The 72,089-nt window shown below is 37.8% G+C and overlaps 3 protein-coding genes and 1 pseudogene across 3 annotated transcripts; 2 read left to right on the top strand and 2 right to left on the bottom strand.

Moving 5' to 3' along the window:
- Positions 1–10,537: 10,537 nt before the first annotated feature.
- On the bottom strand, positions 10,538–14,357 carry LOC130749044 (uncharacterized). The gene is made up of 5 exons (XM_057602321.1): positions 14,174–14,357; positions 13,392–13,534; positions 13,158–13,287; positions 11,766–11,957; positions 10,538–11,113 (listed from the first exon to the last, which is right to left on the bottom strand). The coding sequence occupies exons 1-5, from the start codon at positions 14,219–14,221 to the stop codon at positions 10,904–10,906; spliced, it is 723 nt and encodes a 240-aa protein (XP_057458304.1). The 5' UTR covers positions 14,222–14,357; the 3' UTR covers positions 10,538–10,903.
- Positions 14,358–20,752: 6,395 nt separating this feature from the next.
- LOC130749136 (cellulose synthase-like protein H1) lies at positions 20,753–26,345 on the top strand. Its single transcript, XM_057602430.1, has 9 exons — positions 20,753–21,131; positions 21,520–21,841; positions 22,015–22,140; positions 22,779–22,883; positions 23,001–23,213; positions 23,321–23,438; positions 23,512–23,690; positions 24,677–25,027; positions 25,733–26,345. The coding sequence occupies exons 1-9, from the start codon at positions 20,845–20,847 to the stop codon at positions 26,288–26,290; spliced, it is 2,259 nt and encodes a 752-aa protein (XP_057458413.1). The 5' UTR covers positions 20,753–20,844; the 3' UTR covers positions 26,291–26,345.
- Positions 26,346–34,621: 8,276 nt separating this feature from the next.
- Positions 34,622–53,582, top strand: LOC130748446 (cellulose synthase-like protein H1). Its single transcript, XM_057601665.1, has 9 exons — positions 34,622–36,463; positions 36,690–37,005; positions 50,853–50,978; positions 51,196–51,312; positions 51,443–51,655; positions 51,775–51,892; positions 52,034–52,218; positions 52,453–52,803; positions 52,907–53,582. The coding sequence occupies exons 1-9, from the start codon at positions 36,198–36,200 to the stop codon at positions 53,459–53,461; spliced, it is 2,247 nt and encodes a 748-aa protein (XP_057457648.1). The 5' UTR covers positions 34,622–36,197; the 3' UTR covers positions 53,462–53,582.
- A 955-nt stretch (positions 53,583–54,537) lies between these two features.
- LOC130709530 (probable polygalacturonase) lies at positions 54,538–56,937 on the bottom strand (annotated as a pseudogene).
- Between the last annotated feature and the right edge of the window lie 15,152 nt (positions 56,938–72,089).

Raw genomic sequence — 72,089 nt, 5'->3', positions numbered from 1 at the left:
GAGTAGTTAAAGTCCTTTTTTTCCTGCACTTGAGCCATTTCCATGAGCGAAATTTTATTACCTCCACGACCTTCTCAATACTAGTTATCCCGGAGTTGAATTGTACTTCGTTCCTATGCAGCCAAACTGATCATTAGGCCTAATGATAGCTCAAGTGGTAAGAAGTAGGGACATAAGAGTTGGGTGAGATGAAGAGTTAAGGGTTCAGAGCTCGAACCCTGAGAAAGAGTAATTTACTTTTTTTTTGTACATAAAAAGTAATTTACTAACATTACTAACAACTAACATTTACCTATATATATATATATAATGAGGAAGGTACATTTATATATTGTCACTCCATCATAGAAAGTACTCCATCCGTTCCTATTTATAAGAACCAAATGAATTGTGTAGCTTAGTTCTTTTAGTAAGAATCAATTCAAATTTCAAGATGCATTTATTATTTTTTTACAACAATACCCTCATTTAATAGAGGTTTCTCTATCTTTCCACTATGCAACATATTAATGATAAATAGAAATTAAAAAAAATAAGTTGGGATAGTTTTGAAAAGTTGAGATAAATTTAAACAAATTTAATGCTACCAACCATTTTTTTAAGGGGTGTGAAATGTTAGTTTGCTTCTTATTTATAAGAACGGAAGGAGTAGAAACAAATGATTGAAGCTATTTAATGCCCCCGAAATATTGAAGTCTTAATTCCGTAAAAACAAATTGCAAATTGCAATTGAATGATGATCATACGGTTGGTGACAGGGCCGCCGCCCAAGGAGTTTCAAATTTCAATTTGGTGAAAAAAAAATTGCAATTTATACATTACACCCTAAATAATTGTCTTACAAAAATAACATTAAAATTAATACACACACTTTCACCTGTTTCTTCTCCCGTTGCTTCGCATTTTTTCCACACCGGCCAGAACTCCCTGCGAGAGACATGAGACCATTATTCCAATTTCCAAGGATCTTATGCCCTTCATGAAGGACGATCATCAATAATTACATTAACACGACATGGTTGATGATACAAGTGGTGAAATATGACATTTTGTTCACACTTGTAACTTACATTAGAGGGCTAGGGCTATTTTGATGCAACATATTAAACATGTTAGTATAAAAGGGAAGTTACATAATATTCTTTTTTTTAAATAAGTTACATCAATAACATCTCTTTTAAAACTATTCAATATCATCATTAATATAACTAGTGTTCTTTTACCCGCGCGTTGCACGGGGAATATGTCTATTGTATTTGATACGTAAGTTAATACCTTGATTATTAAAAATTAAACAAAGGATGAAATAGAAGAGTCAGAAATGCTAAGCAAAGTGGACATAAAGACTTATCTTCTAAGCCTGATTGAGATCAACAGTAACTCGTTTCACATTCTTCGTGAATATGAAGACAATATCACAAATCACAAATATAAGGAATTACCAACATATTAATCTTAAAAAAAATGAATGTGATAGTAGCACAAATAAGAATTGTGAAAGATAAATCATAAAGTATGACATTATTGTGTTTATTCCAAGTCATCCAAGTTTGAGTCAATATTGACGCTGAAAGTAATTTTCTGTCTGCATATTAGATATAATCAGTAGCTCATTTTATTCAAGCTTGATATCATCTTCTAAAATAAGCTTGATATTATCTTGACATATTATTGATTATTTTTTGAACTGGACATATTATTTATTCTCTTTATCCTTAATTGGCTAGAGAGATAATTAATGTTTTTTTCCTTAAAAAAAATAATTATTGTGTTTTTCTTTCCTATTTCGTTTTTATTTTGTATATATTTCGAAATGTATATAATTTTGTGCTTTTTATATTGTTATAAAAATTATATAGAATATTAATTTTAAGATTTTAATTTTTTTCGAATTAAAATGTGAATTACATCAAATATATACAATAAATATTTTTTTCGGGAAAATCAAAATAAAAAAAATATTGATGCTGTAAATTTTTTAAAATATCAATATCTATTTGATTTAGAAAATTTAAAAAATTAAAAAAAAAACTAATAATGATGTTGTTAACTAAAAAAATCAATATTTATTTGATCATCATACACCTTTTAAAACCAATCAAATATTAAATAGATTGTAAAAAATTTATATAGCTATCTAACAAATTGACACGTAGGATTCAGGTTCCTAATTTTATGGCTGGTCTGTGTTCCGCATTTGTCAACAAAGGGTCCTTTATGAAGCTAGTTTGATACTTCTTGCGCCATGTTTTTGTTCAGATTGATGCTTCGGAGTGGTAAATGTTGTTTTTCCCCTCTGCCTTTTTGCAACTTTGGTGTTAACGACAGATCTGATGATTCTTCCAGCTCTGTTCGTGAGGTGTTGCAAGTGGAGTTATGGGCGAAGGCACGGTGCAACCGGTGCGGAGATGTTCTTTGCCATAGATCGTTTTGGGGCGTTATGGTTCTTGTTTTGGGCGCTATGGTTCTGGGTTGCCGGAGTGCTGCTCAAGGTCAACAGTGAAGGTGGTGAAATTTCGGGCCGGCGTGTGCTGTTTAGGGTCATTTTCGGGTGTTGTTCCCTTTAGGTTTTTTTGCCTTTGCTTTCCGGTTGATGTCATGTGTTGTTTCGCGTCCCCTCCAATAGCGAGCTCTGTTTTTGTTAGGTTATGTGGTTTTTTTTTACCACATCTAGGTCCCCGACATTTTCTCTTTCTCATTGGTCGATTAGTGCTTGATCCGGGTTTGGACTTGTTTAATGTGATTTTTAGGTGTTCTTGGGGAACATTGGAGGGGTTTATGCTCACTTTGTTGAGTTTTGTTTGTACAATCAACCATTCTATTTAATAAAACTTATGCTTTAAATTTTTTTTTGACACGTGTAATTTTTCTCCTTTGCTCATGATCTTCTCTGTTGGGTGGAAAGAATCCAACCGTACATACTCGCCACTATTGTCACATAAATCATACTCTTTAACTTTCTTGGTGCCCCACAAGTAAAAATGCCCTCATATGGGCCAATCCCACAGCAAGTATTAATTCCTTCCTTAAAACCTTCAACGAAAATCAAAATTGAATTGGGCACATACATTGTGATTAAAATACAGTGGCAGTAGGGAAATTGAGAGTAATGATTCATGGAGATCCGCACACTAAAGACACCTAGCAGACATCCCGAGTGAAAAATGAGATTTCAGTTGAGTGTCTAAACTATTTGGTTGTCTTGGTATGGTTGGGAAATGAGTGGTTAGCAAATTGCAATACATACCATAATTTGCAGGGTTGTTTATTCTATCTTGAAGCCAATCATAGAAATTAGAATGACAGTACTTAACCCCTTTAAGTATGTGGTCAAGGCTTGTGAGAATACTGCTCAAAGCATTATTGTGTGCTAGAGCAAGTCCAGAAGCTGCTTCAAAACAACCACTATTGCCAGCTTCCTGGTTCAGTGCTCTAAGAGCTGGCAAGCATCCAAAGGAGACAAACTTAGAAAACCTAAATTTCTACCCCTTTCTTATATAGAATCTGCACAAATAAAATTAACAACTTGTTACATTCTTGTATTACTAAAAAAGCTAACTTGGAATTTATTTAGTTAGTTTAATTTTGCAGGTGGTTAGACTTACTTGGATTGCTTGTGTCAAGTGTCCATGTGATAGAACTTAATGGCACAACGACGACTTGAAAATACCCTGTTTATTGTTCGGTAGTGTAGATAAAGACTTTTCCTATTAGATCATTAAGTTATTATCACAATCATTCCTCAAATATTTAACAATTAATCTCTACCAATCCACCTCCTTCTCTTTTTCATGTAAAAAACTACTTGCGTGCATCATGTAACAAAACAAAGATACATCCCAATCAAAAGAGAAATTTAAACTTAAAAGCAAATTCAAGGCAAGTTACTCCAACCCATGAATAAATTTTGTTACAATGTAGTTGCAACCAATTATCAATTATAATTGAGCATAACCACCCTGTAGAAAAGATAAAAAATGAAAGAAACAGAATAACAAAATTAATAAGCCATACATAAATAGGCAACGTGCTCCATCCATTCTCAAACAGCCAAGCCAAATTCTATCCCACCACTCCACCACGCACCGGCGATAAGCACGCCAATGGGTTCATCGAATCACCTCTCTTCGCTTTAAGCCATGACCAAGAGCCATATAAAAAATATTTTTTCGGGAAAATCAAAATAAAAAATATTGATGCTGTAAATTTTTAAAAAAATCAATATCTATTTGATTTAAAAATAAAAAAAAATTAAAAATTAAAATAAAACTAATAATGATGTTGTTAACTAAAAAAAATCAATATTTATTTGCTCATCGATCATACACCTTTTAAAATCAATCAAATATTAAATAGATTGTAAAAAAATTATAGAAATCGGTTACCTTTAAGATAAATCTTTTCAAATTTTAATATTTTATGAAAACATTTCTCAGGTTTACCTTTAAAAAATCGGTTTCAAGATTTGTTATGGAAATAAATTTTAGGTAAAGAAAAAGTTTATTTTTAGAGTATTAATTTAATTTTATGTTATTTTTATTGAATTTTTGGATTTTTATTTAATTCAGAATTTTATGAGTTTTTATTGTGATTTGGTAGTTTTTATTAATAAATTTTTATGGTATTTTTATTGAATTTTTAGTTTTTTATTTAATCTAGGTAAATATTAGATAATTTGGTAAAATATTTTAAAATTTTAATATTTTATGAAAAAGTTTCTCAGATTTAAAATTACCTTTAAAAAATCGTTTTCAAGATTTGTTATGGAAATAAATTTTAGGTGAAGAAAAATTTTATTTTTAGAGTATTAATTAAATTTTATGTTATTTTTATTGAATTTTTTGATTTTTAATTAATTCAAGATTTTATGTGTTTTTATTGTGATTTAGTAGATTTTGATAGTTTTTATCTATATTTATTTAGTATATAAAATAAATCCTAACTCTAAAAATAAATAAAAAATAAATCAAGATAAAATCAAGAAATAAACAACCCAAATCCTAATCAAATCTAAAATTTGAAAATGTATTTTTTATGAGAATTAAACTGAAAATACACGTGGAATTTAAATCACTTATCACAGATTTTATATTAAGATAAAATCATGAAATAAACAACATAAATTCTAATCAAATCTAAAATTTAAAAATGTACTAAATAAATATAGATAAAAACTATCAAAATCTAGTTAATCACAATAAAAACTCATAAAATCCGGAATTAATTAAAAATCCAAAAATTCAATAAAAATTAATTAATACTCTAAAAATAAATAATAATATAAATTACGATAAAATCCAGAAATAAACAACATAAATCATAATCAAATCTAAAATTTAAAATTTAAAAATGTACTAAATAAATATAGATAAAAACTATCAAAATCTAGCAAATCACAATAAAAACTCATAAAATCCGGAATTAATTAAAAATCCGAAAATTCAATAAAAATACCATAAAAATTAATTAATACTCTAAAAATAAATTAAGATAAAATCAAGAAATAAAAAACCTAAATCCTAATCAAATCTAAAATTTAAAAATGTATTTTTTTTATTAAGGAAAAATCAGGGCACATGTGGCAAGTGGGGCCAAGGAGAAAGAGCTTACATGTAAAATATTAGGTGAGAATTAATCTGGGAGCGACACGTCACTAACTTGGCCTGTGAGAGCGACACGTCATGCTAGAAGTAATATTAGGTGAGAATTAATCTGGGAGCGACACGTCACTAACTTGGCCTGTGAGAGCGACACGTCATGCTAGAAGTTGTTCTTTTCTAATATATATATTGATTGATTAAAATATTTATTTATCCTAAAATATAAATTCCTTTTATTCCTTAATTTATTCCAATTCTCTTTCAATCCTTCACTATCTCCCTGGTTTAGACTACAAACGTTTAGGCTTCTGCTCCTCCTAGTTAAAAAAAAATCTCCTCATCTCTTTCCCTTCATCTCTATTCTCTTGAATTTTAATTAAAGGCTTGTAATTAATTGATCTTCAAAATTCTAAAAGCTTACAAACCACACACGCGCCTTTCATCTCTATCACGTTTCCAGGTTATATTGTTTACTTCTGCATTTCTCTTTAAAATTCTTGTAAAAAAAAAGGCCCCTTTAAAATTTGTGCCTTAGGCCCCAAAATGTCTGTACACGGCCCTGGTATTAGGCCTGATAGGATAAGGTTTGATAAAATTTTAATACTATACAATGTTTGGTCATACACTGTATGATTTGGTGACAACATTTGTGATGTGGTAGTGATGGTATTGGAAGGTGATGATGGCTGCAGTAGTGGTGGATGGTGGTGGTGGCGGCGGCGGTGGTGGTAGTGGCAATGGTGGTGACAATGGTGGTGGATGGTCGTGTTGGAGGCGGCGGTGACGGTGGTGGTGGATGGTGCAGGCTTTGGCAGTGGTGGTATGAAGGTATTAACGATGGTGGAAATGGTGGAGCATGGTGGTGGTGGCGGTAGTGGTGGCGGTGATGGTGGAGAGTGGTGGCGGCGGTGGTGGTAGTGGTAATAACGATGACTACAGCGTGGTGGTGGTAGTGGTGGAGGCGGTGGTGGTGGAGAGTGGTTGTGGTGATGGTAGTGGTGGAGGCGGTGATGGTGGACGGTGGTTGTGGTGGCAGCGACAGTGGTGGTGGCAGCGACGGTGAAGGTGGTGGTGGAGGGTGGTTTTGGTGACAGCGACGGTGATGGTGGTGGTCACGGCAGTGACGATGGTGGTGGTAGTGGTGGAGGCGGTGGTGGTGGATGGTGATTGTGGTGGCGGTTGATTAAATCTATTGAAGTAGTTTATACATTGCACTATTATCATTCCTTATCCATCATCTATAGAGTGGATTAAATAATCCAACATTTTGATGTATAAGAGGAGATTGATGTATAAGTTTATACAATACAATGTGAGCACCAAACAATGGATAAGTACATAATGTATTGTATAAGCTTATACTATCATGCCTAATACGGCGTGTCAAACGAGCCATTTCATTATTTGGTGATAACATTGTATTGTAAAAATTTATCTATCAATCCACTCTAAGGTAGTGTTTGACATAACATTTTTGTGGCTTTTAAAGCTCCTTAAAAAAACAAGAGATTAAAATAAAAGTTAAAAGTTGCTTGTAAAAAAAACTGAAAATCACTTTTTTTAACATTTACGTTATCTACTTCATCAATTTTTCTTTAGCAGAAAAGTCTCATTTCCACCGTCTCCTAACATCTCCATCATCAATTTTTTCAAACAATCTCGCTATATGTAATAGTTTATTTCTAATTCCAATTGCAAAGGAAGCCATTTTCTAAACAAAAATATTCATCTACACCATAAACCTCGTCAACAAACCCATCGGGTCAAACCCTCCCTAACTCCCCACCAAATCACCATCTATAACATCTGAATCTTCTCGAGGGTCCGACGCTCAAGTACGTTCAGATGGTCCAAGACCTTATACATTTAAAAAAGTTGGGCCATTTTAAAATCTGCTTTGCCCAACTTTTACTTTTAAGGAGCTTTTAAGCCGCAAAAACGTTGGGTCAAACATTACCTTATACATTAAAATGATAGATTATTTATTTCACCTTATAGATGATAGATAAGGCATAATAAGAGTTTGATGTATAAGTTACATGAAAATATTTAACTCACGGCCACCACTAACACCGCCTTCACGACTGCCACCGCAATCACTACTGTCACCACCGCCACCCCCACCTTCCAACACCACCGCCATCACCACCACCATCTTCCAACTTCACCACCACCCAAACTACCATTGCCGCCGCCTCCACCCTACAACACTTCCACCACCACATTACTCTAACACCATCCACCATCGTTTCCATCACTCTCCGCTGCTATTGTCATCGCTACTACTACTACCTATAGCCATGACCCCCAACCATTGCAACCACCACCACTACCACCTCCCTTCAGCGCCGCCACCATTTAGTATCAGCACTACCACCTCTAAAACCTCCATCACAACCACCACCCTCCATCCCTGCCATGACCTCCACCACCACCACCACTATTGTTGCCGTCATCGCCATCTTTATATACTATCTATCACTATTCAATATTTCACAAAACATAGGATTATATTTATTCATGATGAGGTACGGGAATCGGATCGTGACGAGCGTTGGCTATGAGCTTCTTGAAGGAGGTTCACCAACAACATATATGGTCAACCATGCTTTAGCTATGAAGGGTGTGCCTAAGTGGTGTTTTTGGGTAGAGAGTCGATCAACTTAGTTTTTTATTCCGCATGAATCTTGTATTCGGTTTTTGAAATAAGTCTCTTGTGCGTTGCCCCGAGTGGTGCACAAGGAGTTAGTTTACTTTGAAATTACTTGGACTTAGTTTTGAATAATGACTTTAATTTGTCTTTGTTTATGAAATAATTTCTTTAAATGCGCATCATTAATGATATTTAATGTGTTTGTGAAAAGTTTAGTGGGTTTTCAGTAACTAGTGACCCTCAAGAAACCGGGGCATTATAGTTTATAAATATGGTTTTATAAAGGACTTTTTGTAATTAATAAGTTCTTTAGGGACCAAAGTTTAAATAATCAAAGCTAAATGACTTGTTTGCGTAATTTATTTTCAAAAGTGTCTAGTTGTGTTTTCCAAGAGTCGTTTTAATCCTATCCTCTATGCCTTGTACCTGTGAATTCCTTAGATCTAGACTTTGAGTTGGCTTAGTTCAGTAACATGGTTACGTGTGCATAATTGAAGGTTTGATTAGCGGGAATCTTAAGGATCTTTTTTTATAGGCAAATGTTAGTTTTTAGTAAATTAGTACAAATTATCTTTCCTCAGGGTTCGAAACCATGACCCTTCACTTACTTACAATTACCCTCAGCTCAACCATGTGAACTAACCCCCCCCACCCCAGGAATCTTAAGGATCTAGAACGTGAGCTTTGGAAGGAAACCAACAGAGATTATGGCTTTTCAGTCTTAGAGCGTCTCTTTCGCGTGATGTGTGTTATATGTTGCTTGAGATCGTGCTATGCTTCTAATGTTTGTCTATTTGCTTGATGATGATTATGCATAAGGTTAAGCTGAAATATTGTAATGTTGTTGTTCTATTGAGATGTTTGTGATCTATGGTAATATATGTGATGGTTAGGCTATGTTGGTTTGATAGTTATTCAAAGATGCTATGATATGCTATGATGATGATGATGCTATGTTATGTCTTGATGCCATATTGCATGTTCTACTTCAACCTTGTTGTGATTATATGATTTCGTATGTCGATTGCGTTTTGAACGCGACATCTTTGGAAGTCGTACCAGGTGGGCAGCGCGCAGTGGATACTCTTTGGCGAGCGATCCTTGATGAGACCCAGACTCGTGATCAAGACATTTCCTCTTAATTTGTAATTAAGAAGACATAAGATTATAGGGGAACCTTATTTAAGAACAAAAACTCTTTCGAAAACTAACCTTTTTAGTAATTGACCATTTTCCTAAGAGTTTTTGACATAAAGGATCAAGCTTCTTCCATAATGCAAAGTTTTATATAATATACTTATGGAAATGCTTCATAAGAGGAGAGACCTTTACGAAATTTGTTGAAAAATGACTCTGAGTGGGGAGGTTTGAATATATAAGGACATAGTACACAAAAACTCGGTGTAGGATGATTGCGTTGATTGCAGCTCGAATACCCAGCGGAGGATGATCGCGAATACGAGGTTGAACTTGGATGCTTGGGAAGGTGGATCCTGGGTGGGGAGAAAGACCGCTAGAACTTAGATTTAAGGTGACCCTGTTGTGGAAAGAACACTCAAGTGCGAAGGTGACATCGTGTGAGAGATGATTTCAGATTCATTTGAGGACGTCTCGGTTTATACCGTTTCTTATCTGTCTTTGCTGTTGTTTGTTGGTTGATTGTTAGCATATTTCAGCATACATAAAATGAGGAGTTTTACTGTTTTAGCATAGAGTAAGATTGAGTAAAGCTTAAGTAGCAGATTGAGTAATAGTTTGAGTGACAGTTTGAGTTGATCGATTGAGCCACAGATTGAGAAACATATTGAGTAATAGTGAGAGTTATAAGTATCATAATAAGATATTAAGTTATGTTTGTCTCACCTCCAGATTGAGTGTTGGCTTTTATATTTGAATTAATAAATATAACATGAGCATGAGCATGAGCATGAGCATGACATCCAATTTGACTTGGTGTGTTTGATGGTTGTGTTTTGAGATATTAATGGTAAGTTGTGACATATGATTATGTGACTTGAGACCTTGTCTTATATGTGCGGCATATTTCCTCGTGTGAATCATTTTGATTGTTAGAAGTGTTGGAGAGTTTTGTCACAGACAACTCTCATTGTGTGACGTTAGTCACGTGATCGATGGATCAACTTGAGTACGCGTGAATGTAAATGACTAAGATTTTACTATATATATATTCTAAAAGTGTGCCCTCACACACCTTGTTTGTATGTTTGGACAAGCATGGATGAAATCATAAATAGGTATGTTGTAGAAATATGCAGCAAAAACATTCCAAAAAACTAAACCAGTCCTTTATTCAACCAAGACTCAATCCATTCCAATACTGTCAATGCCTACACCACCCCACCAGGTTATCTGGTCTAAATTTTTGGCAGTTTTAGCATGCACAAAAGGCAGTGGGAAGGAGACTAAAATAACAAGAGGCAGTGTTAAGAACAATGAAGTACAGAAAAGCCACAACCGTTTCAAAATCATGCTCATGTCAAATTTCCCAACGATGCATCCAAACTTCAGTAAACAACCAAAGTGTAAGAAGCAGCATACAGCTTCCTGTTTGTGGGCCAGTAAAGCGGACACAATATTACCTCTTAAGATGGAGTAAGTATATAGCATCAGAATTCAGCTACTAAATTATTTAACTATACAAGTAACTCGTCATCCAAGTCTGAAAGCGAGACCAAGCCAGCTGAACTGCAGCTTCATCTTCATCGGGCATTCCCATGTCCTTCCTCCTTTGGATTCCTTCTGGAGATCTGTTCATGAATGCATGTGCGTTGCCAGGATACATGTGTACCTCATATGGAACTCCAGATGCCTTCAGTTTCTCCTCCAAGGCCTTGGCAGCCTGAGATATCATACAATGTCAATACAATATGTCATTGTTTAAATCTAAACATTTTCATCTCTGAACATCAAGACATTTGTGTTTACTCTCCTTCCTTTTCCACTCATGATGCTGAAGCTTTGTTAACAACGAAGAAAATGGAAAGCAACTGAAATGTAACTTGTCCAACAAAACACTCATCGCACAAAAAAGGACATGTCTCTCAGAGAAGTTTTAAAATGACGATCACTTATTATCAAAAGTGTGTGTGTGCGCGCGCTTTTTACAACTTGCATTCATTGGCAGCACTATCACAAAAGAAAACATCAATGTCTATTGAAGTTTGGTTTTCCTGAAGCAGTGTAACTCTTAGCTTAGGAGGTAATATTCACTTCAGCCAACAGACGTCACAATTTTCCCCCTCAGAAGACCTATGTGAGGAAATTGGGATCTGTATTAAATAAACCTCAAAACTTCCTCGACTTTATTTAGGGCAACCAGTTATGTTTGACATGATAATGAAAACATGAAAGATGATATGGGGAGAAATGATTTATGTTTGGTTTAAGGATGCAATCAAGAAGGTGAAAATTCACAATAAAAATATTTATTTATGTCTGACTAATGATAATCTAAGTGAAATTAAGAGAGAATTGAAAAGAAAAACCCATACAGTAACATCTGAAAAGCCCTTAAAACTATCCAGCTCTCCAAAGTGAGCCTGAACAGGAGCCTTGGCTTGGGCAGGGTCTGCAAGTTCTGAAGGAGGAACTCCATAGAATGCTACAGCAGCATCAACCTCCGGAACCAAGACAGAACTTGCAACAGTGAGAGCACCCCCCATACAGAATCCGGTTACACCAGCCTGTTGCAATAAATGAGGAAGTTACATTTTCATAATTTAGCACAAATGATGTTCCTAAAATTCCAAAACTATGCAGAATTAAACTTTAGTGAAAAAAACAAACCAGTGTTATTTGGCACTTTAATCGACCATATCAGAGTTTATAAGAACAGACCAGTGGTCTCGCCCCCTACCTATATATATACCTTAACCAAATAAACTCGTACTAAACACACTATAGAAAGAGACTAACGTCGATAGTAAAACAGAAAAAAGCTCAGCAAAATTATGTCCTATAGTAGAATCACAAGATTGAACAAACAATAGGACAATTTTGTTCGTAAAAATTCTAGATTTATACCATAGCTAGAATACAAGAACACATTCACAAGCCTAATCCCTAACAGAGAGTTCCCTCTCTTGAGCAGACAAGAAGAGGTTGGGTTTCAGAATTGTTAACTACCCATTACATTTACAAAGAAAAATACAAATGACTGTCATCAACTCATAATAACTACCCTCCCATACACATAGGAATAAACCCACATAACAGTTATAAAATGATATAACTGTCCCCTAGCCTTACTGCCACTAGAAACCCTATTTTTCCTTCTAATACATTCTTTCAAAGGTATCGTGCTTTTGTCCTCCTCCAGCCTATCCTAATATTTGTAAAATAGTCATAAAAAATTCCTGGAAAGGGATTCCAACTTAGTATAATCAATCTATTAATATGATCATAATATAATATTCCTCTAACTGATAAATGAAAGGAAAATGCCACCAAAAGACCATATGAGTTGACTGGTTGAGCATTTCAGATTCACTAGTCACTGAATTAAAATATTTAGCATGAATCAAGTTTTTGAATGAACCTCAAAATCAGAAGATGCCAACCAGGAGGTATATCTTAAGCAAATCACAACTTGGAGCAATCTTCATAGATGTCAAGTAACTTCCTATCCAGTTACTTAAAATTGAATTCAAGAAAGACTGAAACAAATAAACTTAATATCTTAAGCTAAGGTTAGGTAATTTCTCTTTTGGATTGATGAAAGCTAGAAAAACCTTCTGCAACTACTGCATGATGATAAAGCCTAAAGGCATAAGCAACCAAATATACAGATTAAGCAGGTACACTAGATCTAGATGACAGGGGAGATTTAAGGTAGAGAATTATTTATGCCATTATTTATCTTGATAACAAAAACAGTGGTCAACCTTCTTTGATCCATTCGCTTTAAGCCAGTTAACTGAAGCACGGATGTCCATCACAGCACCTTGCCAATCAAGACCAGTCATCAAATGCTCTGCTTCAGCAGTATCAAGACCAATCTTTCCTCGGTACAGACTGGGAAAAAAAGCAAAACCCATCAATTATCCAAAAGTAGCTTATCACATACAACAACACAAAGAATTAAGATAAAGAAAATTAAGGCAACATCGTTATATTACTCTGGGATAAGAGCTCTAAACCCAGTACCAAGCTGAGAAATCTTCAAAGCATGGTTCTTAATTTCAAAATCCACACCCCACCATTCCTGAACCACAACAATTCCGGGAGCATCTTCTTTTCCAACCACATATGCATCAAATGTCTGATCTTGGAAAATAAAAAATTGCAGAACAGAAATAAAAATAAGTTCTAATGCAACATTAAACATGGAATGGTTATAGTACAGTGGCAAAAGGAAAAAGGCCTAAGAAAAAATTCATGGTATACAAACTACAACACAGAAGTGCATCAAAATTACTCGGCACGGTAAGTCATTAGAATCGCATGAAATAGTCATCTAACAAAAATTTACTTATCAAGCCTAGATTGTGAAAAAGCAACTATGGGCACATGTGTCAAGTTTTATCCTATAAGCACATTCCATAAGGGTAAGTTGAATGTGATGAAGGCCATTTCGAAACAAGTTGGAGCAGCATTCACATTCCATTTCAAAATAAGTTTTTGAGAAAGACCCAGACTAACATTTGTGATGAAAATTCATTATCTCAACACATTGATGGAAAAACTTGTAACTTTTATTTCAGCAACGGATGTTCATAAAACCCTCTATTATGGGAGAGATCAAAACAAGATAGAAAACACAATTCAGAGACAAATTTAAAATCCAGAAATTCGGATGATTCTGCTTATCGAAGGAAGCAAAATGTATGAATGACACGAGTTAATGTACTCTAGAAACAAAAAAGAAAAGTTCGATTGGATTGAAAGAGGGCACACTCACAGTATCTTCCCTTTGAATTTGGATTTTCTTGAAAGGGGTGTCAGCCATTGAAGGTAAGAATGGAGAGAAGAGAACAGCAGCAGAATAGAATATCACAGAAGTGTTGTAGAATCGTCTCGAATATTGGGGTTTGTAAGAGAACAGACACCAGACACTGTTAACTGCAGAACGATGTCGTCTCTCAGAGTTATTAAACTAGGTTTGCTGATCGAGTAGTCAAGGCATGGAGTCAATGGATCACTGGTGTGACGACTAGGTCACTGGTTGAACCATTTGACACTAAAAAAAAAATTGATAATACCGTAACAAAATGTCACAAATATCATACACACAAAATGTAACAAGGAATGTTTTGCCATAACAAAAATGTCACAACTCACAAATAACTGAAATAAGTTTTAAATACCATCACATAACATCGATTTTACGTTTTAATCACAACAAAAAGCGCATAAACAAATTTAAAACAAAACAACTAGAGTCTTGTTACATCATAAGCTAACAAATGATAAATATACTAACAACAATGTCAAGTTTCTTCATGTCCAAGTATTAATTATAATATTTATAAAAATAAAAAATATTATGAAACCAAAATTAAAAAATTTTATTCACATGAATAAAGTATATATAATTTTATGTGTAACATTACTCAATAACAGATTTGGCTTAGTAGTAGCCATGCTACACTTTTTTTAAATTGCTTAGCATGGAATTTTTTAAGTTCACAAAAAAACCTAATTTGATTGGACCGCCGTATTTTACCCGGTTGAATCCTTTGACCGGTTCATACCAAATTTGATAGGTTTGACTGCATGACAGTCCAACTTAAGGACCGGACCGGCCACATGCTCGACCCGGTTCACATGATCGAACCAGTCACATGGCTGGTCCGGTCCGAGTTTAATAACTACACTCACATATATTTATAAATTTGTTATATCACTTAGAGTTAATTCCTCAAATTGGTCTCAGTCTTTGTATCGTCGTCTGACTAAGGTCCTTCGCCGAAAAAATTATTAAAAAAACTCATCTTCTTTGTAAAACGTTTGGAGCAGGTCCTCGCCGGTGCTCGGGGCTCTGACGCCAGCCTCTCGCGAGTGATGATTGGGCATGTTGACTGGGTTAAATGTGCTGACATGGATTTAAAAAAATAAAATTAAAATTAAACAACACTTCAAAATATTGGACCCAACTAACAAAAATAACTCTAAATTAATTAACAAAATCAATTCCCCAAATTTGTTCAAATTCCCCAAAATTTCCAATCATTCCAATCAAATTAGGGTTCACATTCTGCAACTCAAATCCTTTCTTCTTTTCCTCAAATTAGGGTTCAAATTCCCAATTTGTTTATAATCCCCAATTTTCCTAAATTATGATTCAATCCACCCACCTTCTGTTTCTTCTTCTTCAATTTTCTCTCATTTCTTCATTTAAATGATTACGAGACTATTTAAGCCAATTTGTTTGATTATTCAAGGGTGGCGGTCCCATATGACAAACTCCACCATAAACTACTGCGTCAATCTTCGGATGGAATGTGCCATGTGGACAAAAAAAATGGAGTAGCTCATAAAGGAGCCTTACCTACCAAATGGACGAGAAATAAACCTATGGATGAAAATCATTTTCCTTTTCTCTATTTCATTTTGTTAGTGGAATTTTGATTTGTGATTTTAAATAAAACATAAAAGGCATTACAAAATTATATGAGTGTTTTTAATATATAATATATGGATATTAGAATACTAAGAGAAAATATTCAGACTAGCAGTAGAAGGTTAGTATTATACTCAAAAGATTGGTATGAACACACTTCTAAATAGGAGCGTCAACAAATCTTCTTAAAAAATCTACTAACTGAGATTTTACTTTTTTTTTTTTACATTGGAAAATTGACAAAAAAAAAACAAAACAAACACCTACACCACTAATAATGAGCTCCTAAAAATAAGGGTCTCTAACTCGGAAGGAGGACTCATAAGAATGCAAGGTCCTATAGCATCTAATTGAGCACCCCTCTTTGCAAGCCAGTCTGCAGAGCAATTGGTTTCCCTACTGATTACTGCAAGATTAATTCTCCACCTCCTCTTGAGCAGGTTTCAAATGTCATTGAGAATGGGAAAGAAGCACCCAACCTCCTCTTGCTCCAAACGAGTTGCAAGCTCCTGACAGTCAATTTCACAAATCATGTCTCTATATCCTCTGTCCCAGACCAATTCTAAGCCTTGCTTCAACGCCAACGCTTCAACAAGAAGGGGTTTTCCTCCATCATGGTGCGAGTGGAACCCAAAGATCCAGCTACTTCGATCATCCCTGAGCAAGCCCCTTGATCCCCATATACTGGTGAGTTTCCTGGAAGCTACCGTTGATGTTGAGCTTGACAATTCCCGCCACCAGAGGTACCCGGTTACGCTACAACCCAATTCCGTCCTCCAACCCCCCTGGAGCCACCAAAAATCGCAAAAGCTCGTCATATTCGTGTGCCATCCGATGCCATGCCTCCTCAAGCGACCAAGGGCAAGCTTCGAAGATCATATTGTTGCACCACTTCCAGATTACCCATAAACCAACAATAAACCTCAAAATATTACTGCTTCTGGATTGTAAGCGGATCCAATTACATAAATAATTGTGGAGGAAGCCTGGCCAAAGCTAACGCCTCGTAGCGGGTGCTGGCCGGGGAGGGAGCCAAATGACAATGGTGTCGGTACACATTCACCTGAAGAGAATCTTGCATTGCTAGCCACATGAACATTTGAAGCTTTTCCAATGTCTTCAACTTCCAAATCCAGACCCAATCCTCCTGCCCAGCCACTCCTAAGTCACGTTGTAACAACTGATGACCCGAGGTTTATTCTATGTTTATCGAGTCCTTATTGTTTCTTTCTTTTCCTTTTTGAGTCCTTTATTGAGTTTTAAGTCAAGTTGAGTCACTTTTTAATTCATAATTGCATCTGCATTAGTTTAGTTGTTTTTAGTATATTTATTTGTTTTTTTTATTAGGTTTAGTTAGAGGGTAATTCCTATGGTCAATTTTGAGCTGAAGTCCTTTGAATATATGAGGGTTGATTGCATATTGGGAGTTTTATTTGATGAATTGAATGGATGGTTGCTGAATTATTGTGAGTGAATGAGTGTTTCCATGAGTTACATTGGTGAAATGATGGTTTGTTGAGATTCTTTGAAGGTTTCAGGTGTTTTTGATGACTAATGATGTTGATTGAAGACAAAGTAATGAGCCATGATGATAGTTGAAGAGGGAGTTACAAAATTGAAGAATAATCTGATGAGCCACGCATGTGCGCCGGCTATGTCACGCACATGCGTGGCAGTTCTGTTCAAAGGAGGGCGGCAAGGGCTGAAGGCCACGCATGTGCGCCGCCTAGGCCACGCACATGCGTTGTGGGCTGACATGAAGGTTGAAATTGGACAGATTGTCCACGCATGTGCGTGGAGGAGGCCACGCACATGCGTGACGGACAGCTGAGAAGTCTATAAATTAGGTTTTTTGTCATTTCATTTGGTATCTTGTAACTTTTTGAACAAAACTTAGATTTAGGTTCTTGGAGCTTGTGGGAGGCTTCTTGGCACTCTTGTTTCAGGTTTTTGTTCTTTTGATTTGCATTATGAATTCCTTAGCCATGCTTGGCTAGTTTATCTTTGTACTTTGAGTGAAGTGAACCTTAACTTTGATTATGTTCTGAACTTCTGAATTTCTTATATGAATAAAGTTTCATTTCTATGTATCTTTTCTCTGTTTCAATACTCTCTTGAATGCATGCAAGTGTTTGGCTTTCTTCTTGCACAACGGTAGTTGGTAAGGATTAAGAGACTTGAGATTAGATTGATTTGTTTACTACCACTTAGGTATAAGGGTGGGAACTTATTGTGTTGGCCTGAATATAGAACAATAATTCTTCAATTGAATTGACTAGGTACTAAGGTATTAGGCTTAGCAACCTGAGATTGAATGATTTGCTTGATTAAGGTATTAACAAGTGAAGATAAAGGCTACATCACCATAGAAGGGGTTCTAAATTTCATATAACAATTTGGTTGTAAGAAACATAATTGGATTAAGTCAAACTTTACCCAGGGTACTTCTTTATCTAAATTACAATTCTTGCTTTTCATCAAAAGTGTGTTAAACACAACAAAACCTCAAACTTATATTGCTTTTTTTTCACATTCTGAACACTAAACTCTTAGAACAAATTGATAAGCAACTATCCTCGTGGTTTGATTTCTTTTTATTACTTCGATCAATCCGTGCACTTGCGGAATTGCTATCAACAACCAACTATAAGCATCGCATACTATGTAGCACCGTGTCGCGCTATTGCTCCAAACCCAAGCATCCGCGTGAGTCGGGTCGAGTCTGGGCTCCATAGCAAGAATTTGCTGCCTCACTACCGATGGCAAAGGTGTGTACAAGCAGTCTAGATTCCATTGACCCTGGTCAATGTGCTCACCAAGCGATCTAGAAGTATCATGGATGTCCACATACATGATATCCTGAGCAACACAACCCGAACTCCTCCAATCCTCATACCAAAGGGAAGTGTTCTCATTTCCAAGACGAAACTTGAAACCTTGCCAAAGGTGATCCTGTGCTTTCAATAAACCTTTCCAAACCGGAGAATTATTCGCTCGAGGCTTGACCTGCAATATTCAAGATACATTCAAATATTTGTGAGAGAGGGCATGTACCCAAAGCTTCCTCGGATTATGAATCATGCTCCAAATGTTTTTCCCAAGCAAAGTTGTATTGGTGAGGTGCATGTCACGCACCCCCAAACCACCATCCTCCTTCTGAGTTCGCACTTTATCCCATCCCACCAAGTGCCAACCCCGTGTTCATTCTTCCCATACCAAATGAAAGCACGCGTGATCTTGTTAATCTGATTTGCCACAGTCCGGGGAAGTCAAAAGATCTGCATGGCATAGGAGGGAATGGATGCAATGACAGACTTGGCAAGACAAACTCCGCGGGCTAAATTCAACAAATTAGTTCTCTAAGAGGCAAGTGAAAATGAAGTTAATAATAAATTGAGAAAACACGTTTTCACCCTATTTTCTATTTTTAGTGGAAATCAAAACAGAAAACACACAAACCAAACAGACTTATGGGATTTTACTTAACACTGTTTGAACCATAAGTGAAAATGAAGTTAATAATAAATTGAGAATCCGTAGCCATTTTAACTAAAGTTGCTACAAAATTAAATGTTACTAGTTGAATAAAAAATAAAACAAATTTTAAAACAGAAAACTTTGATGCGAAACCTACACGGAAGAAGCATCATTACTTGTTGGAGGTAACAGTCATCCATAGATGCCAAAAAGAAACCAAAAAAGAAATAACAAATTGGCAACGATAAATCAATTTATAAACAAGTAATTTTATAGTAAACACACTCACCACAGTTTTGCACCGTGTATTTTTTATTCCAACTAGCCATGCATGAGAGTCCAAACAGGGAGATGTTGATGATCTTGCACCACAAGGCTTGCCATTCTATCCGCTACAGAATTGTGCTCCTAACTCTTCGGCCACATGATTGAGTCTTGAGAGTTGAGAGTGACTTTTAAGTCTTTTTTGGAGAAGATCCAAAATTTCGTACTTGTGTTTGAAATGGTATCAATATTAGCAACATTCACTTTATTTTTAGTGAATCTCTCCTGCATTTCAACCAAAGAATGAAAAAAATGTTAAAATAAGTGTTAATAACATGTCATATTTAGATAGCTTTTAGTTTTATGCGGTTTATGACTCAGGATTTTTTATGAACGCTTACTAAAATCTAATATGTTTTGATAAAATTATTTTTCCTCAGAATAATTATCTTTTTTTTTTTTGATAGGCTCCTTAGAATAATTATCTAATACTTAAATGCTGCTCATAAGGATTGATTGTTTTTAAAAAAAAATCTGCTGTGCATAGAAACCATTACATCAATATTCACTAAAGAAGAAAGCTACAACAAAATGTACTTCACCCAAACTGAGTCAGGATAGCCTTCAGCATAAAGTCAAGCCTTATCCGAATTATAAGAATAACAATTGATATCATTTGTAATATAAAGGTAATAAATCTCATAATTTACAAAATAGAAGTTATATAATTCACCGAGGCTGGCCCAACACTAAATGAAATATAAAACAAACTTTAAAGTAAGGTTTTTTTTTGGGGCATTTTTAACTTAGTATTAATGCTTGGTTTTTTTGGACCTTTTTGACTTAGTAAAAAAAAATTAGAGGCCTTTTTTATTTGGTAAAAAAATATTTTTTAAGGCCTAAAGTGCTTGTTTGGGTGGCTTTGCCCTTGGGCCAGCCCTATAATTCACCAATTATCTTGACCTAATTTGATGAATGATAAGAATATTATAACGCTAGTAATAGGCTTACAATATTAACAATATCTGGTACAACTAATAGATAGTTAAACTCCTTTACAATTTAGTTCGGGGTTCAATGCTTCGATGGTCCATATGCATGGATGAGTGTTAGATATTTTCATAAAAAAAATATGGTTAGCACGGGTGCATATATATGTATATTTGTCCATCTACTAGTCTAAGTCTAATCTAGTATACAGGCCCTCTAGATACAGCATCTTGGGCAGCAGACTACACTTTTCTCTGCAAATAACTAAAGAGCAGTTCATGAAATCTCACTCAATGGCCAACCAAGGTCATCTCCCTCTCTATGAAAAATTTTGGCTCAAGCGCACATATCAGAGACTAATGGACACCTTGATTTTACTCCTCCTCCTCTTGCTTCTCGCTCACCGTGTCTTCTCTATTATTAACAACAACAACAACAACTTCACTCTCCCACTGTTCCTTGCTTTCTTATGTGAATCTTGGTTCACCTTAACTTGGATTATCATTCTCAACACCAAATGGAGTCCTGCAGTCACCAAAACTCACTTAGACCGTCTCCATCAACAGTATGTATTAACACAAAGCTATTGATGCTTGCTCCTTTGATAAGTCAAGCTATTTTGAATTTGATTCCTCATTTCTATTAAATGCATTTTCAAAAATTCTTCTATAATTTAGTAAAATCAATTATGGGAAGAAGCTTATGTGTCCGAGTTCCAGAATAGTTCATTTTGAGAGTAGAGAAGTTAATCCAAACATACTATAGGTCAAGCTATTTATTTTGTATTTGATTATGCAGTAATTTTTTAGTGACAAAATTTGTTCTGACAGAAAAGCTAATCCGAAGATGCTACAAGTCTTCATTTCTAGTGTTCTACAAGTAGTAGCTTTGTTTCAGGTTGCTAAATTGCTTCTTGTTGCTTATGTATGAGTTTTTACTTTTGATTTCAATAGGGTACATGAGCTTCCACCAGTGGATTTGTATGTGACAACAGCAGATCCTGTACTTGAACCACCACTCATCACTATGAACACTGTGCTTTCTCTTTTGGCACTTGATTATCCAGCTAACAAGCTAGCTTGCTATGTTTCTGATGATGGGTGTTCTCCTCTGACCTTCTATGCTCTTGTGGAAGCCTCTGAATTTGCTAAGCGTTGGGTACCTTTCTGTAAGAAGCACAACATACAAGTTAGAGCACCTTTCAAATACTTTTATGAGTCCACTACCAAAAGTGAAGATTCACCAGAATTCAAACAAGAATGGCTGCGGATGAAGGTAACTATAACTACGTTTGAAAATCATCTTACAAATAATTATAAAATAGTCAGAATTAATTTTAAAAAGAAGCTTCTATGAGTAATGAGTAGTACTCTGAGATAAAAACTATATGTATTTGGAGTTTGGACCGTGAACCGCAAAATGGTTTGTCTATTGTGTTTTAATTGCAGGATATGTATGACAATCTTAGCCAAAAAATTGAAGATGTGACCCGAAACCCAATTTCATTCAAACTTGACGGAGAATATGCAGTTTTCTCAAATACAGAGAGAAGAAATCATCCAAGCATAATTAAGGTAATTTGGTTCAAGATCTTCTACCCCAAATTGTGTATTAGTTTCATGTTCCACTAATGAAATATGGACATGTCAATTAAAAAAATATACAAAAGAGAGAGTGATAAACTTAAGTAATAGTTTTTAATTGATATGACCAAATTTTATTTCTAGAAAATAGACTCGGACATGGTTTTAGAAAAGAGGACTCCAATCCAATAAATATGATATAAAAGATGGAGTTAGATACATGTACCATCAAACAATAGAAAGTTAATTTAACACCTACTTTTGTGTCCTATTTTGACCGCAACAAAGTAGGAAATAGAGAAACAATAACTTTATCGCTTGATCGCAGTGAGAAACTACAACAAAAGCGGGTGGTACACATTTCATTATCATAAAAAATATTCATGCAACTGCACTGAACATTTAGTCCTTGTATTTAACAAATTGTTCTTGCATGCTTGAAAAATGAACTACCAAGAAACTCAAAAGACTTTCTACATAGTTGAAAATCCATGCTTTAAAAAAAACATATTCGAAAACCCATCCACAGCCAAAATCAATTCTAATGAAAAACACATATGAGTAACTTTTGAGTTTTAGAGTCCAAGGAAATACAAGTCAATCCAAACATTTACATTACCTGTGGGCAGGTTATAGTGGAGAACACCGATGGATTGCCCCACTTAGTTTATGTATCCAGAGAGAAAAGGCCAGAGTATCCACATGATTACAAAGCCGGAGCTATGAATGTTTTGGTAATTCTAATTTTTAACTAAAGTTTGGTTCTGTGGATTCTAATTATGATCAAATCCCAAATCTATTTTTTGTTAATTACTGGCACATCCATTCTTTTCTTTCTTTAATATGAGCAGCTCAGAGTGTCTGGGTTGATGACCAACGCTCCCTATATGTTGAACGTGGACTGTGACATGGTTGTGAACAATCCCAAGATTGTTCAACATGCCATGTGCATTTTGATGGATGCTAAGAATGGAAAAGATGTTGCTTTTGTTCAATGTTTTCAACAGTTCTACGATGGAATCAAAGATGATCCTTTCGGAAACCAGTGGGTGGCTACATATGAGGTGTTTTAATCAAAGTTTCAACTTTCAAATAAATCTCTCAGATTACTCTTCAGCTACACATACCATTTATGAACAAAATTTAATTTCCTTGTCCTTAATTAATGCAGTACATAATAAGGGGCATAGCAGGACTTCAAGGACCTTTTTATGCTGGAACAAACACCTTTCATAGAAGAAGTGCCATTTATGGTCTTTATCCTGATCAAATCCAAAATGGGGGAAAAGGTCTTGCTCTCTCATAAACAACACAAAATTCACTTATTCCAAACTAAACTTGCTGATTTTGTATCTTTTGTAGGAAAACTAGTAGAAAAGACATTAATACAACAATTTGGAAGTTCAAAAGAGTTTGTCAAATCAGCAGCTCATGCTTTAGAAGGGACTAATTTTGATATCAGTAGTCCTTCCAACTTAGTTGAGGCAGCAATCCAAGTCTCTGATTGTGGATATGAATATGGCACTTGCTGGGGTAAAAAGGTATGTAACTCGAATAAATATCTTCAAGAACTTGTCTAATGAGCGTCAGCAGCACACTCTTTTAAGGATATACTTCAACACTCTTATTGTGATTAGTTTGTTATTTAAAAAGTTAAACACTTCTTAAAATATGTGTTGGCTTTTCAAGAAATTGAGTTGTGTCCCTAAAAGAGTGTGTTGCTAGCATTACTCTTTTATCCTATTGGGTTCCATAAGGATCTTAAGTACCATCAAAGTGACCTGGCCTAGCACACTAGGGTGGCTCACCATGAATTAAAAGAAAAAGTGAGTTGAACCGAGTTAATTAGCTCAACTCTCCGATGAACCTCTAAAATTGTAACTTAGCTCAAACCCATGAGCTGGTAGGTTACTCTAGCCGATTCACCTTTGATTAAAAATAAATAAAAATTCTCAAAAATTGCAAAGAGTACTATAAATCAGAACATGCTGAAAAAAAATTCTTGAAGAAAATAATGGTCCACTAATAAAAAATCAATTTATTAAAAACTCATTTTAACAGTTTTTCTTAAAAAATAAAATTTAAATAAAATAAAAATCAGTCATAAGTAATTTTGAGTAATTCTTTAGTTGATTTGTTGATTCATTAGTAGTTTTCATTCGCTAAGTAATTCGTTTAATAATTGAAATTATATGGATCAAAACTGTTACTTTAACATTGGTTGCAATTCATTTAGCCCAATGAGTTGGGAGAGCGAACCCAAAACAACTTATATAAATGAGTGTCTATTTTTCCAATCCAACCAACCTAAAACGTGAGTTTGAGGGAGCTAGTTCACAAGCTGAAACCCAATTTCACAAGCCTAATGCTAAGTGGATTGATAGTGTTGTTTATAAAAGTTTAAGTAGTAAGTGAGTAAAATTTACAATTTTTTTTAACATTATTGTGTCTAGACAAAGTTAACCTATTGCTGCAAAGTTTAAATTTGGTTACTTATTAGCTTTGACGATTCTTTACTCAACTTTAGATGGGGTGGTTATATGGATCAATCTCAGAAGACGTACCTACGGGGTTGAACATGCAAAGAAAAGGTTGGAGATCAGAGTGTTGCACCCCAGATCCAATTGCCTTTAAAGGTTGTGCTCCTGGAGGATTACTCACAACAATGATCCAACAAAAGAGATGGGCCTCAGGCCTCACTGTTGTCTTTTATGGCAAGCATTCTCCAGTTATGGGCACCCTCTTCGGTAAGATCCCACTCAGGGCATGCCTGTCCTATTGTTGGATCACCACCTGGGGCTCCAGATCCATCTTTCAAGTTTGCTATGCTGCACTCATTGCATTTTGCCTCATTACCAACACCACCATCTTCCCCAAGGTTAGATCCACTTTTAGTGCCATTGTGAATTTTGTTAGAACAACACTAGTTTTAATCTTATCTAAATTGTGAATTTTGTTCGAATAACCCTAGTTTTAATCTTATCTAAAATTGACATTCATCAAGATTTCTTAGACTAACACTCAACTTAATTCTTTTCAAAAATCTACATCGATTTTAAATAAAATGAAACCGTGTGTTGTTCTGACATTAAAAGTCAGATATATTTTATTTCTACAAAAGTATGATTAAAAATTGACAAATTATAGGTGCCATAATAAAAAAATTATTTTTTTATATTATTTAACTGTAAAGACTTAAATACATTTTTGGTCCTATAGTTTTTGCAATGCGTAATTTTGGTCCTTTTAGTTTCAATTGTTCAAAATGAGTTTCTCTACTTTCAAAATTGAATAATTTTGATTCAAATGTTGATTTGTCATTCAATAACTAACGAAAGAATTGGACATATAGCATAATCTTTTACATGTGAAGTGACACAAATCATCTTAACTTGTCATTCGCATAAAAATTTATAATCAACTTCAACATTTTTCATTAGTAATTTGATAAAAAGTCAGCATTTCGTCAAAAAAATTCAATTTAAAAGTAGAGTGATTAATATTGCGCATTTCTAAAACTATATGACAACTAAGTTTTAGAGCTTAATAATTAATTAGATGATTGTGTTCCCTTTTATTCCAGGGACTTGGGCTATGGATTCCTGTTACTCTTTTTGTGATCTACAACATACAAACTCTAATAGAGTATCGATTAATCGGGTTGTCTCTCCGACATTGGTGGAACAACCAGAGAATGAGCATAATCAGAACCTCAACTGCATTTTTTATCGGATTTTTGAGTGCCATGATTAAGCTCTCGGGGATATCTGATACGGTCTTTGAAATAACACAGAAGGAAACTACAACTTTTGGTTCTGATGATGGAGATGATGTAGATGCAGGTAGGTTCACCTTTGACGAGTCTCCGGTTTTTATGGCAGGCACAACGTTTCTGCTGGTGCAATTGACAGCTCTTGTGATTAAGTTTTTTGGGTTGAATCCTCAAGCACAAGCTCATAGTGGCAATGAATGTGGACCTGGGGAGTTGATTGCTAATGTGTATTTGGTAGTGTGCTATTGGCCTTATTTGAAAGGATTGTTTGGCAGAGGAAAGTTTGGGATTCCCTTCTCCACAATGTGCAAGTCAGCAGTGCTAGCAATTGCTTTTGTGCACTTCTGTAGATGTACTGTTATTGGTTGAGACTTGATATCATTATATTAAATTTCTGGCTTAAATAAATTTGGGTCCATGTAAATATACCAATTTTTTGAATTTAGACCTTGCAATAAAATTATAGTTTGAAATCCCAAGATTAAAAGTGCTCCTATATATGCCAACTTTTATCCCAGTCAGCAATGATACACTGCCATTATGTCACACGATTGCTGACATGGATTTTCAAAAAAATATCATTTTAATTTTTTGTAATATATGAGGTTCGCGCTTCTGGACCCAGCAAAATTTTCATCGATTTTAATCCCCTTAAAATTTAAATCATCAGTTTTAGTCCCTCTCACTAGTTTCCTTGTTAAAAGGGTTAGAAAAACTCTAATTTTTTTTTAGGTAAGCCAAATTTGTATTAAAAGTGAGTACAAGGGGTACTCAACCCATTATACAATAGAAAAAGAAAAAACAAGGAAGTAAAGGAAATCAAAGAAATAACAATCCAACTCCAAGTCTGCAATGCTGTAAGTAGGGATGGCAATGGGTCTCGGACCCATAGGGTACCCGCAAAAAATACCCACTATGGGTAGGGTAAAAACCCGCTAGATGGGTATGGGGTTGGGTATGGGTAATTACCCGCAAAAAGTAATGGGTATGGGTGCGGGTATGGGTACTATAGTACCCAACCCGCCCCATACCCGCACACACATATTATTATTATTATTATTATTATTATTATTATTATTATATGAACAAATTAACTTAAGCTATAGCTTTCAAACTTAATTATTTTAGAAAATAGGTGACTATTTAAAGTATTCATAATCATTGCTAATTTACTCCCACTTATTTTAAAATTAGTAAGTTAATAACCTACAACTTGCTTATTCGTTCTAAAAAAATATATTCTTATTTGAATGATTTTATTTGTTACGTAGATAATCTTTTGTATTTATATTAGTGTTTTTTATTTAAAAAGTTAGTTGTATTTTTTGTTTTCTATTAACAAAAATTAGTGAAAAATATATTTTGGTTAGCTAAATTACGGGTAATGGGCACGGGTACGGGCATATAGGTACCCAGAGGGTACGGGGACGGGTATTCAAGTTGCTACCCACGCGGGTATGGGGACGGGTACGGGTAATTTTTTAAAACGCGGGTATGGGGATGGGTACTATAGTACCCTACCCAAACCCTACCCATTGCCATCCCTAGCTGTAAGTAACTCCATCCAAAGCCAGCAAAGACAATCCCACCCAACTAGCCAGTAGTAACACGTCCTGGAACCAAGGAGCTGCCATGCTAAACCAGAGTCAAAAATTCCACCATGAACCACCTTGAAATAGTCTCTAGGATCCAAGAACACACAAAAGAGGGTTTGAAAACCAGTCAGAGGAAGAATAACAGAATCCTCGCATGTTCGCCTTATTCCACTGCCATGAGCGTCGCTTGATGAGCTCAAGTACAGCTTCAGCACATGGAGCTTGGCCATGGAAAGCCAACTCATTACGAGCCAATCACACAGACCAAATGACTGCCAGCCAAATAGAATGCGCCAAGCGATGCTGCAACTTATTGACACCAAACTTAAAGTGGGAAAAGTGATCACGAACAGAGGTTGGGTGAATGGGGGGGCAACCCAGCCATTGCAAACAGCCTTGCCAAACACTCGACGAGAAAGGACATAAGAATAAAAGATGAAAACCTGTCTCCACTTGGCTATTGCAAAGGACACACTGTGCATCAGCTAGAGATGTAATAACCTGACGCTTCAGCAAATTTTCCCTGCTCGCAAAGCTATCTAGCATCACTCGCCACGCAAAGCCCTTCACAGTAGAAGGGGCAAACGAGCGCCAAAGGCTCACAAGGGCTTCATCAGTGTCAGGCAAAGTAGGCTCCTGCAAGAAATGATAAGCTGAACTAACAGAATAAATTCCATCAGTACTTGGCAGCCATACCCAAGCATCCGAGACACCTTCAGATAACTGCACTCTTCCAAGCAAGTCGAGTAAGGCCCTCTCCCAAGCCAGTTCCCGCCCTACTAAAGGTCGCCGCCACACGAATTTCCACTGCCACCTCCCATGCTCCCAACTACCAAGAGTACTGACACTGTTCCATTTTTGCCTGGAAAGGTTGTATAGTCGATAGAAAGCACCACGCAAGCACCCATTCCCAATCCAATTAGCATGCCAAAAATCAGTAGCATCCCCACTCTTTACTATTCTTGAAACAGCACCCTCAAACCAGTTTTGTTCATCAACACTGCAAATCGCATGAATATCACGCCACCACGGTGAGAACTTTGGACACACACTCGTAACATATTTAGCTCTCATCACCCGACACCAATAAGAGTCATAGCTAGTGCGCCATTGCCAAAGCCACTTCCCAAGTAGAGCCCGATTAAAAAGGGAAAGATCTTTGATACCCAACCCACCACAGTCCTTTGGCAAACAGACATGAGTCCATTTGACCCATGCAATTTTCCTATCCTCCTCACCACCACCCCACAAAAAACTCCTCATGAGTCCGGTGCACTCCTTCACAACACATGACGGGATCTTAAAGAAAGAAAGGTAAAACAGGGGCAAGGCAGAAAGTACACTCTGCACAAGGCAGATTCGACCTCCGAAAGAGACTGTTTTCCGCCGCCAAGCAGATAATCTACTCCTGAATTTGGCAATAACAGGTTCCCAAGTGCTGCGACGGTCAGGTCTTGCCCCAATCGGTAAGCCCAAATAAACAAACGGAATCGCCATAATTTTACAGTTGAGTATCGCTGCAAATCTCTGTGGAAATTCAGGTTCAACTGCAATAGGTGCTAATTTGCTTTTATTAAAATTCACCTTCAGCCCTGAAGCCAACTCAAAGCAGCGGAGAATAGCTTTAAGGACAACTGCGTTTTGCGTAGAGGCTTCCCCCACAAACACAGTATCATCAGCGAATTGTAGCATCGAAACCTCACAATCCCCACTTGTGCCAATCTTGTACCCATTGAACAGACCTGAACTCACTGCATTCATGAACAACCCATTTAAGCCTTCAGCCACTATCAGGTAGAGAAAAGGAGCTAAGGGATCTCCCTGCCTGAGCCCGCGTTCCATTCTGAATTCTCCAGTTGGACTGCCATTAACCAATACTGAGACCGTAGCTGATTCGAGACAAGTCTGTACCCAACTAATCCATTTACTGCTGAAATTCATTCTCTGCAACATATAGAGCAAGAAGCTCCATTCCACTGAGTCATAAGCCTTTTCGTAATCAACTTTGAAGATGAGGGTTGAGCGCTTGCGGAGTTTAGCTTCATGAACAACCTCATTTAGGATAACCACACTATCCAGCATAGAACGACCCTCAATGAATCGTGGCAATGTCTTATACGTATTTTATATTAATGTGGTGGTTATTGCCTCATTGATTCCACAAATGCAATACGCTCAATTGTGCTGTTATTTTTCAAATGCACATAAGCAGCCTGTTGCTATATGAAATAAGATCAGGAATTAGATAAGAAAATATGACAAGTGCAGTGTTATCAGACTCGGACCGGTGATCGACTCGGTCGAGGTACTGGGTCAATGAGTCAATGGTTCAACCACTGGGTCACTGGTTGAACCGTTTAACTCGGTCGATACTAAAAAAAATTAAAAAAAATTCATAATACCATAATAAAATGTCACAAAATACCATACACACAAAAGCAATAATGAATTTTTTACCACAACAAAATGTCACAACTCACAAATAACTAAAATAAGTTTTAAACATCATCAAACAACATCGATTTTACGCTTTAATCACAACAAAAAGCGTATAAACAAGTTTAAAACAGAATCAACAACTAAGATTTTGTACATCATAAGCTAACAAATGATATATACACATGAAACAACTTGTATATAATCCAGTTTCTGATTCATGCTAGCTAAAAAGATTATCAATTTTTCAATTTTTTACAACACCAAAGCTTGTTATTCATATTCTTTAATTTGTTCTCAAAGAAACGACAAGAAGACTTTGCAAAGAAATTATATAGAACAACTTGACTCATTCTATATTATAAAATTAAAAGAATTAATAATACTAACTAACATTAATTAATAACTTCATAATAAAAACACACAAATAATTATTTTAACTTATTGTTAAATAACGTTTTTGAAACAATTGTTAAATAACGTTAAGAAATAGTTATTGTTAAATATATATATAAAAGTAATTATTATAATGGTTGGGTTGTGTTTTAGTTATTTTGTGTAACACTAATTTCGTTAAAAAAAAAACTAATGTTTACTTGTCAAAGATTTGTATAGTATTATTTTTGTTTATATAAATATAATTAATTGTAACCATTATATCAAAACACTTGTCTAGCCTAGTGGTAAGGTTCACAGCATTGAATCTTGAGGGAATGGGTTCGAATCCAAGCTAGACTCTTTTCCAAATTTTTTTCGCAACTAATAAATGCTAAAAGAAAAAAAGGGCTCTGTTAAAAAAAAAATACAGGGAAAAAAAAGGCCCGTTACAGGGAAAAAAAAAGGCCCGTTCTAAAAAAAAAGGTGCTCTGTTCAAAAAAAAAGGTTTCGACCAAAAAAAAAACCGGTTCAACCGAGACCGGCCGAGTCTCCGGTTTAATCATAAAAACCGGCTGAGTTGAACGGTTCACACCGGGCGGCTTGCATGGCCGATCCAATGCTCGGCTCGAACCGGTCTAGGGTCCGGTTCCCGGTTCAACCGGTCGAACCGGCCGGTTCGAGCCGAGTTTTATAACACTGGACTAGTGGTTTGGTGTCCCAAAATATCAAAAGGTTCGATAGCATCTCAATCAACCCAAAAGGTCTTACAACTTTGTAGGCCATAGACATAGACGAGGTAATTTAGTTAAGGAATATCTCATTCCAGCAATCAGCCGAGTGAATCTTTCCGGTATACTTTAATGACATATCATAAGGTTATCCAGAGATAATCATAAACTTGGAGCACCTTCCTCAACACCTCCTAAAGACCTCAAATCACTAATATGATGGTCATTGAGACTATAAATACATGTTTAGTTGTTCAGTTACTTACATATTGCTCATTATGCAAACTTCGAGTTCTTTTTAGACTCTAAGATTCTCTCTTGCCTCTCTCATTAACTTAAGCGTTGGAATGTCTTTTGCTTGTACACCCCCCATCGTGTCAATACAGTTTGGCTATGCCAGAGAAGTCTTTCAAGGTCGCACACCATCACTAGAGACGAAGAGATTTAGTCGATCTCAATTCAAGAAGAACAATATTTAAAGTAACTCGTGTTCAGGTACTTGTACATGACACCTTGTCTTCATTTACCTAGTCTTGTTTGGGTAGTCATCAATAGACACCTCCGATCTCACCTATTTATACTTGCTAGGTTCGCGCCAAACCAATCTTTGCTTCCCCTCTAAAGAGTTGATCACGGAACAAACTCTGGAGCTGTACCCACGTATGCACCACGTGAGGAGAGAGGGTAGTAAACCATGTGAAGGCCTTTTTTTGTTAGTAAGAAAATATTTCATTTTTAAATTGTTTCGTACACACTAGATCCTCACACTTGACCTAATACCTAATTATGTGTACAAGCATAGATTCTCCTAATTCTCCCCCAAATTTTGTGAATTTAGGCACTTTTCAGTCTCTAAGCAACTAAATTTCTATGGCATTCAAAGGAATTACTGAACAAAAATAGGGTTGATTAGCAAACCCTATATTAAATTCGTGTTTATCCAGTACTTGTTCGACTATCTGAGTCACGTTTTGATGCGCCCTAGACAGTCCCTAGGTTGTTTTTACTGATCATTTCCACTACGAGATCAAAATTTTGGTTTCTAGTCATTCCACCTTGGTTTTGAACCATTTTCCACAGGATCATCTCAAATGTCCCCGTAGGGTTGTTTCGAGGGTGATTTTGTTCCAACTCTATATTAGTTATTTGCTGCACAATCAGATCATATGGGGGCGCTCCAAATAAATTAGCAATCCTTCCCATCTTCTCAGCTAACATCTCATAATTACAATTTATAGTTTGGATTAGGGGGTTTAAAACAATGCACATTTGTTGGGTGAGCATATAGACAATTTCATGATTACTCTCGTTCATTTGGGGTCATAGGGAATGCATAGTAGAATTTATAATTGTATTTGAAGGTATAGGTTGTCCCAAAGGTCATGATCGAACTCATCATGTTGTTCTGAGTTTTGCCATGATTAACATGTCCAAAGATCTGAGGATCTTCACCGTGGTGGGTATTGCCATCATAATCATATTCAGGTTTGAATAAATCGCTTGAGGAATTCTCATACTTGGGATGTTCAAGTCCAATAGATTCAAAAAGAAAGCGGGAGGGGGTACTACAGGAATGCATCTAGATATTCCTAGAGTAGTAAACCTCAGGCTCGAATTAACTCTACGTTCAAAGGCATGTCTCACGATTTGGCCAACAATTGAAGATGTGGGTTGTGAGAGTGATAGTGGAGGTATCACATCCGCATTTGGAGGATGTGACTGCTCGTTGGCATAAGAAGTTATCCTTTGACGTTGCTCTTAGCTCAGATCAAAATTTCCTCGATTTCATTAGTTTGAAGATGTCCTTGTTCTATCGTTTTCCATTGACATGCGATTTTCGCTTCTCAAATGCATAAACTAGCACTAAACCTTGAAATGCTCTTAGGGAAATTTTTTACACGTAATTGCAAATGCAAATAAATGTATACAAAGAGCAATCTGAGACTTGGATAATGTCCTCTTCGTATGAGTTCTTAAGTTTGGTGATTTACAAGCAATGAAAATTATGTGGAGTGTGATTTCAAAAGTGCTTGTTAGTACTGAAATGTGGAAAAAACATCAAGTTATCAGATGATAACTCGAAAGATTTAGGTTTCAACTTCGATAAGGTGCTGAGATTTCATAAAACTAAGACATAACAAGAACTAAGTAAAAACTAAGAAAAGATGGACTAACCGTTAAGGTGATTGAAAAAATAAAGCTGAAAAGGGTGGAAGGAGAACATTTTACATGAACTTTGTGTGGCCGTGTTTCACGTATGGTAGACGTGGAATTTCAGAGTGTTAGTAGCTAAGATATCCAAACCTTTTCTAATCTAAGTCGTTCATCGGGGCACAACCATGATGTTTCGATCTTTAAAGACACAACTTTGAATCCCTTAAAGTCATCTCGAGTTGGCTTCTTCGTTTCCACATCTTGTAACTATTGAGAACGAGTGTGGTCATGTCGTTCTCCTCACGTGCAACTCTTGATCATGGGCAAGTGCTTTCGAAACACAGCATCCCTTCTTTGACGAGATTTGGCTCTTCCCCGAATGGATAGATAGGATCAGCGCCCAACCCTGTCTTGACCCGGTCCCTATCCTAAAAAGCGAAGTGTTTCCAGATTCTCACACGTTGTGTGCTCGCTCATCATCTCGAGTCGGATGCTTCTTCAATTACTTGTAGTGCTTCTCCATACCTTAGACCATTTTAACTTCTTGAATGATTATCCTTTTATTCTAGCTAAAACTCTTTAACCCTCAAAATGAAATATCGTCTAAGTGTAGACTCGAATTGATTTAGCTTTTCAACTAACGTCTTCGCCGAATTACACAATTTGAATTCTGCTCTTGGCTCTTGTTGATCATCAGCTTCAAAATGATTCATCTAGCCTTCTCTTTTCTGAATAAAAAGGCTTATTCTTCATTTGTCTTGATTCGAAATTTTGTTAATAAGAGTAACATTTCTCATTTAAATAATGTGAAGAGATAATTTTACAAGAAAAAAATGTTATCACCCAGCTTGCAATCCAGTTTCTTCTTGATAAAGGATGCCCCCACGTATCCCGGCTAATAGAGATAATAAAGTGGTGACTCAAAGAAGTCTCACATTGCCTATATTAGCAAGTGCACAAGTGCATATATAATAAAGAACACACACACCCATTGCCTTAAGCCTAAGGTTTTGTGGTGTTGTGTGGTTCTATAGGATTTCTAACATGGTATCAGAGCTGGTCTGATCCAAGCCATGACTTTCGCTTCCCAAAAGAAACCAAAAAAAAAAGATGAAAAAAAAGAAGCAAAAATGGCAGTCCCATTTGCGCAAGCCAAGGCCACAGACTCAGACGAAGGGGCACAAGTCCAAGGAACTCCGATGTTCCCACTAGAGTACTAGCCCAGACAAAGAAAGTCGAAAGACAGACTCAGACGAAGGAGCACAAGTCCGACGACCACTGATGTTCCCGCTGAAGTGCAAAGGCACAGGCAAAAAAAAATGGAGTCCCAATTGAGGGGGAATAATAGAGATAATCGTCCAAGACATTAGATCTCATCTGACTTACAAAATTTGATTGGATTACAATTATTCATATTCGGAAGGCAAGGAATGGTTTGGACTTTGGAGTTTCTCACAAATAGGCAAAGTTTGGATTATCCCTTACTAGTCTTTATCGTAGAACTTTTAGTTTTTAATTTCCTTCCTTTTTCCGCAGCATGAGAGTTCATGCCCTTCACGAACATACTAGGGAGGCTTTCATTACCTAGAGGATTCTAAGGTAGCTGTTAGGGTGCAAGTGCACCCTAGGTCTTGCACCATGCAAGACCAAATTTGACCTGTTGTAACAGGTATTAGTTACCTGCTGAGAAAAACTTTAAAAATATATAAAAAGCTATATTACACAATTATCCTCATGTGTTCTTCTTTCTCCCTTGCCTCTGCTCCTCCCTCTACTCCACTGTGCCTCTCCTTCCCCACCTCCATCTCCAAATCATGAAAACTCCATGACCTTTTCTCCCTTGCCTGAAACCAAATGTTACCAACAAAACCCCTAAATAACAAATGAAAGGTTTCACCTTTGTTTCATAAATTATTGATCGTACATGCAATGAACACCAAAGATAAGTTTCCATTTTTCACAAACACAAAGAGGTTGCAGGTGGGACTGAGATTTGAAGGTGGTCATGTTAAAATGCCTTATATATTTAGACAAGTAGTAGTGGCAAGATCTGGAATTTTGCAGGTGAGAGTGAGATTTGAAGGGAGGAAAAAAAAATGAAGGATTTAGTGACCCAGATCTGCTATGACCACCGCCCCTTTCCTTGCTCGCGCCTCTGACCACCGCGCACACCACTGCACCAGCGTTCAACCCAGAGACTGGAAAAGTTGGAACTTTACATCTTCATTCTTGACACCATAAAGACTTGATCTTTTTGACATAGAGGGCAAATAACAAGTTTTGGTTGAGGGGTTCAATTTGCTTCTGCTTGTTTTTTTTTTGCTGAAGATTCTAGAGTAATATGGTGAAATGAACTGATCTGGTGCTTTCTGCACAAGGATTCAAGAAAAAGCCATTACTGGATCATGGCTTGGGGTTGGGTGGTTGGACATGGAAGTTGGGGAAGATGATGACGATGGGTCAGGGGATTCTGAATTGGGTTTGGGTTGGGTGGTTTAGCATAGCGGCAGAGCTCCGGTGATTTCCGGTGGTGGTTCTGGAGGTTTGTGGGTGACTATACATTTGACTCAATATACTAAAGAGCATTACTGTAAGAAGATAAATAAAATTTAAATAAACCATAATTAAACTTTTACAGGTTAAACATGTAACAAGTATAGCATCTTTATGGAATATTCTATTTATGTGGCTATAAAGATGTTTCGCACCGGTGCAAGACCCACCCACTATTGCACCTTATCCTCCACCGGATTCTACAAACAAATAAACCATTATTGTTCTCTTTTATCTCACTCATGAGTCATATCATTTCTTATATATCTATGTTCTTTTCCCATCACATCACAGATAGCATTTCTCATTTTTCTATTTTTTTTCCTCTCTTTATGCAAGTGAGAATGATGTGTGAGCAAAAACTTATTGATAAATAATAGATCCTCTACAGCATTCTAGACTCTTAATGCTACCATTCTGATTCTATCCTTTATGACCATGGCCAGCCAAAACCACCTCCCTCTCTTTGAAAAAATTTGGTTCAAGCGCACATCTCAAAGAGTGTTGGACACATTGATTTTGCTACTCCTACTTTTGCTTCTTAGCTACCGTCTATTCTCTATCCTCCACAGCTTCACTCTCCCATGGTTCCTTGCCTTTTTATGTGAATCTTGGTTCACCATTGTCTGGATTTTCATCCTCAACACCAAATGGAATCCTGCAGTAACCAAAACGCATGTAGACCGTCTTCTGCAACGGTATGTACTATAATTCTGTTTATTTTCAAAGTCCATTGGAAAGAGTTAAAAGAGTTACTCATCGAAGTTTTCTCTCAAATTGAATTTGACATGGACGTACGCAATTGTAAAAGAATTTTCAAACTAGTTTTATAGTAGTTTTTCGTGTCAAAATTGATTCGGAGAAAAGAAAAGTGGATCCAAATCCAAAAATGAGTTTTTTTTTTTCTGTTGTTTTCTTTAACAGGGAACTTGAGCTTCCAGCAGTGGATGTGTTTGTCACAACAGCAGATCCTGTGCTTGAACCACCAATCATCACAGTGAACACTGTACTTTCTCTTTTGGCACTTGATTATCCAGCTAACAAGCTAGCTTGCTATGTTTCTGATGATGGGTGTTCCCCTCTTACCTTATTTGCACTTATGGAAGCCTCTAAATTTGCTAAGATTTGGGTTCCTTTCTGTAAGAAGCACAACGTGCAAGTCAGAGCACCTTTCAGATACTTTTCTGAGGTTGAAAGTGAAGGCCCATCACAATTCAAACAAGAATGGTCACGGATGAAGGTATACTACACTTTTGCTTGAGAGAGTACTCCATTTCATTCTTAGAATTTTGTCATCATTTTAAGAGGATTTTTTTATTTGTCTTTATCACTTTTAAATTTTTAAGACAATATTGATTACGTATTACAATTTATACCCTCAACTTAAAAATAACTCTTAAAAGTGATAGAATTGTGAAGTTAAAATTAATAAGATAAGTGATAGAATTGTGAAGTTAAAATTAATAAGATAAATATATATAAAAAGTTTTTTTTATATCGCAAAGATAAATTACACTCATTGAGGACTGAACCTTCTCTCCCCAACTTATATATCTTCAAACTCTTACCACTTGAGCTATGTTTCAAGAGCATTAGAAAGTTAAAAATACGAAGGCATGAATGAATCATCTTTTTTAATAGTTGTACTAAAATTTTAAGTGGAAAATAAAAGAATTATGATAATCTACGCATTTAGCAGTTAAACACACACTAATGTAGTTTAAATGTATTTTTGGTTAATCCATATCTTTGTGTCATTATAGTGAATGAGTTTTAGACTAACTTTTCTGGGTAATGAGTAAATCGTTAAATGAGAATATTTGTGTAAAAAAACTAATAAGTACAAAAATCAAATTGATTCTTATAAAATTAAGGCTTAATCCTCAAATTAGTCCCTATCTTTGTTTCGCCGTCTGAACCAGGTTCTTGACCGGAAAAATTTGTGGCATCAATCCCTCTTGTTCAAAAATGTTTGGAGCCAGTCCTCGCCGTGGCATGCTGACTGTTTAAATAAAGGTGACGTGACACTTAAAAAAATAAAAAATAAAATAATTTAATATAATAAACACATAATTAACCTAATTAAACTTAATCTGATCCTAATTCTAAACCTAAACCTAAACTAACTAAATATTCCTAATTCCCCAACCAATTACCCCAATTCCTCAATTCATCAGCAGGTCAGGAATTAGGGTTCATACCCATTTCCCCAATTCCCCAACCAATTACCCCAATTCTTCTCTTCCTGATTCGAGTTCCTCTTCTCTTCTCCTTCTTCTGAATCGCGTTCTCCTCTTCTCTTCTCCTATTTCCTCTTCACACCAGTTCCTCTTCTCCTATAAAATTATTGATAAAATAATTGATTTTGAAAAATCTAAAAAATAACCCAGAATCTGAAACCCAAATTAGGGTTCCATTTCACCTTTCTTCTTCTTCCCTTCACCTTTCTTCCCCAATTTCCTCCATCCCTCTTCTTCTTCACCACCTCAACAGCCAGTCACCACCAACAAACTCACGTCATCTGCTTTCGTTGCCTGCTCTGGACAAGCAAGGGGTTTCCCTCTCGGTCTTGGCTCTACCTTCCTTGCTCCTGCTCGCGAGCTCCTTCTTGTCCATGACCTTGGCCGCGAACATCACAGGTAGCTCGCCCTCGTTGAGCTCGACGGAGTTGAGGCGGCGGGAGACTCCGACCGGATCTGGTGGATGGCGGCCCATCGAAACTCGGAGGAGGGCGCGTGGGGCTTGGCGGAGGAAGAGCCTGTTAGGGTGGTTGTTTCAGTCCTTTGTTTGGCACCTCTGTAATAGGCTGGGCAGATCTGGTTTTTCACTTCTGGGTTCTTTTCTTTTGTGTTTCTGAGATTTTTCTTCTCATCTTCTTCATCTCCATCCATCTTAATCCTGGAATCACTGGTTGGTTAAGAAAATAGGAATTGGAATCAGACATGAAGGTGAAAGATTTAGATTCAAAAAGGATGGATGATGAAGATGATTAAGAAAGGTTTTGTTCTGGGTTGATTGGGAATTAGGGTTAATTTTGGGGGGAATTTGTTTTTATTAATTAAATTAGGTCAGAACGTACAGTAGGTGTTGAATGGAATAATCTGTACACAGTTCAAGTGGTTGATGATGCTTTGTTATTGTTTCTCCAAGAAGCTCGTCTGAGGAGCCAGCTAAGAGTGGCACTCAACTGCTTCATTGTACACTGAATGATCATATTACATAATCCCAGCTACCCACCCCGTGGTTCAAAATAAAAAACTTGGCTTTGGTGAATCAGTTCTTGTATATTATTGTTATTGTAATTCTTGTTTTTTATGGACCACTGTGCTTGATTTGTATCTCGCTCCACTTTATTAATCTGTTCATTTTCTTTTGAATTTTTTTTTGATATATGTATTTCTATTTTTTTTTTTTAATTCCACGTCAGCTTCATTAACCTAGTCAGCATGCCATTTTATTATCCGCCGGACTCCGGCGAGGACTGGCTCCAGACGTTTTGCAAAGATAGGGATTGATGCCACAAATTTTTCCGGTCAGGGACCTGGTTCAGACGGCAAAACAAAAACAGGGACTAATTTGAGGATTAAGCCTAAAATTAATGGAGAAAATTATTCATCTAATTTAACTCTTATAATAAGGACAAGCCCAAATATTCCTCTAATTTAACTCTTTTAATAAGGACAAGACGCACTAATAATTAGATGTATTTTAAACTGGTTAGTTTGGAGTACCTAGCAAGCATATGAGCCAAAGTCCTGGATTTTTTTCAAAGTTATCAAATTCTTTTTTTGGTACAGCGGAACAGAAAGTTAACCAGAGGATGGCCGACCAAGCTGCATGCCTGCATATTAACTAAAATAAATGTAAAACAGTAAATTACAAAAAGGGAGAAACTAGAAACAATTGCAGATATGCTTTGTTTTTATCGTGCGAAAAAAGTTTATTTATTCAAAAAAGTAATGGTTATAAATCTTTTTCTTAACATGGATCAAAATATTATTAAGTGGGCATTAAAGCTAATAAATCAATATAAAACAAACTCAAAAGCCCCGAAGGAGGTCCTCTACCCAAAGAACATCATTGAGTGAGGAGGCATTTTGGACGAGGTCTTCGGTGGGTTAGTTAGACACTGACTCACCATACTACACTTAAAATTTTACACTGTAACGATAGTAATACCCTTAATTTATTTTTCTTAAGACAATAATATCCTCATCTTCTCCTTCTCCCCTCCCTCTTTGCTGCTTCCCATTCCGGCGAACCCACCACCACCCAGAGCCTCCACCTCTTCGTTCATCGTTGGATCTGTCACCGTCAACGGATCTGAATACATTACCTTCCACCTTTCTACCTTCCATCGTCATCGTTGTGGAAGCAGATCTCGTCCTCCATCACCACCAAGGGCAGACTTGTGTGCCACCACGGAGACCTCCGCCGGAAACCCATCAACATCGCGCCATAGATCTCGTCACCAAGGGCAGGCTTCAAGCCTTTTCTCTGCTAATCAAACCAACAACCGCTGGATTGTTGGGGTTTGGCGGGAGAGTAATCCGGAGAAGGCCAGCAACCGCTCACCCAGCCTTGTCGCCGCCTCTGCACAGCCGCGCGCCCTCATTTGCAATCGGGATCTCCTCTACACAGATCCCGCCACCAACCATCCAGACCCGCAACCTTGCATTCGGGTTCTCCTTCGTGCTCGAAGGATCTCCCCTGTGCAGTGTTCCTCTCCTAGATATGTGCAGTGTTCCTCACCTCTGGGTCTTTGCCATCCTCCTACCGAATGGTGGTGAGTGGAATAGTGGAGGAGGGTGAAGAGAAAGGGATATTTCTGTAATTATCTCATGCTAAATCACAACCGTTGAATTTTAAAATAATATATCTACGGTTCCAATTTCATTTTCAGTTGATGCACCACGGTGGTTCAAACTGAACCACCGAGGCCAACACCGGCATTTTGAGCTATATAATGAGCACAAGCATTGTCGTCCTTACGGATAAAAAAAAAAGTTCAACAAAGTCAAAACAACTAGATTGTTTCTATGATACCCACAATGTATCATACATGAAGGATGTGATTGGTCCATAACAAAAATAATTTATATTTTCATTTTTTTTCTTTTTAAATACGGAGGATGTGATTGGTCCACAACCTTTTCGTGTATCATACTCACACAAGTGTTGTGGTATGTAGCAAGCACCAAACAACTATTACAAAGATTAAAACAATCCTGAATAACAGTAGTCAAATAAGTGGCCCTTTCACGCTTCCCTGGAGCTTGATAAAGTTGTTGTGAATCCGTCTCAAGTTGTTGTGGTTATAAACTTAATTGTAATTAAAGATGATGTATGTGTTTCAACATGTAACCAAAAACATTGATGTATGTCGGGCCCACATGCATGTGGCTCCTCCGTCCAAGATCAACCATATATCACATCATAGAACTCTATAATTAGTTCACTCACCCACCAATCATCACACTCATGATAAAAAAATTATTACCCAATCACCTATCATCAATCAGTTTCTATCTCCTAGTTACAATCACATGTGACCGAAAGAAACCCACGTGGTAAAACTATAGTGATCATCTTGGAACACTTATATAGTTATATTTCTCTATTATTTATCTCTTATGGTTATTGAAAAAGTGGTGTGTACACAACATTATTGTAAAAAGATATGATAGAGAGAGTTAGTGGGAAAAAAGGTGGAAGGATGCCTATATGTATATGTTTGTTGTGGGCGACAAGAGAGAAAAAAGATTTAATTGTTGGTCACATTCCTTTATTTCGTCTTCTCAATTTAGGGAGAAAATAATAGTAAAGGTGATGTGTTAGCATTTATTTTTTCTATTTCTTCATTTCTGGTATGTGCCACCAAGAAATGAAGATGTAATGCCACAAAAATGTTAATTTTGGTGAATTGGATATTTAGAATTAAAATATTTTTTTTTCTCTTTTCTCCACCTCATTATTTCCTCTTCTATTTCTCGTCTTTCTATTATATCAAAAAAATCTATAAATCAACTATATTTCTCACTTCTTTCTCTCTTCTTTACTCTTTATTTTTTATCTCTCTTCTCTACCAAAAAACAAAGTGTTATTGTACATCAATATTTATTGTTGGTAAGATAAAGATCTTTTGACACCAAAATTTCACTGACATCTAGTGAGATAGAGGAATAGAAGAAAGAGAAGTAAAAGATTTGTATCATACCAAACAACTTATAAATCTATTATATTTCTCTCATCTTTCTTTCTTCTCTACCAAACAAAGCGTTATTGTACGGCAACGCTTAATCACCCTATAAACAACAAGAACCTCTTGAACAAAGGAAAAACCAAAGGAACCAAAGAAGAAAATCTAAACCAAAGCAAAAAACCAACACTTAGGGCGGCCACCATTCCTCAATTTCTTGTGTCAGGCCGTGGATAGATGTATTGTCCTCACCGGCAAACTACACCCCATAAGCTTGCCAACCATCCACGCCTTCTTGGCCCGCGTCCAATAATGACCACCCGGAGCACTCCCTGAATCCAACGGATCGAGCTGAATAAACCGAGGGCATGATCACATCCAAGGAAGGACATCTACCATAAACCGCAACCAAATCCACACAAGCGATCGGGGACACCTGGCAGGGTTTGCGGCCTCTCTTAAGCGTATTAAAGACATAAATGAAAAACTTATTCTAAATACATCGAAAAAGTGTATTAATTGTATGAGTATTACCAAAAGGATAAAGATTGGTGTACTAGAGAGATAGGAAAAGAGGGAAGATATGTGTCATAAGAGTTAGATAATATTATATGTTCCATCCATGAACATTGAGATGAGGTATAGTACCTAGAGTGTAAGGAACGTGATGTGAGATTCCTAGAGAGAATGAGAGCGTAACCGCTTTAGAGAGAGAAAGTAACTGAATTTCAATCTTGTGATTTCTCAAATGAGCTAAGAGTCTCTTACAATTGGTATTCATCCCCTATTTATAGATGTGGAGTTGGGCTTGGCGCCTTCAACCCTTCCTAATGGGCCGGTTGGGCCTCTGGGAGGAGGCCCAAGTCCCTGGTCCACTTGTCGCCCCAAGCTGGCGGTTCTGGGCGAGGGACCCTGGGGTCTCGCCCAGTCCACAAGTCCACAAGACACCGAGCTCAAAGCATGAGAGCTAAGTGTGTCTTTAAGTTGAAAAACTAAGGCGACGGTCATGAGAAGCTAATTAATGCTAAAACTTAGGGTCTAATAACGAAGAACAATGGCCAACATGGCTTGATAATTAAAGCTTTAAAATTAACATTTTGAACGTCTTGCCACGTTCCCTTGGCGGCCCAAGTCCACAAGCGGGCTTGCGGCGATGACGCTTGGTTCCCTCGCCTTGATTTTAGTTGTGGCCGCCAGAGTCCACAATGCCTTGACGCGTGTACACCACATGTAATGTGCTGAAACAATGCAAAGGTCAATGAATCTGCAGAACCTCAACTGCTATTCCCGAAATTCCCCTTCAAATCTCAATTGAACCTGTCGATTTGATTTCGAACCAATGAGCTTCAACCGTTGTAACCCTCTGCTTAATGCGTTGTTCCCACTTCCCGAAATCCGCGTCACACTCCCTCGAGTAATCATTTTATCTTGCCACGTCGAGGCTCGATTTCCCAACCGCTATTCTCCCTAGCCTTTAAATTATTCCTCTTTCCATCATTCATCACTTGCTGTCAACTGTTCTCATATTCGTCCCTAGCTCTCATACTGGTTCCTTTCGCCGATCTTGCAAACTCCAAGCTCCGGCCCTTCTTGCTCCTCTTCTCACAGTCCCTTCCTGGTTAGTTTTTTCATCCCTTCTTTCTTCTTCCACTTTTACGATTCCCACTGCTAGGGCCCTTTCCTCTACAGAGGAAATCAAAGCTTATCATTTGGCAACCTTTGTCACTCTCCCTTCCCCCATCTCAGAAGCTCCTGAACAGGGGATCCTTGATCAACCATCAGAGCTTTCTACCAGCGGCTCTATTTCTGACGTTGCTCGCAGGGTTGGTGGGCTTTGCTGTTCCCCGTCGTTAGAGGACCTTCTTCGTATCACCGGATGCCGGGGGCAAGACCGCCCTTGGCAACACCGCGTATTTAATGACCCCAAGTACTCCCACTTCTTCTTCGTATATGAAACTTGTTTCTTGATCTTGGCGTTAAACTCCCCTTCTCACCCTTTCTTACCCAAGTGTTGTGCGATATCAACGTTTCTCCTTGCCAACTTCACCCCCGCTCCTGGACCTATCTGAGGTGCTTTGAGATTCTCTGTCGTAGTGTTGATGTGGCGCCTTCCCCTACCCTCTTTTACTTTTTCTTTGAAACAGACTCTCGATCCCTGAGGACCCATGGTTGGGTCTTTCTGGTGCCTCGGCCGGGTCGAGAACGGTTTGCTCCTTATCAGGTTGGTTCTGAATCTTACTTGGCTCGCCGGTACTTCCGGGTCTTCGTCCACCCTACTTACCCCTCGTCATTCACACAGAGGGAAAGGAGAGCCCTTTTTTCCGTTTTATTGGACACAGTGTCCCAAACCCATATCCGATTCTCCCAAAACGTCTTCCTCCTCTAGAGAAAGTTTCGCCATTGGGGTCTTATCCCGGCTTCACTTTTTTAGTTGCACTGAACTACTTGGCGCTCCTCCGGGCTCCAAGTTGTCCCCTCGATTAGGTTTTCCCTTTTACCGTCTTCTTCACACCTTCCTCCGAATTTCTTCGTTTCTTATGATTTTCCCTTTTTGCGTTTTAGGAAATATGAAATTCTCTACTGCCGATCTGCTGGAAGCCTTCCTCTCCGGGAACGTTAAGGCGCCCTCTCCGGTCCAGGTTGGAGAATAAAAGTGTAGCTCACCGGTGGGCAATGGTTCTCCCAAGAAGAGGAAGCTAGGCGAGCCAAGCTCCCCAGTTGCACCTTTGGCCGTCTCGGGCGATGGGTCCATAAGGACCATCATTACTTCTCAGGAGGAAACCCTTGTTGCTAAGGACAAGAAGATTGCTGATTTGCGCGAAAAACTGGCGGACAAAGGTAAGATACTTGCTGAGACCCAGTCGGATTTGAAACCGAAATGCAAACTCTTGGCTGAGATGGATGCGCAGGCCATCGCCTTGGAGAAGCAGATAAGGAAGGTGGCTGCTCACGCGGCGGCCTATGAGCGTATCCGCGGCTTCCTAATTGCCAAGGCTCAAGTCAAGTACCTCCATCCTACTATTAACCTTGACCTCCTGGGGGCTTTCAAGAAGGTTACCCCCACCGGACTGGTGGGCCCATAAGATCTGCAGGAAGTTGCTTGCGTTGACCTTGGAGACGCTGTGGAATAAGAGAAAAGATATAATGTTAACCTATTTCGAGTTATTGTAACGCTCAGTACTTATTTTCTTCGTTTAAACTTTTTGTTTGTATTTTACTTTCAAGTTATTCGATTCAGCTTTACTTCTTTATGTTTTATGCTTGTGTTAGCGCCTTTTAGAGTTTTTCTCTCTCGCTCCCCCATAGTTCCCTTGTTCCTGAATTACGTTTGACGACATTGATGGTGTGCCTTGTTTAACTAGGACTTTTGCTCAGTTTTTGAACCGAGGCTTTGTCCACATCATATTTCCCGTAAGAGCAGGTGCGGCCTCGCCAGTTTTGTCCTGTCGAGAACTTATTGCTGCTAGGGACCCAGTGGCCATATAGGTTTACCCAGACTTATGCCTAGTTAGGTTCGGTCGCCCATATTTCGGGGAGGTTTTTAGGATAAGAAGCTTATCCGCACACATCGCCAACGAGTGACAGCGAGCTGCGTCGGCTTTTCCGGAGCGATCCCCAGACATCAAGGTCGTGTTGGGATCGCCACCTTCAGGGAACTTTTCCCACCTAGCTCTCGTCGCAATTCAGTGTGATTGAAATTGCTGGATACAATTTTTGTATTTTCAATCAGACGTGATAGTCAACAAACTCCCGAGATGGAGAATAAGTACGTGTCTTTGTTTTTACCATTTAGGCGCTTTGCCCAACAAACTCTCGAAATGGAGAACAAGAATATGCTTCTTCATTTTTAAACCTTCAATCTTCGCGAGACGCACCTAGCTGATCATCCTCACGCCGAAACCAGCTCCCTGTCAATCCTTTAGCTATAATAGTATTTCAGGCCCGCCGCGTTCTAGGAACGTGGCAATCGCCTTCCGTCTAAGCTCTCCAGGTGATAAGCCCTCTTCCCTAAGGCCTTTAAAATTCTGTAAGGGCCTTCCCAGATTGGACTTATTCCCAGTGTTCCTGGTTCGTTTCTTAAGCACCAGGTCCCCTTCCTGCATCGCCCTCGGTCGCACTTTCAAGTCATACTTCGTCACAGCTCGCTGCTTCATCGCAGCCTCTCTGATGCGAGCCTCATCGTGTGTTTCCAATAACAAATCTAACTTCACCGCCATGTTGGAAGAATTCTTGCCCTCAAACCGCAGCGCTGTTCGCCAAGAACTGTTGTCTATTTCTACGGGCAACATAGCATCCGCCCCATAGGCCATCCTGAATGGAGTTTCCCTAGTGGTTGAGTGTTGCGTTGTGTTGTAGGACCAGATTACAACCGGTAGTTCGTCCAACCAGGCTCCCTTCGCCTCCGAGAGCCGGCGCTTCATACCCCGCAGGATTACCTTATTCGCCGACTCTGCTTGCCCGTTAGTTTGAGGATGTTCCACTGAAGAGAACCTTCTCTGAATACCTATCTCTTCGCAGAATTCTCTTGTTTGGTTACTTGCAAACTGCGTCCCATTATCTGAATTGTACCCCGAATCGGCATACGATTCTTTTCCAGTAAAAACTTACGATCTTGGCTGCAGTAATGCTTGCGAGGGGCTCGGCTTCCACCCATTTGGTGAAGTAATCCACCGCTACGAGGATGAACTTCATTTGTGACCTGGCGGTGGGGAAAGGCCCGACGAGGTCAACTCCTCACATGGCGAAGGGCCATGGGGAGCTAATCGTGGCCAATTGTTCCGGCGGGGCCCTGGGAAAATCTGCAAATACTTGACATTTTTCTCATTTCTTCACGAATTCTGCACAGTCTCTTCTTATTGTGGGCCAATAAAAACTTGCCCTGAGGACTTTGCTTGCCAGAGACCTTCCTCCGATGTGACTAGCGCAAACCCCCCCGTGAACCTCTGCCATAACAGCCTCATATTTTCCAGGTGGAAGACACCTCAGGAGTGGCGAACTAAATCCTCGTCGAAAGAGTATCCCATCGAGTAATGTGTAGTGTCCCGCCTCTCTCCTTTGTTCCTTCGAGTACTTCACTACCTCACTTGGTTCTCCCGCCAAGATGTCTACGATGGGGTCCATCCAAGTTTCTTGGCGGTCAACTGGGGCTCCCAACTCTCCTTCTATGCTAGGATTGGTGAGCGTCTCTTGGATCACACTTCGATTATTTCCAGGCTTCCGAGTGCTTGCTAATTTTGCTAGGGCGTCCGCCCTTTGATTTTGCGCCTTTGGCACGAACTCAACTACGATCTCTTACAATCGACCCATCAATAGTCGTACGCGCTCCAGATATTTTATCAAGGCCGGTTCCTTCACCTGGAATTCCCCATTTACTTGGTTTGCTACTAACAGCGAGTCCGTTCTAACCAGCAAACTGTCGATTTGCACCTCAATTGCTAGCTTCAGACCTGCGATCAGAGCCTCATACTCTGCCTGATTATTGCTGGCTTTAAACTGGAATCTGAGGGACTGCTCTAATACTAACTCCCCATGCCCTTGTAGCGTGACTCCTGCTCCACTTCCGTTGTCGTTCGATGACCCATCAACAAACAATGTCCATTGCGTGCTTACCTTCTCATCGTCTTCGGGCGTTAACTCCACCACAAAATCAGCTAAAGTCTGCGCACCAACCTTCTCCCTTTTGTCATATTGCAAACCGTATTCCGATAACTCAACCGACCACGCGACGAGTCTGCCTGACAAACCTGGCTTCTGCAACACCTATCTCAGACGAAGATCAGTTCTTATTTTTACCTGAAAGCTTTGAAAGTAAGGTCTTAAGCGTTTGGCGGTAACGAGGACGGCGAGCGCCGCCTTCTCTATCTTCTGATACCTGATTTCCGCCCCTTGGAGTGTATGACTTACAAAGGAAACTATCTTTTGTTCTCCGTCTACCTCCTGGAGGATTACTGAACTGATCGCACGATCGCTGACGGAAAAATACAAGTGCAAAAGAACCCTGGACAGGCTTCGATAGAACAGGCGGTGCGGACAACATCTCTTTAAGGCGGTTAAAGACCTCTTCGCACTCTGAACTCCATTCAAACGCCGCATTCTTCTTGAGGCATTTGAAGAACGGAGCCGATTTGTCGCCCGAATGAGGGAGAAACATGGATAGGGCCGCAATCCGCCCCGTCAGGCGCTGCACCTCCTTCACGCTACTTGGGCTTTTCATTTCCTGGATCGCCTTACACTTATCTGGATTGATCTCAATTCCTATCGACGTAATCATGAAGCCTAGGAACTTCCCGCCCTGTATGCCAAAAGAACACTTCTCCAGATTGAGCCTCATGTTATGCTTTCGGAGCCAGCCGAAAGCTTCTGTTAAATCCTCGTGATGGCTTGATCCCAAAACGGACTTTACGATCATATCATCAACATAGACCTCCATGTTCCGTCCTACTTGGTCCTCAAATACCCTATCCATCAACCGCTGATATGTCGCCCCCGCATTCTTCAGTCCGAAAGGCATAGTCTGATAATAGTAGTTTACCCTGGTGGTCATAAAGGCCATTTTATCCGCATTCGACGGGTGCATCTAGATTTGGTGATATCCCGAATAGGCATCCATCAGACTCAACAACTCATTTCTGGACGCTCCATCCACTAACTTGTCTATGCTTGGTAATGGGTAAGAATCTTTTGGACATGCCTTGTTCAGGTCTGTGTAGTCCACACACATTCGTGATTTCTCATTCGCCTTCTTTACCATCACCACATTCGCCAGCCAGGTAGGATACTTAATTTCCCGGATAAAGTCTGCCGCCAGTAACTTCTTTACCTCTTGTTGGATTGCTTTCTCCTTTTCATTACCCATTCGTCGCCGTGTCTGGGTCACTGGTTTAATTCCGGGATTCAACGCCAGCTTGTGGCAAATGAAGTCCGGGTCTATTCCTGGCATGTCCTTGTGACTCCAAGCAAAAAGATCCAAATTCTCGCTCAGCAGCTTTGATAATCTCTGTTCCTGGACCTCAGTCAGTCCGGTCCCTATTTTGAGCACTTTCTCGCCAAATTTCAGTTCCTTGGTTTCCTCGATTGGCGTAGGCTTGTTGACTCGCCCATCGCCCCTTGGATCTAGGTTTTCTTCCGGCGCCTCGACCTCGTTGCATCGGTGTCCTACCGAGGCGCTCCTTTTCCCATACCGATCTACCGCGTTGCAGTAGCACTCCCTTGCAGTCTTCTGGTCCACAGCAACTCTCCCAATTCGTCCATTTGGCAAAGGATATTTAACTGCCAAATGTGCTGTCAAGATCACGGCGCACAGTCGGTGTAAGGTGTTTCTGTCAATTATCATGTTGTAAGATCCCTCCGCTCCTAGGATTAAGTATCTCACCTTCAGCGTCCTAGCGTTCTCTCGCTCGCCAAATGTGGTGTCAAGGTCAAGGACGCCTCTCACCCATACTTGCTCGCCCGCAAATCCAACCAGAGTCCCTGCATAAGGAGTGAGGTCTCCCTCATCCAAACCGAGCCTATCAAACGCTCCGCCGTAAATGATGTCTGCTGAACTCCGCTGATCCAAAAGTACTCGTTGTACATTGAGTTGGTTGACGCGAAGGAGGATTACAATCGGATCGTCCAGACGCGAAGGAGGATTACGATTTGTCCAAGCACGCAAGCTTTCCTTTTGGAGACGAATTCCTCCACACCCTCGAGGACTTCCAATAGCTTTTCCTTTGTAGTTCCCAAGGCTCCGTTGCTGCATTCGCCCTTCGGACCTCCGTGTCCTGCCGCTTCAGGCGACTATTGACGTGACGAATCAGCCACCTCCAATCCTTGCGAGCGTCCACCGATTGAGATGATGGCGGTCCTTCTCCTGAAGGTTCCATCAAGGGGACTGAGGACTCTGTTTCTTCACCGGCCGCCTTCCATACGCGCGGCGCGAATCACGCATGTGTTTCATCCTTCTTTTACTTCGTCGACGTTGCGCTTCCATCAAGTGTTGCTAGAGAATCAAGAATTTAACCGAAAATCAAGAAACCAAAAAGGAATTGCACGGAAAATCGAACTTCTCTCAGCCAAATCACAATCCACGTAGTCCGGGAATCAAAATCTACCGATCCCCACAGACGGCACCAAATGTTCCATCCATGAACATTGAGATGATGTATAGTACCTAGAGTGTAAGGAACGTGATGTGAGATTCCTAGAGAGAATGAGAGCGTAACCGCTTTAGAGAGAGAAAGTAACTGAATTTCAATCTTGTTATTTCTCAAATGAGCTAAGAGTCCCTTACAATTGGTATTCATCCCCTATTTATAGATGTGGAGTTGGGCTTCGCGCCTTCAACCCTTCCTAATGGGCAGGTTGGGCCTCTGGGAGAAGGCCCAAGTCCCTGGTCCGCTCGTCGCCCTAAGCTGGCGGTCCTGGGCGAGGGACCCTGGGATCCCGCCCAGTCCACTAGCTTATTTTATTATTTATGTCTTATGGGTAGAATAGTCTTTTACTTTTTGCCTATTTATACTTTACTTTATCTCTCATTGTATCTGATGGAGATTATTGTTTGCCTCCAATGAAACCCTAACACATCTTTCTCTTTTGCTCTCTGCTCATTTTCTCAATTTCTCCTAACAATGAGGTGTATGCATTGTATAGAGATTCATGAATCATTAATCTTAGAGTTATGTATGATTCACATCTTGCTACTTTACACATATAGTGAGATAGAAATAAGAAATAAAAGAGATAGAAATGAATCACAGTTAAAAGAGTGGAAAAAGAATTAGATAGAAATGAATTGTAAAAAAAAAATAGCAAGTGACATATCATAACCCTTACTCTTACCACGAAGTTGTTTGCCTAGTCTCTAATCTGATCATGGACAACAAATGGTTTGTCTTCATGTTTTGCAGGATATGTATGACAATCTTAGCCAAAAACTTGAAGATGTGACCCGAAAACCAATTTCATTCCAACTTGATGGTGACTTTGCAGTGTTCTCAAATACAGAGCGAAGTAATCATCCAAGTATAATTAAGGTACTACTCGTCTGTTTATTCTAAAGATCAAATAATCGTCACACATTTCTTACGAAACATAATTAATGTTATTTTTATAGGTAAATGTTAGTTGTTAATTGTCACTTCAGTAAACATATTTGTACATTTTCCTTTGCCATAGTTCTGATTCTAGCATACTTGAAAAGTGAAAAAAGAAAGCAACCCAAAAAGACTTATTAACATTATGTGTGGTCAGGTTATATTGGAGAACAAGGACGGTATTTCTGATGGTTTGCCTCACTTAATCTATATATCCAGAGAGAAGAGGCCAGAGTATCCACATAATTACAAAGCTGGAGCTATGAATGTTTTGGTAATGTGTTACTTAAGTATTTAATTCTGTGGGATTCTGATTCTCATTCTAAAAGGTTTATGATAAAACACCAAATCTATTTTCAATCACATACTCATAAATCCCTTATTACCTATCTTAATAAGTGCAGACAAGAGTCTCTGGGTTGATGAGCAATGCTCCCTTTATGTTGAACGTAGACTGTGACATGTTCGTGAACAATCCAAAGATTGTTCAACACGCTATGTGTATTCTGATGGATTCTACAAGTGGGAAAGAGGTTGCTTTTGTTCAATGTTTTCAACAATTCTATGATGGAGTAAAAGATGACCCTTTTGGAAATCAGTGGGTGACTGCATTTGAGGTGTTTTCTCAATTTCCAATGAACCTCTCGCTTTAAATTTCACCTACACACAATGTCAGTAAATTATGTCAAGTAAGGAGATTTGTAAACAATTTTTTGTTTTGTTTTGTTTAACACAGTACATAATTAGGGGCATGGCAGGACTTCAAGGACCAATCTATGTAGGAACAAACACCTTCCATAGAAGAAATGTTATTTACGGTCTTTATCCTGATGAAATCCAAAATGGGAGAAAAGGTCTTGCCCTCTATCTGATACACAAAGTCACTTATTCTTATAGCATGTTTTGATATGCTTCTATATAACTATGAGGATTGCAGTACTATTTATTACGATTGTGTGCATATAAGACACAATTATTATTTATATCTTCTGCAGGATTATCAGAAAAGATACTAATACAACAATTTGGAAGTTCAAAGGAGTTTGTCAAATCAGCAGCCCAAGCTTTGGAAGGGAGTGAATCTAGTACTCCTAATGATAATAGTCTTTCTAACTTCATTGAAGCAGCAATTGAAGTTGCTGATTGTGGCTATGAACATAGCACTAGCTGGGGTAAACAGGTTAGTTACAGACACAACAAAACTGTACATTGTTTCTAAAGACAGTTATAGCATGTTTAGATCAGCTTCTTTCTCTTCAAAGTTAATTCTGACACTATAAGCGTATCACCAAAATTGATTTAGACTATAGAATCAATTATAGGAAGATTTTCAAACATGCACTTAATGTTTTTGTTACAGTTAATTCGCAATTCGCTATATATAGAATTTAAGTTTTGTTATATGAAATTTTAGATGGGGTGGTTATATGGATCAATGGCAGAGGATGTACCTACAGGGTTGAGCATCCATAGAAAAGGTTGGAGATCAGAGTGTTGTACACCAGATCCAATTGCCTTTACAGGATGTGCTCCTCGAGGGTTACCCTCTACTATGATGCAACAAAAGAGATGGGCCACAGGCCACACTACATTGTTATTTGGCAAGAATTCACCTATTATGGGTACCCTCTTTGGCAAGATCCAACTCAGGGCATGCTTGTCCTATTGTTGGATCGCCACGTGGAGCTTGCGATCTGTCTTTGAAGTTTCCTATGCTGCTCTAATTGCACATTGCCTCATTACCAACACCAGTATCTTCCCTAAGGTCAGGTCTCATTTTAATGGCAATGTAATATATAAAATCTCATGAATTTGGTTCCTAATATACTACTCTATTTTTTTCCCCTTTTGGCTTTGTTTTATACCAGGGACTTGGTCTGTGGATTCCTGTTACTCTTTTTGTTGTCTACAACATACATACTCTATTAGAGTATGTATCAACCGGGTTGTCCATACGGTATTGGTGGAACAATCAGAGAATGAGCATTATGAGAACCTCGACTTCATGGTTTATCGGATTTTTGAGTGGCATGCTTAAGATTGCGGGGATATCTGATGCAGTCTTTGAAATAACACAGAAGGAAACCTCAACTTCTGGTGCTGATGGCGGTGATGCAGATGCAGGTAGGTTCACCTTCGACGAGTCTCCGGTTTTTGTGGCAGGCACAACCTTTTTGCTGGTGCAGTTGACAGCCCTTATTATAAAGTTTTTGGGGTTGAATCCTAAAGGACCAGCTCATAGTGGAAATGAATGTGGACTGGGGGAGTTTATCAGTAGTGTGTATCTCATAGTGTGTTATTGGCCATTTTTAAAAGGGTTGTTTGGCAAAGGAAAATATGGGATTCCCTTCTCCACTATATGCAAGTCAGCAGCGCTAGCATTTGCTTTTGTGCATTTCTGTAGAAGTACTGTCATGGGTTGATCACTTGATGCTAAGTTTCATTATTCATTTTGTTCTCAATAATCTTAGCCTTTTGAGCTATTATCAATTACTCAGTGAATGAATGAAAAATGATAATTTAATTTAAATAACATAATTTTAATTTTAAGCACTGTCAATTTCACCCAGTAGTTCAGTTAGGATATTGTTCAGTTAGTTATTTTGAGTTGGTTATGATGGTATTCGTGTGTTAGACATGTACTCTCAATGAAAATTTTCCCCCTGCTTATCCTTCACATTAAACATTACATCTATCTTTGAACCAAAAACGATACTCACATGAGTGCTGAATACAAGCTATGCAAAATGAATTCCTGCCTTGCAGGGGAACAATGTATAAGCAATATGAGTATTCATTTTCATCTGGATCGTTCATTAGTAAATCTACGGTCCTGATTTAATTTATGTTCTCACATAAAATTACCTTTCTGATGAGATAGTATAAGAGTTTATTTATAAGCTAATGTGAGAAGCTTATGAAAACAAGCTCAAAATTGTTATAGTATGTAGTATAAGGACTTATTTATAAGCAAATCTTAGCGGCATATAAAAAATAAGCTTAAAATAGCTTATGAGTATCTTAGCAGCATATAAAAAATAAGCTTAAAATAGCTTATGAGTAGGTGGTAAGCTATTTAATAAGAGATTATTGCTACAAGATAAGATGTAAAAGATAATATCTTCTAAACAAGACATTAATACCAAGTGCTGATTTAGGTTGTGTATTGAGTAAACAATTTAATTAAGCGATTTGAGAAACTTATTTAATTAATTAGAACATTAGCATAAGTTGTTGTTCATAAGTTAATCAAAACAGTTTATGAAAATTAGTTCAAAACAACTTATAAATAGACCACAAGGCATAAGCCATTTACTTAAGCTATGCCAAATACTTGCATAAGTGTTTATGTTATAACATAAGCTCAAATAAGCAATTAAAGGTAATCCAACCCCAACAACATTTTGGTACTAAGGAAAACACTAGCATCATTACTGCAACATAAGCTCAAATAAGCAATTAAAGGTAATCCAACCCCAACAACATTTTGGTACTAAGGAAAACACTAGCATCATTACTGCAACATAAGCTCAAATAAGCAATTAACTCTAACTTTGATTTAATTTTCAAAACTCCGTCATAGATAACAATAGCATCATTACGGTATTACATTCAAAATTTAAAGTACATTCATTCTCTCAGAATAGTGACAAACTTTTAAAGGAACAAGTCTTCAGTTGAACATTTTCAATGGGAAGTTTGTCTGCTGGAAAAGGGCAGTCAAATTTCCCAGGCTTCTCTTGCAGCAATGCACAAGGCTCAGGAGACACATTGCTTGTAACACCGTGAACATCAGTGCAATTCCATGCCAATTTTTTTCCCACTTTCTCAATATTCGCATTAGAAATGCAAATTCCAGTGAAAGGATCATTAGCAATTCCTTCAAGCTTTGCAGCATATGTGACATTCTTTGCAATCACATCTCTATAATTGATTCCTGTGATGGTAGGTAGTGCTTTTGGGTCAAAGCCAGTGTCAGGGTGTGATCCATAGGAACCTGTCATCCAAAACACATATTTCATGGTGAACAAGTTCATTCCTTTGACAAAAATGTTCTTCACATATGCTCCTCTACCAACTGCAGTTTTGATTCTAATTGCTGATTGAGTGTTGATGGCAGTGAGGTCTTCTGCTCTAATATCTTGGATTCCACCAGACATTTCACTTCCTAAAGCAATCATAGCACTATCAGGGGATATATACATGTAAGTCTTCTGATTATTATGTGCTGGCTTGGCATCCCAACTTTGATTCCATACTCATCCCAACCACTTTTCACTGCAATGCAATCATCACCAGATACAATATAGCAATCTTCAATCCTAGTGTTTGAACAAGAATCTGTAAAATGGAGGAAAAAATAGTTAGAGAATGATTGAAATTTGAGTGAATAGTAACTTTAGTCGATGAAAAATATCAGGGCTAAGAAAGTAGACAAACTAGCCGCCAAAAGATGAAACCAAATTTCAATTAGTCTTTCAAGATCTAAAATGGATTTTGTCCTTTTTCATCCTTCAAGGATCATATTAATCATAATTTCCATCTTTTAAAGACTAAATTGAAATCCAGTGGAAGTAAACTATATATAATAGAATTACAGAAATGATATAAAAATTACCAGGATCAATTCCATCTGTGTTGGGAGAGTCAACTGGTGCAAGAATGGTCAGCCCTTGAATTATAATGTCACTGCAGTGAAAGGTGTGACAAGAACATGAGAATAACAGAACATATGGTCCATGAAGATTGAACATAAATTGAAATGAAAATCATTGTCAAACCTGCTGTAAATTGGATGGACAAACCAAGATGGAGAATTGACCAAAGTGAGATTTGAGATTTGAATTTGACTAGAGTACATAATCTCAATCATGTAAGGCCTGGTGAGTTTAAATTGTCCCTTGTGGAACTTGTCCCACCAGTAAGATCCTTGCCCATCAATAGTACCATTGTGACCTAATGAACAGATTCAAAACATGTGACATTAAAAAAGATTTTCCAAAGAGGCATGATATTAACAAATTCTAATAGAGATGAGATGATAATATATGGTCCTTGTAGTTTTACCAGTAATAACAACATCAGTGAGGTGTGTTCCAAAAATGAGACTACTGAACCTTCCAGCAGGTGCATCCCTTCCTCTGCCATATGATGGCAACATCAGTGTAGTTTTATCTGACTGCAATTATAATACTCTCACTAGTAGTATTGATTAATTATAAGACTAGCGTACCTTTGGTTTGAGGTGGAGAAATGAGTGTTATTTAGTCTGGATGGGAAGGAGGTGATCATAGCCGGTGGCGGAGCATAAGTGTTGCCGTGAATCCGTGATGGTGATGATGAGCGAGCGAGTCAAGGTTGAGCAATTTGAAAAGTGCGGCGGGAATGGAGGGGGAATGTTACAGGATTTGAGGGATGTGGGTTGAGCAATTAGAAGAGGAGATTGAAAAATATTGCAGTAGTGAAATCAGGAGAGGCGGTGCCAAATTGTAGGGGATGTTTTTCTGAAAGTGATGAGATGGAGTTTGGGCCCAGGATGAATTGGTGGAATGCTGGCCCATTGTGACAAAAAAGAAGAGCTTGGTTTAGGTTAGGGAAGAAACAAATCAGCAGTGAAGTCTTATTGCATTTTCTACAATGAAATCTATGGGATTTTGTTGATTTGATCACATGGTGGAATGTGGAGGGACAGTGCACTGGTGGTGCTGAACTTAATAATTGATGCCAGGTTGTCAGGAGATTGCTATCATAAAAATTACTCAAGGATGTCAAGGGAATGAAGAGTTTGCAATATACCATTGTTCACTTTGCTGCTGGATTGCTATGCTTTTGTTTGTTTTTTTTTAAACCGTGGTTTCGAGGTCTCACTTTTCCTAATAATGCAGAAACAGTAATTCATGGTGTTATTTGGCAAGTCTATCTTGAAGGAGCCCGTTGTTTGATGAAGAATTGTGTGTCTAGCTTCGCAATATTGGTGAGGAAGGAAGTCGATTGGTAGATTCAGGACCCGGATCAGGGGTTCAAATTTTTCAAATGAACACATTTAGACAAATATAATTAAAAATCAACTTTAATATGTTTATACATAAAAAATTATATAAGTAGATCGACGGCGCAGAGCGTGGCAGGCAAGCGGTGGACTGGTATTGGTGAATCACACTCTATTCTCCTGAGGAAGATCTAGTAGATTATCAATCAATGAATCAATGTTAATGAAAAAAAATAGTGATTTTTCTTATTTGTATGATCAAAGTCGTCTAGTCCTCAAATCTCAATGAAACTATCAATTCAAGAAACCAAAAAAAGGGAAAGAAAAAAAAACATCAATAATTTTCAATCGATTTGAAAATGCTCAAATCTCAATTGGTTTCTAGGGTTCAAAATATTCCAAATGAAACTGAAACATTTTTTTGTTTTCTAATTACATTATATAAACCAAACATTACAGAATCGAGAAAATGATAGAGAAAACAAACATGATTCAACTTCTACTACATGAAGAAAATGAAATGCGAGTGATTTTCAGGGTTTTTCGAAATTGAAATGCGGTTTGAAAAACGAAGAAGAAGAGAAGCGTTTTTTAGAGAAAAGGGACTTGGTGGCTTGGTGGGTGCTTGAGTGTGATTAGGGTAAACACAAGAGAAAATTTTTTAGAGCAAAGGGACTTGGTGGCTTGGTGGGTGCTTGAGTGTGATTAGGGTAAACACAAGAGAAACTGAGAAACTGAGAAAGAGAGTGATTGAGTGAGGTTTTTCACTTTTGTTCCTCACTGACTTATGTTTTTATTTTTTCCCAGACCAATTTTTTCCTGGCCCAATAACTAGCTCCTAGCCTAGAGTGTTTTGGTGCAAATAGGTACAAAATTTGGTCTATTAGTATAATTTAAAATTTTCTAGGGGTTTAAAATATATAGGGGTAAGTGCAATTTTTTTTGTTGAGCGGGTTCAAGCCAGGTCCACCACTGAGAAAGTCTATGGCATTTTCTAAATGTATTATCTATTTCGGGTGTTCTGTTAGATTTAATTTGCTCGTACGGCAGCTCTAGACTTGTGTTTTTTGTTGCTTTTGATGGGGTTTTGTTTTGAGTTTCCTAAAGGTTTTATGTTGATTTATTTTGGTTGCAGACTTGTGTTTTGAGTACTCTTTTTCCTTCATTAAGGTTTTTTTATGAAATTTTTAATGAGACTAATTCATATAGTATGCGGGTTTTATGTAGTCATTCCCCTATTTCATGAGAGGGTTATTCTCATGAATTGCTTTCTCTTAATAATATGTTATGTTTTCAAAAACAAAAAAAAAACTGAAAATTTTATAGAGTGAACTTTGCTTGAACTTCTCACTAATGAAATTTATAAATTAATAATTAGTGATCTTTATATGTTATTAGTTATATTAATATTAATTAAAAAATCCCATTATTATAAATAAAATATTAAATATTAAAACCATTAAAATGCTAATTATATTATTCATAATTTGAAGTAAAAATTCAAAATAATGATATTTAATTAATTAATATTTTAAAATAAAAAATAGTATTGAAAATAGCTAATTTCATAAAGAAATAATCATATAATTAATGATAGAAAAAAATTTAATAACATCATGTATTATTTTCTATTGACTTTATTGATTATGCGTATTATTTAATTTCAATTTATAAAAATATTAATTATGTTATATATATGTTTTTTTTTTACATTGGAAAGATAAATTGCATCCGCCAAGAATCGATCCCTTGACCTCCCTTACCCAACCCAGATGTCCCCTGCTCCTATCACTTGAGCTATCCTACCAGGACATAATATGATATATGTGTGTGTATATTAGTTAGTGGAATTGACTTGAAAAACAATCAAATAAAAAAAATATATATATATATATATATATATAAAGAAGACTTGAACCCTAGCATTAAATACAATAGTAGAAATGAAGATCTCTTATTTATCTTCTTAAAAAAAAATAAACGCATGACTTTTCATATTTCATATTGCTTACTCACTAATTTAAAAACAAAATTACTTACTCACTATTCTTTATGATAAAAAACCAAATTTGCATATATAAACAAATTAGACACGTGTTGTTACCGTGAGACCAGTTGTCAGATCGGAATGTTACATGTATTATGTGAAACAAATTATATTTTTTTTATCTATTATATATTAGTGAAAATGACTTGAGAAGAAGGAAACTAATTAATTACAAAAAAAGTGAATAAATTTAAATTTAAAAAAATAATATTTTACGTTATTTAAGTTTTTTTAAAAGAACTGTTAAATTTACAAATTTTTATAATTTTAAAATTTAAAATAACTTTTTTGTTGGTAAAAGCACACAAATTATGTTATTATGATAACTTATTTAATGATATTAAAAATTATTATTTATATGAAATATTTCAAAGTTACATAATTATTTTTCATATAAAAAAATGAATTATTAAATTATTAAAAATAATTCAATGCTTATTATTTAAATAAATTATTAAATTTGAGTATGTATTTTTTTACACAAAGAAAACTCTAAATTGTCTTAAGCTTTTTTTTAATATTCCTTTAAAGATATAAATTTAATAAAATGGATGAGAGAGAGTTGAGAGAGAAGCTCTGCAAGAGCTTATCCAGCACTGTGGTTTCCGCCATGGTCCTGGCGGTTACATGGAGCAACAGCTCATTGGAAAAATCAGTAAGGTTGGAGGCATCAGAGCTGGGGGAAGTTTGGTGCTTTTGATCGTGGGTTTAGGACTGGCATAGATTAGAAAATGGTGCTGATAAGTGTCATTTTTACGTATATTGGAATTCATTTTAGACACTTATTTGACTTGTGTGCTTCAATTTACACCATTTTAATCCCTAATTTATTAGTTTAGTAATTATTTAGGTTTAGGATAGGTTTTATGATAATATCAAATTCTAATCCCAACTTTTTGATGCAGAAAGTTAAAAGTTGTCAGAGCAAAATTAGAATCCCGCATTCGTTAACCGTCAGATCAAGCTAAAATTTGGATATGTGGTTCATAACACATGGTATTTCAATTTGAACGGTTGGATCAGGAAAAAATGCATGATTTTGTGAGAAGTGTTCAGGCCGCTGGGCGGACATCAAAGGGCGCTGGGCGCCCAAGGCGGTTCCAGAAACCCACATGTGAAGAAACAGGGGACACTGGGCGGTCATCAGAGGGCGCTCGGCGCCCAGACCATGATTTTTCACTATAAAAGCCATTTTTAAGAAGATTGGACGACATATACTTCAACCCATCACTTGGGAACTAAGAGAAACACTAGAGAAACAAGAAGAGAGGCTTAGGAGGCTATAGAAGGAGCTCCGGAGATCGGATTCGACGGTGACACATCGCGACGGTTTCGGTTCTTCTCGTTCTTCTTCTCTATTTGTAAAGCTATCCATGAAAATGGATAGCTAATCTCTCTTTTGTTGGGATTTGATGTAGTTGTATGATACTTATGCTCTCTATGTGATTCTCTTCAATATAAAGCATGTTTCTAGTTGTTGATTTAGTGGTTTTCTCTTGATCTTCATGCTATATCTTAGATTGATCGCCTATGGTATTTTGTTTGATTCAACTTTTGAGCAGAAGCTACAACGTTTGAGTCTGAACTAGAGTTAATCACCTAATAATCCTAATGGCTAGACATAGAGCTAGGTTTGTTAGTCACTAAACACCCGAACTTCATGATAACTTTCTTTCTTAATCATGTGAGACATCAATGTTTAGGATTAGAAAGTTATTGATATCCATTCATGCGAGACATCGATGACGTAGGGTTGAATTGGTGTAGATGAATCATATGCTTAAACATGTTATGTATTTGAATCACTAAAATGCAAAAAGGTCAAACAATGAAGTCTAATCCCATCAATTCCTCATACCTGTTGTTTCTCCGTTAGTTTATTTGCTTTTTATTTAGTTTTATGTTCAAACAATTAATTAATCTCATTATGTAATAATCATTTAAGTTTGTGAACTGTTGAACCGCATAAGTATTACACCTCATTGTGGATATGACAAAACCATTTACTATACTACAATTGAGTCTTGAGAGATTCAACGTAGAATGGTAAAAAATCTTTCATCAGTTGTGCACACAGCAAGCTCAAGAACGTGAGTCCAGGATACTGCAGGTCCGAAAGTGAGGCAATCACAGCAAGGCCAGCAACGTGAGCCCAGGTCAAATGCATATCTGAAAACGACGTCCTTCTTTGTGTTTGTCGATGGTTTGGATGATCGTATAACAGTGGTGCAGCTACGATCTATATTTGTTAAGGCAGGGACATTGCGGGATGTTTATATCCAGTATAAGAAGAAACTTGGACGACGCTTCTGTTTTGGTTTTGTTCGTTTTCAACACAATGAGGATGCATGGAAGGCTGTTCGTCTGTTTCATGGTTTGAGATTGGATGGGAATTTTCTTGTGGTGCAGAAGGCAAAACTTCAACGTTCGTTTCGGATGTCGACTCTGGCGCAAGCTTCATCTCAACGGTATTGGTATGAAATTAGGGAGAAGGTTTGGCGACCCAAAGTCCAATCTCTGGCAACTGACAAGGAAGTCCAACCACAATTGCAACCTGCAAGCACGGATCCATTCATAAGCTCTTAGGGTCAAATGCCCCCACCAAAATTTGAAGTTAATGAATAACATACATGTAAAATATGATAATCTCTCACAAGTATTTTATATAACTAGACATTATATATATATATATATATATAATGTATTATTTGCCCCCACTAATTTTTTATATTTAACATTACATGTTGATATATGTCTGTGTGAAAATATTGCCCCACAACTCTAATTGTCTGGATCCATCACTGACCGCAGCGTAAAGAACAATCAGATCAGCGGGAGGGTTGTCGTCTGTTTTTTGCTGCGTCTGATTTTGACATGGGCTGGGTGGAAAGATGTGCTCAAGTGCATACCAAAGAATCTTTGAGTGTTGATGTTTTGCAGGATTCGTTTAGCCAGATTGGGCTATATAATTTTCGGCTCATTCCTCTTGGTGCGACTGAAGTTTTGCTTGAATTTGAAAGCAAGGAGGAGATGCATATCACAATTACGGAGTGCCGGGAGTTTTTGGTACAGACGCTAACTAGCGTTAAGCCATGCACTTCATTGACTTTTGGTGTTTCTCATCTCGTCCACGTTCGATTGTGGCAGATTCCTTTGGGGTTACGGACAGCGTCGCTTTTCGCTGCTGTTGGAAATTTGTTGGGGACTTATATGTTGCCTGGTCGTGCAACACTGTTCCGACATCGTGCAAATAATGCCAGAATTTTAATTCGAATGAATCATTTTTTGTTGCAATGTTTTACCATGTTTGTTGATGTGGGCGGGACTTCGTGCGTTATTTTGGTTGAAAAGGATGATGTTACTTATGATTATGGGAGTGTCGAAAGTATGTCGTCAACGTTGGTGAAAGAATATATTTCAGCGGAGGAGGAGAGTTCTGATGACGACGCTGAGGAACGAGGAGTGTTTTAAGCAACCTTTGGTTTCCTTTTTTTTTTGATAAGCCAAGAAATATATTGAAAAGAAGTACAATGGGTACTTCAGCCCAACACAAAGAGGGAGAACAAGAGAGAGAAAAGCAAAATTACAACTCAAAAGGCACTAAAGAATAAGCAAACAACCCAAAAAACCTTGTTGGAACATGTTTCCATGCATTTTGTCAAAACAACTGATTGTCGAAGCAAATGTCGTGGCATCTGATTCCGTGAAGCTAGGGCATCAGTCCTCAGCTTGTGTTTCTGTTGTGGGCCCTCTGAAGATTTACTGAAGATATGTTTTTGAGTTACTTGAGGAGCAAGTAGCTATTCCATAAGGGTTTTAAATTGTTGGGTTGTTATTTGTTGAAACAATCTTTGTTAAAAGATTGATTTTTATCTTTACTTGTGCAATAAGAAACCAAATCTATCAAGATTGCGTTTTGAATTGCTGTTGCTGCAATCTGTTTCTTCAGCACATTCTAACCCTAAAGCCCATGCTACCGCTGCTGAAGTCTATAAAAGGATGAAGACCTAAAACATGAAGACCACCGAAGCTAATAGAGAGAGATCAAGTGTTTTAGGATTTGTGTTTGTACTTTGTCCTTTGTTAGTTGTGAATCCTCTTTGCTCACTGATTCTATAAAGCAAAGAAGGATTCTGTGTTGTTTGATTGCGTTCAAACTCTGATTGTTCATTGTGTTCACCAATCACTGTGGCAGTGATTGAGAGAAAGTGAGAGGGGCTCTCATACTTAGGTTGAGATTCTAAGTAGAAATACACTGGGTAGATTAGGAAGTGAACTATGAACTGAGTTGTTCATGAGTGTCTGTAATTCCTGAATCTTGAGATAGTGGATTTCCTTTCTTTGGGTGCAAACCCTCCAGACCTAGGTGAAAGTTTTTCACTGAACTGGGTTAACAATTAATGTGTGTTATTGTTTCTGTTGTTAAGTTCTGTTTTACTGTTAAGCGGTTGTCAAACCTCTTGTCCCAGCATCGTGCAGGATAATCGTATCAGAGGGAACCTGAATTACAATTGGCATCAGAGCAGGCACCCTGTTCTGGTTGGGTGAGCTCCAGGGAGTTTGATTCAAGTTCTCATGGATAACAAGGAGGGAGGATCAGTCAATAGGCCACCCATTCTGGATGGTACTAACTATGACTACTGGAAAGTTCGCGACAGTCTTTCTCAAGTCAATTGACAACAAGACTTGGAAAGCTATTGTCAATGGTTGGAAGCACCCTACTAAGTCCCAGGTTGAAGGCACCTCTACCACTGTTGTGGAGAAACCTGAAGAGGAATGGACTAGTGTTGAAGATGAAGCTGCTCTTGGAAATTCAAAGGCTCTAAATGCTATCTTTTATGGAGTTGACAAGAATATGTTTAGGCTGATCAATTCGTGTACTGTGGCAAAGGATGCTTGGGAAATTCTGAAAACTGCACATGAAGGAACTACTCGAGTGAGGATGTCAAGGCTTCAGATGCTTACTACTCAATTTGAAAATTTGATGATGACTGAAGAGGAGACTATTTCAGAATTCCACATGCGTGTCCGTGACTTGTCTAATGCTTCATTTGCTTTAGGAGAACCTATGTCAGATGAGAAGCTTGTAAGGAAGATCTTGAGATCTCTTCCTCAGAAGTTTGCTATGAAAGTCACTGCAATTGAGGAGGCTCAAGACATTGAGAACATGAAGGTTGATGAACTTATTGGCTCTTTGCAGACATTTGAGTTGAAACTGAGTGGAAAATCTGAGAAGAAGAATAAGAGTATTGCTTTTGTGTCTAACACTGATGAAGGTGATGATGAAGACTGTGAGGGTGAAAACCTTTCTGAGGCTCTGGCTATGCTAGCAAAAAAATTCAACAGAGCTTTGAGGAAGATTGACAAAAGAACCAGGCCTAATGTCCAGGACATGAAGTTCGACAACAAACCCAAGTTTTCAAATTCACAGAGGAAGACCAAGGAAGAAGAAAGACCTATTCAGAACAAAGGAGTGCAATGTCATGAATGTGAAGGATATGGTCACATCAGGTCTGAATGTGCCACTTATCTAAAGAAGCAAAAGAAAGGTATGATGGTAACTTGGTCAGATGAAGACACTGAAGATGAGGAGGAGATATCTGCAAACAAAGTCAATGCTTTCTCTGGAACTATCTGTGAGTATGAGACAAGTGATGAGGACATCTCTGATGAGGAATTGGCTGAAACTTACAAGCTGCTACACAACAAGTGGGAAGAAGCATGCAAACTTGTAAGAGAAAAGCAAAGTGAGATAGAACAACTTGTTTCTCAGAATGAAAGGTTGAAAGAGCTCAGCACTAAGCTGAAGGAAGATCTGGAGGAATGGCAAAGTAAGTTTAATATTGCTGATGTTATGGAAAAGGCTAACCTAATGTTGATTAATGCAGAACTTCAAGAGGAAGTGACAACTCTGACAAGAAAACTTGAAGCCACTCATAAATCTGTTAGAATGTTAAACAGTGGTTCTGATATGCTTGATGAAATTCTGAAAGAAACTAGCAAGCAAGGAGGGAGTTTGAAGGGAATTGGCTTTGACTATAGAACAGCAAACAAAGAAAATTAGAAAGGTTCGAAGAAATTTGTGTCTGCTGCAAAACAAACTGAATTCAAGAAGCCAGAAATTATCAGTTGCCAGATCCATTGCCTCGACATGTACCTCAGCATGTGAAACCCTAGCTTAAGGTTGACAAAATTGTACTTTGGAAGTGTCACTACTATGGTAAGAATGGTCATATAAAGCCCTATTGTTACAGGTTATATGGTTATCCTCAGATGCACGATAAAAAGCCTATTCAGATGAGGAAGCAATGGAAGCCCAAGGGTGAAGTCAGATGTCAGGTAGCCTACACGTCTTTCAAAGCATCATCAAAGGAAGATTGATATTTTGATAGTGGCTGCTCAAAGCACATGACAGGAAACAAGAGCTTCTTGCAAGACATCAGAAGTCACTCCACCAACTATGTTACTTTTGGAGATGAAGCTAAAGGAAAGATCAAGAGAGTAGGAAAGCTTGTTAGCACAGAATCTCCTAACTTGAACAATGTGTTACTTGTAAATGGTTTAACTGCCAACCTAATCAGCATAAGTCAACTGTGTGATCAAGGGTATGATGTGAAGTTCAATAAGATAGAATGTGTTGTGACCACTGATCATGAGAAAGTTGTGATGAGAGGAGTCAGATCAAAAGACAACTGTTATATGTGGACATCAGAAGAAAAAGCTCATGTTTCTAGATGTTTGTTAACTAAAGAAGATGAGGTGAATGTATGACATCAAAGACTAGGACATCTCAACTACAGGAGCATGCAAAAGATTATTGTTGATGAAGCAATAAGGGGATTGCCCAATTTGAGCTTGGGAGAAGGAAAACTATGTGGAGAATGTCAGATTGGTAAGCAAACCAATGTGCCACAAGATGCTCTAGCATCAGACCACGACAAAGGTTCTGGAATTGCTTCACATAGATCTCATGGGTCTCATGCAGGTTGAAAGCTTGGGAGGAAAAAGGTATGTGTTTGTCTGTGTAGATGATTTTTCAAGGTATACATGGGTTGAATTTATGAGAGAAAAATCAGAGACTTTTGAAATATTCAAGAATCTATGTTTGAGACTTCAGAATGAGAAGGGATGTGTGATTGTAAGAATCAGAAGTGATCATGGAAGGGAGTTTGAGAATTCAAAATTCTTGGAGTTCTGTGGAACAGAAGGTATTAGCCATGAATTTTCTGCCCTCATCACTCCACAGCAGAATGGAATTGTTGAAAGAAAAAATAGAACTCTCCAGGAATCACCTAGAGTAATGTTACATGCTAAGAAGATTTCACACCAGTTCTGGGCTGAAGCTATGAGTACTGCATGTTACATACATAACAGAGTCACCATCAGGGCAGGGACATCCTCTACACAGTATGAGCTATGGAAAGGTAGAAAGTCGTCTGTAAAATACTTTCACATATTTGGAAGTAAATGTTATATCCTTGCAGATCGTGATCCTAAGAGGAAGCTTGATCCTAGAAGTGATGAAGGAATTTTCAAGGGGTATTCTATGAACAACAAAGCTTATAGAGTTTTTAACTCTCACACAAGGACCATGATGGAATCTGTGAATGTGACTGTGGATGATGAACCAAGCAAGAAGGAAGAAGCAAATTTGAATGAAGATGATGATGGTGCAGATGTTCCAGCCGATGCTCCAACAACCGCCCCCGACAATGATTCAGAGACAAGTGCTGATGAAAAAGAAGACAAAGATATCCCATCAAATAAAGCTCCATCAATTAGGGTTCAGAAGAATCACTATCAAGAAAACATCATTGGTAATCTTCAAGAAGGGGTGACTACCAGATCCAGAAGCCTTATTGCTCATGGTTGTTTCATCTCTAAGATAGAACCCAAGAATGTCAATGAAGCTCTCACTGATGAATACTGGATAAATGCTATGCAAGAGGAGCTTGAGCAGTTCAGGAGAAATGAAGAATGGGAGTTAGTGCCTAGACCTGAAGAAGTAAACATCATTGGCACTAAGTGGATCTTCAAGAACAAATCAGATGACACTGGAATAGTCACAAGGAATAAAGAAAGGCTAGTTGCTCAAGGATATACTCAAATAGAAGGAGTTGATTTTGATGAGACCTTTGCTCCAGTAGCTAGACTGGAATCTATAAGACTCTTGTTAGGTGTTGCTTGTCTTTTGAAATTCAAACTCTACCAGATGGATGTGAAGAGTGCTTTTCTGAATGACTATTTGAGTGAAGAAGTTTATGTTGAACAACCTAAAGGGTTTATAGATCCACATCATCCAGATCATGTGTACAAACTAAGGAAAGCCTTGTATGACTTGAAGCAAGCACCTAGGGCTTGGTATGAAAGGTTAACTGAGTTTCTTGTAAGCAATGGTTACTGTAAGGGAGGAATTGATAAAACTCTGTTTGTGAAGAATGACAAAGGAAAGCTCGTGATAGCATAGATCTATGTGGATGACATTGTTTTTGGAGGAATGTCGAACTCAATGGTGGAGCATTTCGTCCGACAAATGAAATCTGAATTCGAGATGAGCCTAGTTGGTGAATTGAATTATTTTCTAAAACTACAAGTCAAACAAATGGAGGATTCTATGTTCATATCACAGAGTAAGTATGCTAAAGGGTTAGTCAAGAAGTTTGGTCTTGAAAAGGCTGGCCACAAGAGAACTCCTGCTGCTACACACATCAAACTTTTCAAGGATGAGCAAGGGGAAGATGTTGATCAAAGTCTCTATAGAAGCATGATTGGAAGCTTGTTATGTCTCACTGCTAGCAGACCAGACATCACCTTTGCTGTCGGAGTTTGTGCTAGATATCAAGCATCTCCTAAAGCAAGTCATCTGCTACAAGTCAAGAGGATTATCAAGTACATCAATGGCACAAGTAACTATGTTATTCTCTATACTCATGATACAAATTCCTCTTTAGTTGGATTCTGTGACGCAGATTGGGCAGGTAGTGCAGATGATAGAAAGAGCACATCTGGTGAATGTTTCTTCCTAGGGAATAATTTGATTTCATGGTTTAGCAAGCAGAATTGTATCTCATTGTCTATAGCTGAAGCAGAATATATTGCAGCAGGAAGTAGTTGTACACAACTCATGTGGATGAAGCAAATGCTGAAGGAGTATGATGTTGAACAGGATGTCATGACATTGTACTGCGACAATCTCAGTGCAATTAATATTTCTAAGAATCCCATACAGCATAGCAGGACCAAGCATATTGACATTAGACATCATTTTATTAGAGACTTGGTGGAGGATAAAATTGTCAATTTGGAGCATGTTACAACTGACAAGCAATTGACTGATATTTTCACAAAACCCCTTGATGCAATCACTTTTGAAAAATTAAGAGGAAGTCTAGGGATTTGTCTTTTTGATGCATAGCAATTAGCGTGCCCCAGTGTGTTTACGGCTAGTTTATTCTTGGTCATCATTAACTGCCGTTGTACATCAGCAGAGCAAAGGTTGCCTTATGGTTCACTCATCCTATAACTACCTCCAACGGAAAAATTGTGTTCTCTCAACCGCTTGTACATCTATCTTTTTCAAGACTCATCATCTCTCATTTGCAATTCTTTTCATTGTTATATACTCTGTTTGTGCTTGCTCTCGATTCATCATGTCTCAAAGTTCTGGAAAGAAGGAATCTGTCAAGGCCAAGATTGAAAGAACTACTAAAGGAGTCAAGTGTATGGATTTGAAGAGTGGTTCTTCTCCACCATCTTCTGTGTCCGAGAAAGCTCCCAAGAAGATGAGATCAAGAAACCCAACTTGTAAGGTCTACAAATCATAGGTCAAGAACAGCGAACCCACGAATGTTCCTATCCTTGAAGAAGTTCCTGACGAAGAGGAAATCAATGATGAAGATTCTCCTGTGAAATCACCCCCTGATGTTGTGCCCGATGTTGAGACATCTGGGTCTAAGGAAAGTTCTGCTCAAGAAAATCCTAGAAAAGATTCCACTTTTCATGAAGATTCAGGCGATGCTACCCAGCCTGATATCTCTGTTTCATCCTCTTCAAAGGATGCTAATCCAAAGAATGGTAACTCTGAGGATACCAATTCTGAAGAGCCATTCCAGACTCCAGCCCCTGTTCAGGACATCTCTGATGATGATTCTGATGATGTTCCTCTGACTGAGTCCTTTGTTGATAGTGTTGCTGCGAGGATGAAGAAGAAAAGAAGGGTTTCTTCTCCTGAAGTCACTCCTACTCCACCAAAGAGATCCAAGTCTTCACCTATCACTTACAAGTCTAGACAGGCCAGTGTGAAGGGAAAGGGAAAGCAGAAGGAAGAAAAGACTCCCAATGAGAAGAAAAAGAGGAAGATTCCAGTTGAAGTTGAAGACTCTGAGTCAGATGTTGAAGTTGATGTCCAGGACAGTCGACTCTCTGAGAAAAGGAAATTTTCTGGTAAGCGTATCCCTCAAAATGTTCCTGTTGTTCCTATTGATAGGGTGTCTTTTCATTTGGAAGAGAATGTTCAGAAGTGGAAGTTTGTTTGCAAGAGGAATGGCCAAGGAAAGGGAAGTTAGCTCTGATGTTCTTGAATGCAGAGATGTTATTGCACTTATTGAGAAAGCAGGTCTGATGAAGACTATTCAGAATGTTGGAAGGTGCTATGAGAAGCTTGTGAGAGAGTTCTTGGTGAATCTCTCTGTTGATGTTGGACTTCCTGATAGTGATGAATTCAGGAAAGTTTTTGTGCGGGCTGAATGTGTGATGTTCTCACCTGCTGTGATCAATCAAGCACTTGAAAGAAGTGCTATTGAATTTGTTGATGAAGAAGTGTCCATGGATGATGTTGCCAAGGAACTTACTGCAGGTCATGTGAAGAAGTGGCCGAGCAAGAAGTTGTTGTCCACTGGCAATCTGAGTGTGAAGTATGCTATCCTTAACAGGATTGGTGCTATGAATTGGGTTCCTACACAACATACCTCTGGTGTTTCTACATCTCTTGCCAAATTGATCTATAGGATTGGCAAGTGATAAGTACCAAAAATACCTGATTTTCTCTACTAATTTGGGTACTTATCTGTTCTAGATGTGTACATTATCTTCCAAATTATCCCTCAATAGGTTAATTTAGTAAGTAGATAGTTTTTATATATATTAGTTTTATCATTTAAGCTCTTTGGTTTTATTGTAGGAGGAAAGTCAAGATATCCAAACAATTTCAAATCAAAAGAGCTACAAATATTGAAGTTCGCTTAAGCCAAATGTTAGCTCGCTTAAGCCAAATTATATGGCAGTAGCAGTGGCAAACATATTGATCTTCGCTTAAGCCGAATGCTGCCTCGCTTAAGCCGAATTACATGGCAGTAGCAGTGGTTCTGGAAGACAATTTGGCTTAAGCGAGAAATGGTCTCGCTTAAGCTGAAAGACGTTACCTGAACATGAAGAAACCTCCTCGCTTAAGCGGAACCTTTATCAGCTTAAGCGAAACTGTGCCCTGTTTATAAAAGGCTCGACCAAGATCAGAAATGGATCATCTTTTGACCTATTTTGGACTTTTGAGAGAGAAAACTTCAGAGAGAAGAAGGGAGGAACTTTGGGAGCTTTGATTCACCATCCATCAAGCTGGAATCATCACCGAGGACGGCACGGATCATAACTTTCGTCTGAGTTCTTCTTGTAAGCATAGCATCCATGTCTATGGATAGCTAAACTTCTCTTTGTTGGGTTTGGGTGTAATACTTGACTTAAATGTATCCATCTTAGTTATCTTTCATATGAATCTAGTTTATCTCTTGATTTCAATGATATGATCTTGATTTTAATGCTTGTTTTAGCTTGATCAACTAGAACATGATTTGAGATTTGATATGTGAGTGAAAGCTACATATTTGAATTAGATTTAGGCTGTATCATCTAATTTACTTGATTGCTAGAAAAAGGGTTAGGTTTATTAGTCGCTTAACATCTGAACTCATTACGTTTTGCTACGTTAGTTATGCGAGACATCGATAATTATAGAAGTGAATCGTTAATCTGCTCATGTAAGAGTTTAATGAGATAGATAAGAACTGATGTGATGAAATCAAGGATAGAATAGGTTGTATGTGTTGAATTATAGGATATATGAGAGTTTATGTGTGAACCCCAATCCCAAAGCTTTCTCAATCTGTTTTTAAACCCGTTTTTATTACTGTTTTATGTCCACAACATTTCTCAAAACAATCAACCAAACGTTTCTTGAACTCTTTGCTTAAGTAATTTAGCTAAAGAACGGCGTTGTATTTCCATTTCCCTGAGAACGATAAAAACCCTTTACTATACTACAATTGAATCTTGAAAGGGATTTGAAAGTAGTTGTGGTAAAAACCTTTCAACAAAATGGCGCCGTTGCCGGGGAATTGCGTCAATACAAAAGCATTGCTTTAGTTTCTCATCTTGAGCAATTGTGAATATAGTATATAGTTTTATTTTATCTTTTTATTATCTTGTTGACTGACTTTCTTGGCTAGGTTGTATTTTCACTTTGTTTATGCGAGGTAAAACTCCAGCTGATCAACTATTGTTCGATCCAGAGATCAAGCTACAGCTAGGAGAAACAATAGCAAGACAAGGAGGAGAAAACAATTAGCTGAGCAAAGGAGGGAGCAAGAAGCATCGTCTTCCTCAATCTCTTCAGTAAGACAACAGACAGAGACCATGGCTGCAGAACCAGCTGGTGGTGGAAATGAGGATACAAATGTAGGATTTGTGAACTTCACTCCAAGGAACATAACCAGGATTGGTAGGCCTGCAGGTGCTGCTAGGCCACCTGAAGTGAAGACTGGATTGGTGCAGCTGATGTATGCTAATCCTTTCGCAGGCTTGGATCATGAGAATCCTTATACTCATCTGACAAAGTTTTATGAACTTTGTTGTACTGTTAGAATTAGCCAAGCTGAGGAAGAAGCTGTATTTCTGAGGCTCTTCCCTTTAACTTTGATTGGGCAAGCAAAGGATTGGTTCTTGGATCAACCACAGACAACTTTAG

This window comes from Lotus japonicus, chromosome 3, assembly GCF_012489685.1.
Source record: "Lotus japonicus ecotype B-129 chromosome 3, LjGifu_v1.2".
Taxonomy (NCBI): Eukaryota; Viridiplantae; Streptophyta; class Magnoliopsida; order Fabales; family Fabaceae; genus Lotus; species Lotus japonicus.
Note: the sequence above shows the minus strand (reverse complement) of the source record. Positions and strands in the feature narration are given on the sequence as shown.

What these genes read in the sequence shown, in the direction of transcription:
- LOC130749044 (XM_057602321.1), bottom strand. Translation starts at nt 14,221, where the DNA reads ATGGCTGACACCCCTTTCAAGAAAATCCAAATTCAAAGGGAAGATACT. An exon ending in AAATTCAAAGGGAAGATACT is followed by an intron (nt 13,535 to 14,173) that starts GTGAGTGTGCCC and finishes TTCCAAGATCAG; the next exon opens with ACATTTGATGCATATGTGGT. An exon ending in TTTAGAGCTCTTATCCCAGA is followed by an intron (nt 13,288 to 13,391) that starts GTAATATAACGA and finishes TTTTTTTCCCAG; the next exon opens with TCTGTACCGAGGAAAGATTG.
- LOC130749136 (XM_057602430.1), top strand. Translation starts at nt 20,845, where the DNA reads ATGAAATCTCACTCAATGGCCAACCAAGGTCATCTCCCTCTCTATGAA. An exon ending in GCACTTGCTGGGGTAAAAAG is followed by an intron (nt 23,691 to 24,676) that starts GTATGTAACTCG and finishes ACTCAACTTTAG; the next exon opens with ATGGGGTGGTTATATGGATC. An exon ending in ACACCACCATCTTCCCCAAG is followed by an intron (nt 25,028 to 25,732) that starts GTTAGATCCACT and finishes CTTTTATTCCAG; the next exon opens with GGACTTGGGCTATGGATTCC.
- LOC130748446 (XM_057601665.1), top strand. Translation starts at nt 36,198, where the DNA reads ATGACCATGGCCAGCCAAAACCACCTCCCTCTCTTTGAAAAAATTTGG. An exon ending in AAGAATGGTCACGGATGAAG is followed by an intron (nt 37,006 to 50,852) that starts GTATACTACACT and finishes CATGTTTTGCAG; the next exon opens with GATATGTATGACAATCTTAG. An exon ending in CTGGAGCTATGAATGTTTTG is followed by an intron (nt 51,313 to 51,442) that starts GTAATGTGTTAC and finishes TAATAAGTGCAG; the next exon opens with ACAAGAGTCTCTGGGTTGAT.